General features: G+C 45.7%; 1 protein-coding gene across 1 annotated transcript; it reads left to right on the top strand.

Annotated features, from left to right (window-relative positions):
- Positions 1 to 10,492: 10,492 nt before the first annotated feature.
- On the top strand, positions 10,493 to 55,247 carry DENND11 (DENN domain containing 11). Its single transcript, XM_052639093.1, has 9 exons — positions 10,493 to 10,742; positions 31,240 to 31,339; positions 32,503 to 32,661; positions 44,892 to 45,045; positions 50,551 to 50,689; positions 51,521 to 51,652; positions 51,763 to 51,913; positions 52,428 to 52,496; positions 54,899 to 55,247. Exons 1-9 carry the CDS (start codon positions 10,493 to 10,495, stop codon positions 55,092 to 55,094), a joined length of 1,350 nt encoding a protein of 449 aa, XP_052495053.1. The 3' UTR covers positions 55,095 to 55,247.
- Positions 55,248 to 55,692: the final 445 nt, after the last annotated feature.

The raw sequence follows: 55,692 nt of genomic DNA, 5'->3' as shown, positions 1-55,692 counted from the left end.
AGGGGAGAAAAGCTGACCTTTATCCCCAGCATGTGCCCTCTAGAGGCAATAGGGAGATAGTGAAGGACAGGGAAGCCTGGCGTGCTGCAGCCCATGGGGTCACAAAGAGTCAGACACGACGGAAGGACTGAAGGACAACCGCAGAGGCAAGAGAGCAGCAGTCAAGGTTTTCAGGAAAGGGCCCGAGGGCCTCGATAACAGGTGGAGGCATCACTGCCAGCTCACTGGGGAAACAGGAAGTCTAGGCAGTGATATCTCGAAGGTCCCTCAGGCTTCAACCCCATTGTCTTGCTTGTCCTTTTCTCGCTCAGTCTTTCATCACAACCAGAAATCCGGAAATGTTGCTTCAACCCTGGTGGGGGCGGGGGAGGGGTGATGGGGGCAGAAATTTGCAATAACTTAGAGAAAAGCAGAACACTTTCATTACTGACACGTGACATGTATTACTTAGCAACCTGGACAGTTCCTCAGCGGCTGTGGCCTAGAGCAGGTCCAAAGATGGGCACAGCTGTCCCAGTCCTGGAGCCATCCCAGCAGGGGTCCCAGGTGTTCCTGCTTCTAAGAGCCCTCTTCCCAAGACAAGTGAAAAAGTGCCAGGGTCCTGCCCTGGTGGATCCAGGGAATTCGAAGCGGGGACGGCGTTGGCGTGAGAAAAACTTATTTGTTTATTAATATAAGATTAGATTAAGAAACAATAGCATAGTAGGAAAATTAAGTAGAGAAAGAGGGCTGAATAACTTGGATTATGTGGAAGACCAATAAAGTTCCAGACAAGGAGCTTGCACCATCTACGTTAGGCCACCGGCGTCCATTTGAATATCGGAGAGTGCCCCGCCTTGGGCTCTCTCTCTTACGGATCTTAGAAGCCAGGACAAATAAGTAGACATGATGAGCCTCCCTGCTCCAGATGGGAATTCAGCCGGAAAAAGAAAAGAACGACATGGGGAAGCCCAGCATCAGTGCAAGACTCCAAAAACTATTTTTCAAAATCAGCCTATATACCCCAAGTTGTACATAAAGAAATAAAGTTAGGCAGGGGCAGCAGTCCTGACCCTCATTGAGACAAGGCTTTCTTTTTGCATACCCTCCTGTATACAAAAGATCTCAGGTGGTTTACATTATCTTCTGGCCAAGAGGTTTGTTAACATTTTTATGGCTCTCTTCCTGGATAATTGTCCAGAAAACTCCTTTTCCCTAGAAGTGTTTTTTCTTTACTCTGCATCACCCTCAAAGTACAATAAAGTTACATACCTGTAGAACAGTGGGTTATAACAAAGAAAGTACTTAACTCAAAGATTTAATGTTGCTAATACCAGGTCTACTACCTGTTTTTCTATATACCAAATATACCTAAAAATAAAAGATATGAAAATTTGGCAGCAAGTATTGGCTCAACGAATGAAACCTTTAATCAGTCCTATTCTAATGATTTTGACTCCTCGGAAGCCCCGACATTCCTAGGATGTTTTAAACTTCCTGTGCCTCCCGCAGTCCGGAGGCCTCAAACAATCACATGCGCAGCCTGCTGGCAGGCTAGAAAGCCATCACAGGGGTTTTTGGATTGAAACACTCGTATTATGCCCAGGAGATTTATTATCTAAAAGCTCTAATTTTTTCCAGAAAAAGGTGGTGGGGGGACAGTCCCCTGTTAATGACAGAAGAGTAGGTGGGAAGCATAACACAGTAAAGCAGGCAGATTCTGGTCTTGGGGGTGGATGCTCAGGAAATTCCAGGGGGAACCCCTGAAGCCGAACACGTCCTTCCGTTTTGTCAGGCTTCCTTCCGCATGACCTTGTCACGGGTGGGATACCTCACGCTAGCTCCCGACAAAAAAGAAAGTGAAAGTCAGACATATCCCACTCTTTGCTATCCCATGAACTATATAGTCCATGGAATTCTCCAGACCAGAATACTGGAGTGGGTAGCCTTTCCCTCCTCCAGGGGATCTTGCCAACCCAGGGATCAAGCCCAGGTCTCTTGCACTGTGGGTGGATTCTTTACCAGCTGAGCCACCAGGGAAGCCCAAGAAAACTGAAGTGGGTAGTCTATCCCTTCGCCAGGGGATCTTCCCGACCCAGGAATCAAACCAGGGTCATCCTTCATTGCAGGAGGATTCTTTACCAGCTGAGCTACCAGGGAATCTCTCCCATGACAAGGGTGGTCGGCAAAGCCAAGAGCCACGAAGGGGACTTTATCTTGAGCTCCTCCCTCAACTAAGAGAGAGTGCACAGAGACAGCACCACCAGCCCCAGTCAATCTACTGATAATCACATCAATCATTAACAATACTCACTCACAATGCTTCTGTTAGGTCCACACCATTTCTGTCCTTTATCGAGCCCATCTTTGCATGAAATGTTCCCTTGGTATCTCTAATTTTCTTGAAGAGATCTCTAGTGTTTCCCATTCTGTTGTTTTCATCTATTTCTTTGCATTGATTGCTGAGAAAGGCTTTCTTATCTCTTCTTGCTATTCTTTGGAATTCTGCATTCAGATGCTTGTATCTTTGCTTTTCTCCTTTGCTTTTGGCTTCTCTTCTTTTCACAGCTATTTGTAAGGCTTCCTCAGACAGCCATTTGGTTTTTGTGAATTTCCAGACCACCTGACCTGCCTCTTGAGAAACCTATATGCAGGTCAGGAAGCAACAGTTAGAACTGGACATGGAACAACAGACCGGTTCCAAATAGGAAAAGGAGTACGTCAAGGCTGTATATTGTCACCTTGCTTATTTCACTTATATGCAGAGTGTATCATGAGAAACGCTGGGCTGGAAGAAGCACAAGCTGGAATCAAGATTGCCAGGAGAAATATCGATAACCTCAGATATGCAGATGATACCACCCTTATGGCAGAAAGTGAAGAGGAACTAAAAAGCCTCTTGATGAAAGTGAAAGAGGGGAGTGAAAAAGTTGGCTTAGAGCTCAACATTCAGAAAACGAAGATCATGGCATCTGGTCCCATCACTTCATGGCAAATAGATGGGGAAACAATGGAAACAGTGTCAGACTTTATTTTTCTGGGCTCCAAAATCACTGCAGATGGTGATTGCAGCTACGAAATTAAAAGATGCTTACTCCTTGGAAGGAAAGTTATGACCAACCTAGATAGCATATTCAAAAGCAGAGACATTACTTTGCCAACGAAAGTCCGTCTAGTCAAGGCTATGGTTTTTCCCGTGGTCATGTATGGATGTGAGAGTTAGACTGTGAAGAAAGCTGAGTGGCAAAGAATTGATGCTTTTGAACTGTGGTGTTGGAGAAGACTCTTGAGAGTCCCTTGGACTGCAAGGATATCCATGCAGTCCATTCTGAAGGAGATCAGCCCTGGGTGTTCTTTGGAAGAAATGATGCTGAAGCTGAAACTCCAGTACTTTGGCCACCTCATGCGAAGAGTTGACTCATTGGAAAAGACTCTGATGCTGGGAGGGATTGGGGGCAGGAGGAGAAGGGGACGACAGAGGATGAGATGGCTGGATGGCATCACCAACTCAATGGACGTGAGTTTGAGTGAACTCCAGGAGATCGCGATAGACAGGGAGGCCTGGCGTGCTGTGATTCATGGGGTTGCAAAGAGTCGCACACGACTGAGTGACTGAACTGAATTGAACAATGCTTATATTTGGCCTCCATGTTTCTCCTTTGTAAGTGCTTATACATCTATGTCTAATAAATAGCATTTGCAGCAGAACAGAATTCCAAGGAAAGATTGTGGGCCAGTTAAGATAAAGCCTGGAAGTCATTTTAAGGCTGATCTATCACGAATACTTTTCTTGTTCTGTTTTTTCTTGTGGAAATGTTCAAATGCACCAAAAGTAGAGGAAATATGGTATAATGGGTCCTGATGGACCAATGATCTAGGTTCCAAAAATTAAGAGCAATTTTACAATCTTGTTTCACTTACATTTGCACCTTCCTTGGGGGTGTGTGCTAGAATATTTTACAGCCCGTTGTCGATAACATATCCTTTAACCCATGAATACTTTGGTGTCATTAGTAAAAATCCTTAGATTAATCTATTTATTTGAAACCTACTATAAAACTATATAATAAATCAGATTCTAATGAATTGCCTGTTTGCTAGAACTAGAGGATATTCATCAAAATGGCTGTTAAAAACAGAGATAAACTACTTGGCTGCTCACAAGACAGTGTTCTTCTTAGAACAGGAACAAAGTTTTAACCTGAAATCCCAATAATTTAGAGATGTCTGGTATACTGCCCATACTTTAAGGAGCAGAGAGTTTAAAATGATATAGAGTCATTAGACTGATCTTTTCTCTGTGGGCACAATTGGAAGAATTTACGTGGCATTTGACCATCCCCAGGATCTCTATAATTACAGCAGTATTGCCTATGTGACCAAGTCCAAGGCCAGTCCTGCAGCCACAAAGATGAGGTTCTTTGTGTCTGTGTCTCTTTTTCTCTGTGTCTCTTTCTCACATACACAAACACATACACACTCACTACTTTAAAGAAAAGAAATTATTATGGATGAAAAAGCCTCATTCTAAGGGCTGGGTCTGTTGTGCCTCATTCTTGACTGTCTCTCTCTACTCCGAGGGGTGGGCTCAGGAGGTCCCAAGAAATTTGCCCAAACATTCTCAGTCATTTCTTCCTACTTCTGATTCAATGACAAGATCCCCACACTGAAGTTTTGCCTTCATCAGTTCAGTTCAGTTCAGTTGCTCAGTCGTGTCCGACTCTTTGCGACCCCATGAACCGCAGCATGCCAGGCCTCCCCGTCCATCACCAACTCCTGGAGTCCACCCAAACCCATGTCCATTGATTGAGTCAGTGATGTCATCCAACCATCTCATCCTCTGTCGTCCCCATCTCCTCCTGCCCTCAATCTTTCCCAACATCAAGGTCTTTTCCAACGAGTCAACTCTTCGCATGAGGTGGCCAAACTATTGGAGTTTCAGCTTCAGCATCATTTCTTCCAAAGAACATCCAGGACTGATCTCCTTTAGGATGGACTGGTTGGATCACCTTGCAGTCCAAGGGACTCTCAAGAGTCTTCTGCAACACCACAGTTCAAAAGCATCAATTCTTCTGCACTTTGCTTTCTTTATAGTGCAACTCTCACATCCATACATGACCACTGGAAAACCCATAGCCTTGACTAGACAGACCTTTGTTGGTAAAGTAATGTCTCTGCTTTTTAATATGCTGTCTTGGTTGGTCATAACTTTCCTTCCAAGGAGTAAGCATCTTTTAATTTCATGGCTGCAGTCACCATCTGCAGTGATTTTTAAACCCAGAAAAATAAAGTCTGACACTGTTTCCACTGTTTGCCCATCTATTTGCCATGAAGTGATGGGACCAGATGCCATGATCTTAGTCTTCTGAATGCTGAGCTTTAAGCCAACTTTTACACTTCCCTCCTTCACTTTCATCAAGAGGTTTTTAGTTCTTCTTTACTTTCTGCCATAAAGGTGGTGTCATCTGCATATCTGAGATTATTGATATTTCTCCTGGAAATCTTGATTCCAGCTTGTGCTTCCTCCAGCCCAGCATGTCTCATGATGTACTCTGCATAGAAGTTAAATAAGCAGGGTGACAATATATAGCCTTGACTTCCTCCTTTTCCTATTTGGAACCAGTCTGTTGTTCCATGTCCAGTTCTAACTGTTGCTTCCTGACCTGCATACAGGTTTGTCACGAGGCAGGTCAGGTGGTCTGGTATTCCCATCTCTTTCAGAATTTTCCACAGTTTATTGTGATCCACACAGTCAAAGGCTTTGGTATGGTCCATAAAGCAGAAATAGATGTTTTTCTGGAACTCTCTTAGTTTTTTTGGTGATCCAGCGGATGTCATGTGGTTCAAACCTGCATTATTTAGGGGTCAGATCTCATTCAGTTAGACCTGAAAATAATTCATAGTTTTTTGGAAACTGGATAAAATGATTTTAAATTTCACATGGAAAAATGATTGTCTAAGAAATAGCCGATGACTTAAAAAAAAAAAATGAGTAAAGAAAGAAGACTACCTCTCCTAGAAATAGAAATTTATATGTGAATTTATATATGTGGTTTCCCAGGTGGTTCAGTGGTAGAGGACCTGAGTGCCAATTCACGGGACAGAAGAAATGCAGGTTTGATCCCTGGGTTGGGAAAATCCCCTGGAATAGGAAATGGCATGCCACTCCAGTTCCTTGCCTGGAGAATCCCATGGACAGAGGGGCCTGGCAGGCTACAGTCCACAGAGTAACAAAGACTTGGACACGACTGAGGAACTGAGCACACAGCACACGCACACACACATACATATATTAATATTCTACATTAATAACAGACATACAAGATGAATATTCTTGCTGCATAAAGAACTCATGCCAGTTGATAACAATTCTTCAGACAGTGTCTTCTGACACTACCCTGAAGAGGAACCACAAATCACCAACATTTATTTCAAAACCATGATTAGATTCAGTCACAAAAGATTAACTTAAAATACCACGGCCATCTGACAACTGGCAAAAAAAAAAAAAAAGATTTTAAATGGCATTATCTATTTGGGATGAGAGGGAAGTGAGATTGAGGCCTTTGTACACTTGTGACTCAACAATTTGGCAGTACAATCAAAACATGGATGCACCTTAAGCCGGTATTGCCACCTCTGGCAATCTGTCGTAAGTCAGCAGCCTGAGTGACCGATTGTACTTGCCCTGTTTGTCGTCCCTCATTCTAGATTTCATTTTTTCCCTGATAGCTGCATTGTCTGCTAGGCTGAAAGCCTGATAGGAAGGGATGTCTGTTTTCTTCACAGCAGGACTTGGCATAGTGTAAGTACCTATTGTGAGTTCAGAGTGAAATTCAGCCACAGCAAAAAAGGGAAAAGCTTGATTTTCCAACAATGAGAATGGGTAAATAAATTTTCAGAATGCATACATGAGGAACCATTAAAATGATGTGTATAAAGTTTCTAATAGAATGGCAAATTGTTCACAGTTTGATAAGTGAAAAAAAGAATACAAAATTGATATACAGTATGATTTCAACATGTAAACACCCAGGAGGAAAAACATCTAAATCTATCATTTATTTTAAGATACACCATTATTTTACTGTTATTTTCACATACCACTGAGAATAAAAAATGTCCGTGATGCTGAGTGTAATATGATGTTGTCTACATAGCTTCGACAAATAAACCTCCCATGTAGAGAAGGCTGGGCAAGGGAGCTTGCTTGTCTCAACTTTGTCATTGGGTGCAGAGAAGAAAAAAAAAATCTCACCTAAGAATTATAAGGTAGGGCTCGCACTAGCTTGCATTTTGAATTCATACTACCAGCATGGTCCAAAGAACCTCCAGCAGAGAATTTAACTCAGGGCAATTTAACTCAGAGCATCAACTCAGGTTGGTGTTGCCTCAGATGGCTGCAAAAACAGACACACATCTCCCCTGTGAGACCTAGACCTCAACAGGGCTGGCAGCATATATGAGCCACCATAGCAATCCTAACAAGTGGAAAATTTTGCACCCTACAATTGATGAGATAGACTAAACAAAATGTTAACAGGGGCCAACTCAGTGGTAAGATGATAAAGCAAAAATATATATATATCTTATATATATCATATATATATATCTTTAATATATCTTATATACAATGTATTTTTATATATTATAGATACATAATATAGATGTTTTATGCAATGTGTTTTACATAATGCAGACATATTGCTATTTGGAAAAGTAAAATATTTTCATTTAAAATTTGAGATATATGGGATTCTAAGGGAATTCATTAAAAAATTTAACATTGGGACTTCCCTGGTGGTCTAGTGACTAAGACGCCATGCTTCCACTCCAGAGGGCGTGGATTCAATCCCTGGTTGGGGAATAAAGATTTTGTATGCTGTGTGGCTGAGTGCCAAAGAATTGATGCTTTCAAACTGTGGTGCTAGAGAAGACTCTTGAGAATCCCTTGGACATCAGGAGATCAAACCAGTCAGTCCTAAAGGAAATCAACCCTGAATATTCACTGGAAGGACTGATGCTGATGCTGAAGCTCCAATACTTGGCTACCTGATATGGAGAGTCAACTTATTAGAGAAGACCCTGATGTTAGGAAAGATTAAGGGCAAGAGAAGGGAGCGACAGGGGATGAGATGGTTGAATGGCATCACCAATTCAATGGACATGAGCTTGAGCAAATTCCAGGAGACAGTGAAGGACAAGGAAGCCTAGCATGCTGCAATCCATGGAGTCATATAAAAGTAGGAGATGACTTACAGGCTGAACAATGACAACAATGCTAAGTGGCGTCACCAGAAAATAAAATAAATTCAACACTATCCTCAGGTCTCTGAACATGACAGATCTTTATTTCTTCTTGTCTTCAACACAGGTTTCTCACCAGTTCTATTCCAACAGCTAAGTTCAATTAGTTCCCTTCCTATCATCCTGTGAAATTCAATAGACAAAGAAAAGATCAATCTGATGGTCAGGTACAGAGCCTCTTTCATACTGTGAATGTGTTAAGCAGGGTGTCATCAGCATCATTAACGTTTTTGAGCTCTATGTGCAAGATATGAGATTATGCCTGGTGGGAGGGGCCAGTTGTATAGAGGCTTAAGCCTCTACTTTCATTCATTTACTTAGCTGACAAATATTTGTTGAGCATGCATTATGTAGGGCTTCCCTGGGGGCTCAGTGGTAAAGAACCAATACAAGAGATGCAGGTTTGATCCCTGGGTAGGGAGGATCCCCTGGAGAAGGAAATGGCAACCCACTCCGGTATTCTTGCCTGGGAAATCCCATGGACAGAGGAGACTGGCAGAGTACAGCCCACACGGTCACAAAGAGTTAGACGTGACTGAGCACTCACAGATCTTAAGAATGACATGATGGCTGGTGAGCTAGACCTCCTGCTTAAATGAAGATTGGAAAAGCAGCTAGATTTAGGGTGTGAACATTTTGGTCTTCTGTTTATACAGCAAATCAATTGGGATGGAGATTATGAGTTTATTTCCTGGTATATATATACAACTTGAGGGTATTCAAACTAGGGGATTCTGGGTGGGGTGAGTCCACACAAAAAATCAGAAAAAGGAAGTCCCTTGATGTGGAGTGGGGGTGGGTGGGTGGGGTAGGAAAGTCAGACTAAAGCTGATGGCTTTGGGAATGGATTAAGGATATTCTATGAATCCCCATAGGAGAAGGCAATGGCACCCCACTCCAGTGTTCTTGCCTGGAGAATCCCAGGGACGGGGGAGCCTCATGGGCTGCCGTCTATGGGGTTGCACAGAGTTGGACACGACTGAAGCGAGTTAGCAGCAGCAGCAGCATGAACCCCCATTTTCTATTTAGAAGTAACATTTTGAATGCCTCAACCCTTGGGGTAAATCTGGTGGTTATGTCATCAGAGGAGGTGGGGAAAATGGGAACAGTCATTAAAATAATGAGAAAGAATAAGATGAGGAGAGAGACTAGTTCAGACACCCAGTTTCTCCACGGTTCAGGACAGCCTGGGGTTTTTGCCTGCCCTCAGAAGGACCCAGTGGATTTGTTTACTGGTTGTTACCCAGGGGGTGTTATAAAGAGTCATATTTACGAGCTAGAAGGGCAGTGATAACACGATCTAACCCCTCTACTCAAGGAGATCATCAGTGATGACCCAAGGTTGCTGCTTCCAGACCAAAATTCAGAACAATACAGAATCCAGGCAGCATTCTACCCTAAAGAATAGGGACTGCTTTCCTCTAGGCGATTACTTTAGTGCAACCTGTCCGCCCCCACCCCCCACCCCGCGCCAAGGGCAAGTCACGGTCCACCACTGTCTGTAGAGACTCAGTCGCTGCAATGGATGGCGCCCCGAGCAGGGTCCAGGAAGCCCAGGGTCAGGCACTCTCCAGCCCATTCAAGGGCACACCGACAGAGCGATACACACAACTGCTCCACGCCGGACACCAAAGCCCACAGCTTCAGGGGATCAGGCCACATCCCAAGCGCAAACAACGCGGGCAGCCACCGCTCCCCTCTTCTGCTTCACTCGCAGCGCCGCGGGAGCTCTGGCCGCACATCGAGGGTTATGTAACACCTATCTGTCACGGTCTGCATGTCCAGGGGACTTTCAAAATAATGGTGGCGAATAACAATTCACGGCGGTACGGTCATCCCACGGAATCCTAGGTGAGAAAGCACAGGTAGACAGATGCAAGTGGCTGCGCGTCCCGGAGAGCGCAGATGCATCCGTGAAATCTCAAACCCGGCACGCAGTTCCGCGAAGCGGGTAGGGAGGACGCCTCCTCGGGCGGGATCTGCACGCAGCCGAGCGGGGTGGGAGGACGCTGGGCGCGGGGCGGGGCGGCCGGGGCAGGTGCGGGCCTGGGGCGGCGGCGGCGGCGCGGCGGGTGCGCGGAGGCCCGGGCGGCGGCGGCGGCGGCGGGCAGCCCGCCCGGCGAGGGGAGTTCCCGCAGCCCGCCCCTGCGCCCGCCCCTCGCCGCCCGCGGCTCCTCCTCGCCGCCGCGCCGCGCCTCGCCTCGCCATGGTGGAGCGCGGAGACGCGGCGCCGCTGCTGCGCTGGGCCGAGGGCCCCGCCGTCTCCCCGCCGCGGGCCCCGGTCCCGCAGGCTGGAGGCCGGGGCTGGGGCGGCGGTGGGGGCGGCTGGGCGGCCGCGGAGCCGCCGAGGAGGCGGGAGCCCGAGGAGCTGCGGCAACCCGGGCGCCTCGAGCTGGGCGACGTGGAGGAGGACCAGGTGGTGGCCGTGTTCGTGGTCACCTTCGATCCCCGCTCGGGTGAGAGCCGCCCCGGGAGCGGGGCGAGCGTCGCCCCCCAACCGGGCTTCGGGGACGGCGGGGGAGGGGCTCGCTGCGCGCGCACCCGCACACCTGCACCCCTCTCCCCGCCGGCTGCCCCCCCCACCCCGGGCGGGCAGGGGGTGCCTCGGCGGGCTGGGGGCGTGGGGCTTTGTTCCCTGCGCCCCCGGGCCCCCCTCTCCCGTTCCGTCCCGCTACCTCCCGGCGGGTCCCCAGCCGGCGCCCCAGTCCACAGTCCTGTTTGCACTTCTCGGGTGATAGAGGATCCTGTTCGTGGCCACGGGCACCCTAGCTTTTGTTTTCTTTTCGGGCTCGGCTAATCGGGTTCTCCTGTGAAGAGGAGGAACGCCCCTCCACCCCTCTAGGTGAATTCCTTCGGAAACAGATCGTCCTAAGCCTCCAGCTTCTCTGCTTCCCGCCCTCGCTCCCCATCCCTCTCCGCCTGGTAACTTTGTGAGCGCCCAAGTTCAGTCTCTCTGACGGCATTATTTTGAGCAATTAACGCCTGGAGCATTAAGGGATGGCACAGAGGGATTAAGCTGGAGACGGATTAAAAGAGAAACCTCCCCGGTAGGCTCTTGGCGGGTGTTTTTGGAGAGTTAAAGGGTGACCTCGCATAATCTTTTACCTAACCATCCGGTAAGGAAGTGTGCATTTTACTGGTGAGCGAATTCCTGGGGTTCAAAAGTGAAGGCGTTAAGTTGTTGTGCAGTCGCTAATACCTCCCTCGGAGAGCCTCAAGTGGTCGGGGAAGGGCTCTGCTCTCAGGAGTGGAGGGAGGAGAGCTCATGGTTCTGAAAAGTGTTAGTCGCTCAGTCGTGTAGGACTCTTCGCAACCCCACGGACCTGAGCCTGCCAGGCTCCTCTGTCCATGGAATTGGGGTTAAGAAAACCCAGATGGGTCTTTCTGTTCTCAGTCCACTGAAGTTGCTGGAATGTGGAGTGTCTGATTATGTGGAGTGTCAGCTTTTTTCTCTAGTTCCCTACCTGGTCCTCCAAGGATGAGCTGTAGAAACCTTTCTGAAAAACATGAAAGGTTGTGATGGGGTGAAAGGGAAAGGAAAAGGGGTGAGGATCTTGAGATGTCAGAAGATGGGCAGGATTGGAACCCAGCAAGGCCCAGGAAGAAAGAGGAACAGCTGTGGGGAGACTAGACCTTTCTGACTCCTGGCGATTCCTTGGCCCCTTCCCTATGGCTTTCAAACTTTTTCGACCGTGACCCAACATATGAAATTCATTGTACATACCAATCAGTTTGCTCCATACATACATTAAAGTTTCATGAAATAGAACTAATCGCTTTCACATGTACATACTGTCATTTTCTATTTTTTGTTTTTTAATGCTCATCACATAGGCTGCTTAACTGACATATGGTTGGCACTCCCAGACAGGAAAACTGTTCATTTTTGACTGAAGTAACCTTGATCACTAGAGAAAAACATACTATTTTGTAACTCATAATATTCCTTATTCCTTCTGTAAATGGATATGCACATGAAATTCTTTCTGAAAAGTGTTTAAGAGTAGCTAGAAATGGAGAGGGAGCATTCACAGGGGCTGATTTAGCAGTGGTTGCACTGATGGTAAAGACAGAGGGGAAGAGGAGGAGGAAAAAAAGATAATTCTGGGCTAACCACAGGTGGAGTTAATAATACTGAAAAGTACCTCAGAGCTGGGCCCCTCCCCCTGCCTTGTTAGTCACAGCTGGTGAGCATGGTTTTGTGGGTATGTGTGCAAGTATTTGTGTGTGGAGACACACCCGTACACAAGTGTGTATTTGTAATGGCTTTCAGATTAAGATAGTGTGGAAAGAAGGGATTTAACAGGCTTTTGGACACCTGCTTTGCGTAGGTGTTCTACTATAATGCTGTTTCACTTAATTCTCACCACCATTCTAATTGGATGATCATTTATACCCCATTTATACATGAGCAAACAGAAGATGATTAAGTAATTTGGAAATATTAACTAGCTGATAAATGTGTGGCTGTGAGTCTGGTTGTCTTTCAAGTGTATACAACATGACCTGAACATCTGCCCTCCTAACTTTTCGTGTTAACTGTGTGCAGAGAGGGGAAAGAATGGGTGGGGAAAAGTGGGGTGGGCAGGAGGCAGTGTGTTTTTAATTATGATTGATGGTTTTTGTTTTTGTTTTTGTTTGGAAAGCTGCTGTTTCCTGCCCGTAATTCTCTTTCATCATTTTCCTAGTTCCGAATGGCACTTTTTTTCCGAATGTAAAAAAAAAAAAAAAATTCTGATAGTATCTGTATTGAGTAAAAATTGTGTGATGAGGCACCTAAAAGTAAAAGATGGGATGAATGAGTGAATGAATGCTCCTGGGGTTCCCAGGGCCACAAAGGCCAACACTGGGACGAGGGCCTCAGAGAGCCTGTCCCTTGTGTGAGGGTTAGGGGAGTCTCGGTCTGCAGAGGTGACACATAGGCCCTCGGATACCCAGGTAGTGGCAGACGTCACTGGGGCCAGGCTTCTGTGTCCCAGTTTCAGTTGAGTGTCTCAACCTTTATCCTGCTATGGAGGCAGGTCTGCTCTGTGTTGCTGTTTCATCTTGGTCCACCAAGACTTTTGCCTTCCTAAGCCTATGATACCCAAAGTAGTAAAGTGAATACTGGCTTCTTTACCCAAATCAGATCGTATCACAGAAGTTCTTACATAGGAGACACTGTGGTCTCTGTGTCTGCCCATCTGCGCCCCACGCCTCCCACTGTGTCCTCCACATCCTCCCCTCCCCCTTCTCCCCAAACCTCCCCAGGCACTTACTGCCTAGGGCGTGGGTATTTCATTCATCTTCCCTCCTGGTGCAGGTAACAACATGTTGGTGTGTGTGCCTGCGAGAGTGCAAGAGGGGATGGGGAGGAGAGAATCCACCCCTGTGGGTCATCCGTCAGGGCGTGAGTGGTCTGTGTGCTGAAAGGGAACGAGACGGAGGAGTGGACCCTGGTTACACGCACGCACACACACACACTTGGACGGATGAGAGGGAGAAGTGGACCTGATTACACACACACACACACACACACACACACTCTTGGACAGGGAATGTTCAGTGATTCTCAGACTGCTATATGGGAATAAGAGAGTATATACTTTCAGATACAGGTTTGGGCTTGAGCATCTGTAGGAAGAATCAGAGAAGACGGTAGGGGCATAAAGAATGTTATTTTCATTGGAGCTACAGTTTGAAGTATGGTTGGGTCCGTAGATGATGTGAGGACCAGGGCTTCAGGGTCAAGAGAGGTACAGGCTCTCGCTCTCTCTGACACGCACTCTCGCTCCGTCCTCTCTGTCTCTATCTCACACACTCACTCGCGGACACACTCAGTCTTTATCTGGAGCAGGGAGTCCCTGGGATGGTGGTGGTGCCGGCCATCTGGGCTACAAAGCTGCTATTGAAAGCAGGCCCAGATGCTGACTCTGCGAGCCGGGTGGGAGAGATTGGCAGCCAGAATATTGCTTTTTTATTGTGTCCAACCCATCATTTAGAGCTTTGACTCTGTTCTTCGGGTCTCTAGGAACTAAATTTTCTTCCTCTGCCTAATTAAGGGAAAAGGTAATGTCATGCTTGGAAATCAGCCTCCCCCCTCCCCAACCCCCTCTCTGAAGGTGACATTAACAGTCTCACCGTGCAACTGAGGGCCTGTGTATGGGCCTGAGCCTGGTAGAGGTTTGAACTTACGATGGATGATACCTGTGATTCAGCCTTGCCAGACTGGTTATTTATGAGATCTACTTTCAACAGCTCCATTTTCTACAGGGTTATTTTGTGGGTGTCCGGGGAAAATTCCTTCGCGTGTGTGTGTTTATGTGGGGATGCCTGAGGGGTGGGACACCTGCCGCGGTTTATAGGATGTCTCTTTTTCCTTTGTTCTTCCTGATTAGGGATGAATTACCTGTTCCTCCCTCAACCTCTAGCCAGTGCCTCAGTTACATCTAAACCCCTTATTTAATTTAGTGCATGCTTCAAATGACCATAATATTTAAAATCACTCACATGCACAAGTTTTAACCTCCATACATTCTCCCTACAGTCAACAAAACACAAGCTATTTTCTTTTCAACGACGGTGACATGGAGGCCCAGGGAGACAGGGCCAGGTGTGGCGTCTGAGGCATAACTTGGAGGACTGCCAGGTCATCTGACTCCTGCAAATAATAAATGGCTCCAGCCACTGGGTGGGAAAGTGACAGAGGAGAATGAGAGTGGAAAATTTGGAGTGTAGTTTTGAAACAGGAAGAGCAGTCCTAGGGATGGCCGGCTCACAGAGGCCAAGAGGAGGCTGGTTCCGATAGCCAAGGCAAGCAAGCCTCTCCGAGTGATGTAATTTGGCCATGGCCTTTGTCTGTACTTTCGATCAGAAGTTGGTGGATTACAACCGGTGGATTTCTTTAGTTCCCATATTGGCAGACTCTTTCCCAGGCTGTTGGTGATTCACCTACTTGGGGTTTTCAGAGACAAGTCAGTTGGTGACCATCTGCTGTGACTTCTGTTTCTTCTCTTGAAAGCTGATGGAGACTCGAGTAGGAGGGGAAGTCTTAACACCCACCGCTTACCGAATGCCCACCGTGGACCAGGAATTATCTAATCCCTTCAACAGCATTCTCAGTCATGAGGCAGACAGAGGCACGGGGCGGTGAAGTCGTCTTAAGTCGCAGAGCAGAGGTGGGGGCAGGACCCAGAGGCAAGCCTGCTCTGCCTGCATCCAATGTCTGTGGTCCTTCCCACATCACACCACACCACTGCCTGGTGCAAAATGATACGGCGTCCGTGAAATGGAAAGTTTCTTCCATGTAAAATTAATGCATTGGAATTCAGCCATGGATTGGCATATGGCTGACTTGAAATCACCAGGATGAATTTCTTCCTGCCTCAGGTTTCTTTATCCTGACCCTTTCTTCCTTGGCTTTGGATAGACTCTCATCCTAGGTGATGTTACGACAAAGCTATGTAAGACCCAGTCGAATGATATGGGCTGTTGACATTCCTGGTGTTAGAATCTGAACCCTGTAAGCTTCTGAGGTTTCTTCCATTTAGGGTTGGAGGCCTACTGCAGAAGTGGGGACCACGAGTACTCCTGGACTCTTGCCTTTTTTCGTGAGACAGGATTCCTTTGTACCTCTGACTGGAATGAGGGCCTGTGTGTATGCTGATGGGCAGAAGCTGAAGGAAAGGCTGAAAATCAAGGCACATTTCTTCTGAGAGGGGGAGAACTGGTACAGAGCTCCCCACTGGAGGTCAAAGGAGCGGTAACAGGACCTTTGCATCAGTCGCTGATTATGAAATCAAGACCTCAGGAGGAAATTGTTGGTTGGGAACCACCCAGCAAGGAGGGAGAAAAGGAGGAAGGAAAGTCACGTATTTCCCATTAGAAAGAGATTGTTTTGGTTCAAGACCATTGCTTTCTCCACTTTCGGTTTTCTGAGATCAGCTTTCTCACAGGCAGCAACAGTGGCAGCTGATGTTTTCTTTTCTCTGGAGAAATGCTGGTTAATGAAGTCCAAATATGCTGGGGCGAGGGGTGGTCATTCCACATTTTGAGCGAAAGAGAAAATGGAGGCAGCCCTGTACGTAGGAGATAAGACAGATTCCAACTCAGTAATCTGTTGGTGCAAGTTCTGTGCCCCAGCCCAGCGTCTGGCTCCAGGCTGCCAAGTTATGTTCCACCAATATCTACTGAATGACTGGCTGAAGGTACACAAAGCAGATTGCCACGTCTGTTCTTCGTGCTGTCATATCCATCCCTCCACATAAGTTGTCTTAGCAGCTGGAGGCTAGGCAGGGACCGTGGGTACCTGTGATAGGCCCAAGGCAAGGGGGGACTTGGAGATGGAAGGAGAGCAAGCTGGGAAATAAGGCACCTGTCCATGTTGATTGCCCCCTCTCTTTAATTGCTTACCCCTGGGATCAGCCCTCCTGTTCAATCCTGCCAGGCCTCAGCTCCCTGGCTGGGTTCCTGAAGTGTGGTGAGGAGATTTGGAAAACCGAATGGCTTTGCATGTGAGGGCTGAGCCTGGGGTAGGTAGCATTCTGTGTGAGGTTTGTCTGGCCCTACATGGCTGACCACAAGGATTGTTATTTTTGCAAAATCACTTTCCTTTAAGCCTGTACAATTTTCTTATATAAATGGGCTTCTAATTTTTGAGCATCATGTTTTCTTTCTGTTAAAGAATGACCTTTAGCCATCATGCTGCTTCATCCTCCTAAATATAACACATTGTCTCAATTAGTTTTTGCTTTTGCGAAGTCCTTTATGCTTACCTTATGGTTTTTCCCATCTCTGTTATTTCAGTTATGTTCCTTAATTCATAGGATATATATTTTTTATTTTTCTTTTATCCTGGGGTATAGTTGATTTGCAGTATTGTTAGTTTCAGATGTACAGCAAAGTGCTTCTGTTATGCATATACATATATCCATTCTTTTTCAGATTCTTTCCTCATATAGGTTATTATAGAATATTGAGTTCCCTGTGCTATACAGTAGGTCCTTGGTGATTGTTTTATACGTAGTAGTGTGTATATGTTAATACCTAACTCCTAATTTATCTCTCCTCCCCACCTTTCCCCTTTGGTACCATAAATTTGTTTTCAAAGCCTGTGAGTCTGTCTCTGCTTTGTAAATAAGTTCGTTTCTTTCATGTTAGATTCCACATATAAGTATATGGTATTTGTCTTTCTCTGACTTAATTCACTTGGTGTGATAATCTCCAGGTCCTTTCATGTTGCAGCAAGTGGCATTATTTCATTCTTTTTTATCTGCAGCCTTGTCCAACTCAATGAAACTAAGCCATGCCCTGTGGGGCTACCCAGGTCGGGCCGGCATGGTGGAGAGGTCTGACACAATGTGGTCCACTGGAGAAGGGAATGGCAAACCACTTCAGTATTCTTGCCTTGAGAACCCCATGAACACCACGAAAAGGCAAAATGATAGGATATTGAAAGAGGAACTCCCCAGGTCAGTAGGTGCCCAATCTGGATGGCATCACTGACTCGATGGACATGAGTCTGAGTGAACTCCGGGAGTTAGTGATGGACAGGGAGGCCTGGCGTGCTGCAATTCATGGGGTCGCAAAGAGTCGGACACGACTGAGCGACTGAACTGATGACTGATATTTCGTTGTATATATTGATATGTACCACACCTTCTTTAGCCATTCATCTGTCAATGGACATTTAGGTTGTCTTGGCTATTGCAAATAGGGCTACGGTGAACACTGGGGTGCATGTATCTTTTTAAATTATAGTTTTCTCCAGATACATGCCCAGAACTGGGATTGCGGGATCATATGGTAGGTATTTTTTTAAGGAACCTCCATACTGTTGTCCATAATGGGTGTGCCAGTTTACCTTCCTGCCAGCAATATAGGAGGGTTCCCTTTTCTCCACACCCTCTCCAGCATTTATTTGTAGACTTTTTGATGTTGGCTGTTTTGACTGATGTGAGGTGGTGCCTCACTGTAGTTTTGATATGCGTTCCTCTAGTGATGTGAGCATCTTTTTGTGTGCCTTTTGGCCATCTGTAGGTCTTCTTTGGAGACATGCATAGTTAGATTTTCCACCCACTTCTTTGGAGAAGGAAATGGAAACCCACTCTACAGTTCTTGCCTGGAAAATCCCATGGACAGAGGAGTCTGCAGGCTACAGTTCATGGTATCAAAGAGTCGGACCCGACTGAGCAACTGAGCACTCACTTCTTGACTGGGCTGTTTGTTCTTTAATATTGAGTTGCATGAGCTGTTTGTACATTTTGGAGATTAATTCCTTGTCAGTCACTTTGCAAATATTTTCTCCCATTGTATGGGTTCTCTTTTCATTTTGCTTATGATTCCTTTGCTGTGTAAAAGCTTTTTAGGTTTACGTAGGTTCCATTTGTTTATTTTTTTTTTTATTTTCGTTACTCTCAGAGGTGGATCCGAAAAGATATTACTTGATTTATGTCAAAGAGCGTTCTGCCTATGTTTTCCTCTAAGAGTTTTATAGTATCTGGCCTTACCTCTAGGTCTTCAATCAATTTTGAGCTTATTTTTGTGTTTGGTGTTAGAGAATGTTCTGATTTACGTGTAGCTGTCTTTTACATGTAGCTGTCCAGTTTTCCCAGCACCACTTATTGAAGAGACTTTTTTCTGCATTGTACATTCTTGCCTTCTTTGTCCTAGATTAATTGACCATAGGTGTGTGGGTTTATTTCTGGGCTTCCCGTTCCATTGATCTATATTTCTACTTTTGTGCCAGTACCATACTGTTTTGATTAGTGTAGCTTTGTAGTTTAAAGTCAAGGAGCCAGCCCCATTTTTCTTTCTCAGGATTGCTTTCGCTATTCAGGGCCTTCTGTATTTTCATACAAATTAAAAAAAAAAAAAGTTTGTTGAAGAATGCCATTGATAATTTCATAGGGATTATATTGAATCTGTAGATTGCCTTGGATAGTGTAAGCATCCTGATAGTGCTGATTCTTCCAATCCAAGAACTGGTATATCTTTGCAGCTGTTTGTGTTATCTTCAGTTTCTTTTATTAGTGTCTTATAGTTTTCTAGAGTACAGATCTTTTGCCTCCTTAGGTAGGTTTATTCATAGGTAATTTATTTTTTGATGCAATTGTAAGTGGAATTGTTTCCTTAATTTCTCTTTCTGATCTTTTGTTGTTAGTATATAGAAATGCAAGAGATTTCTGTCTTAATTTTGTATCTTGTAGCCTTACTGAATTCATTGATGAACTCTAGTAGTTTTCTGGTATTACTAGCATCTTCTATGTATGGTATCATGTCATTTGAAAACGGAGACAGTTCAACTTCTTTTCCAGTTCGGATTCCTTTCTTTTTTTCTCCTGTTTGCCATGGCTAGGACTTGCAAAGCTGTTGCATTAAAGTGGCAGGAGTAGACATCCATTCTTGTTCCTGATCTTAGAGGAAATGCTTTCATGTTTTCACCATTGAGTATGATGTTAGCTGCGGGTTTGTCATATATGGCCTTTATTATGTTGAGGTGGAGAAGGCAATGGTACCCCAGTCCAGCACTCTCGCCTGGCAAATCCCATGGACGGAGGAGCCTGGTAGGCTGCAGTCCATGGGGTCGCTAGGAGTTGGACCTGACTGACTTCACTTTCACTTTCCACTTTCATGCATTGGAGAAGGCAATGGCAACCCACTCCAGTGTTCTTGCCTGGAGAATCCCAGGGACGGGGGAGCCTGGTGGGCTGCCGTCTCTGGGGTCACACAGAGTCGGACATGACTGAAGCGACTTAGCAGCAGCAGCAGCATGTTGAGGTAGGTTCCCTCTGTGTCTACTTTCTGGAGAGTGTTTGTTGGTTGGTTTGTTTTTATTTTTATCATAAACTGGTGTTGAATTTTGTCAAGAGCTTTTTCTGCATCTATTGAGATAATCATATGGTTTTTATTCTTAAGTTTGTTAATATGGTGTATCACACCAATTGTTTTGTGGATATTGAAAAATCCTTGCATCCTTGGGATAAATCCCACTTGATCCTGGTGTATGATCTTTTTAATGTATTGTTGGATTTGGCTTGCTAGTATTTTGTTGAGGGTTTTTGCATTTGTATTCATCAGTGATGTTGGCCTGTAACTTTCTTTTGTGTGTGTTGATTTTGTCTGGTTTGGGTATCAGGGTGATGGTGGCCTAATAGAATGAGTTTGGGAGTGTTCCTTCCTCAATTTTTTTGGAAGAGTTTCATAAGGATAGGTGTTAACTCATCTCTAAATGTTTGATAGAATTCACCTGTGAAGTCAGCAAGCCTTGGACTTCTGTTGTTGGGTTTTTAAATGACAGTTTCAATTTCAGTACTTGTGATTACTCTGTTCATATTGGCTATTTCTTCCTGGTTTGTCCTTGGAAAAACATCTCATTGTGACTTTTTTTTTTTTGGTCTTTGGATGTAGAGTATTTTTTTTGATAGGTTCCAGTCTTTTTTTGTGATAGTTGTTCAGCAGGGAGTTGTGATTTTGGTGTTTTTGTGAGAGGAGGTAAGCTCAAGTCCTTCTACTCTGTCATCTTATGTTGAATTGTTTTACACCTTAGGAAATTTAAAAAAGCTGTAAATCCCTCACTTAGGTAGATCCTTCACTCCCCGTTTGTTGACGTTTTGCCGTATTTGCTTTATCCTTGTAAAGTCAGTTCTACCATGATGTGAAATATGCATTTCTAAAAACCACTGTGCTAAGCAAATCCTGCAGTAAAAACCATAGCATTTCTGGGGAAGATGGGGTGAGGGGCACAACATTTAAAAACCTCTTGAGTAACACTTGAAAGTTAGGAACATAATAAAAAGTGGTAGGACGACTGTACGTATATTAAATAGTTAAGAAATACATCACTACTTTAAATATGGCACTCAAAAAGAAAAAGACCTGTGGTTTGCTTACGAAGGTGGTTGTGGGAAGGGTGGGGCTTGTGAGTTACTATGAAGCAGTGGAAAAGGGCTTTGTGAAACTGGGTGGAAAGTCGTAGCACTAGAGGAGATAAATGCAGCTCAGGACACACTTGGTGAACCGAGGTAGCAGGCAGGGGTTTGAGTATTGTGTTGGGATTCATCTTGTATATTTCTGCAGCTGGGTGCAGTTTTCTGTACGCACATTGTAATCCTTGAGATCAAAATCATGTATCAGCACACATGAAATTCTCTGTGATCAAACTGTTAATATGTCGGTTGCTTTGGAACAAATTCCGCCAGCATTATAGCAGAACTGAGGATGTATAGACATACTTTTTTTCTGAACTGTTTGAAAGTAACTTGCAGGCATCATGGCATTTCATTTCTAAATACTTAAGTATAAATCTCCTAAGAAAAAGGCCATTACCCTGCCTAAACCACAATATCGTTTCTACCCCCAGGATAATTAACCTGTTTTAGGTTTATAGGACAATTAAGCAGCAAATACAGAGTTTCCATATCATATACCTTCTTCCCTTACCCACCCACCTACATTGCCTGTTATTGACATCTTGCATTAGTGTGGCATATTTGCTACAATTGTTGAACCAATATTCATGCATTATTATTAACTGAAGTTCATGGTTTCATTAGGGTTCATTCTTTGTGTTGTACTTTCTCTGGGTTTTGAAAAATGCACAGTGTTAGGTTATCTACCATAACAGTATCATGCCGAATAATTTTACTGCCCTAAAACTCCTCTGTGCTCTGGTTATTTATCCTTGATTATCCCCAGATCTTTTTTTACTGTCTGTAGATTTTCCTTTCCAAAATGTCATATAGTCAGGATTATACAGAATATATCTTTTTTGGACTGGCTTCTTTCACTTAGCAATATGCTTTTAAGAAGTTCCCTCCATGCCTTTGTGTGGCTTGGTGGCTCATTTCCTTTTGTTGTTGAATGGTGTTTTGTTGACTCAGATGGTTAAGAATCCGCCTGCAATGCAGGAGATCTGGGTTTGATTCCTGGGTTGGGAAGAACCCCTGGAAGAGGGCACGGCAACCTACTCCAGTATTCTTGCCTGGAGAATCCCCAAGGACAGAGGAGCCTGGCGGGCTAAGGTTCATGGGGTCACAAAGAGTTGGACACGACTGAGTGACTAAGCCCAGCACAGTGTGTTTTATATGGATATCCTTCAGTTTTTTTAACCCATTCACCTTTTTGAAGGAGATTTTGGTTGCTTCCAGTTGTAGGCAATTGTAAGTAAAGCTGTTGTAAACGTCAATGTACAGGCTTTTGTGTGGACATAAGTTTTCAACTCATTGGATAAATACAAAGGATGCTGGATTGTGTGGTACGCATATATTTGATTTTGTAAACTAAACTGTCAAACTGTCATTCTAAGTGGCTGTACCATTTTGCACTCCCACCAGCAGTGGACAAGGTTTCCTGTTGATGCACACCCTTGTCAGTATTTGGTGTTTTAGCGTTCTGGATTTTGACCATTCTGTGTGTGCTTAGTCACTCAGTCCTGTCCAACTCTTTGCGACCCCACGGACCCCTGTCAGGCTCCTCTGTCCATGGGGATTCTCCAGGTGAGAATACCTGAGTAGTGTGTAATACAGTCTCATTATTTTAATTGGCAGTTCCTTGATGACGCGATACTGAGCAGGTTTTCATGTATGTGTTGGCCATCTACATATCTTCTTCGGTGAGATGTCTATTTAGATATTTTGTCCATTTTTTAAATTGAGTTGTTTTCTTATTGTTGAGTTTTAAGAGTTCTTTGTATATTTGGATTTAAGCCTTTATCAGATATGTTTTTGCAGATATTTTGCCCCATCATGAGTTTGTCTTTTTATTCTCTCAATAGCATCTTTCACAGATGAGAAGTTTTTAATTTTAATGAAGTACAACTAGCAAATTTTTTTTTCGTGGATGATGCTTTTGATGTTGTATCTAAAAATATTGCTAAACCCAAAGTAACCTAGATTTTCTCCTATATTCTACAAGTTTTATAATTTTGCATTTTACATTTAAGCATACTATTCATATTGAGTTACTTGTTGTGTAAAGTGTAAGGTCTGTGTCTGGATTCGTTTTTTGCATATGGATGTTCAGTTGTTCTAACACCGCTTGTTGAAAAGACTATCTTTTTTCCCATTTTATGACCTGAGCTCCTTTGGCAAAGATCAGTTGATTGTATTCATGTGGGTATATTTTGGGGCTGTCTATTCTCTTTCATTGATCTATCTGTGGCAATGCCACACTGTCTGGATTCCTGTGGCTTTATAGTCAGTCTTAGTTAGAATCGGGTAGTGTTGGTTCTCTTCAGTATCGTGCTGGCTAATTTTAGCCTTGTGCCTTTCCATGTAAACTTTAGAATTAACTTGTCAATATCCACAAATAGCTTACTGGGGTTTTCATTGAGATCACATTGAATCTATTAGCATTAGCAAATGTGAAATTCCTGTGTGCACATTATTCTCAATATATATCAACTGACACAAATTCAGGAAGCATTGTATCAGAACTTATTAAATGCAGATATAAACTCTCTTCCTCAACCATTTGAAACTAAATGCCGACATGACTTCACTCCTTTCAGTATAAACGTCCTGAGAAAAAGGACGTTTTTCTACCTAGCTACAATATCTAGGACTTCCCTCGTGATTCATTGGATGAGACTTCACCTTCCAGTACAGGGGGCACAGATTCCATCTCTGGTCGGGGAGCTAAGACCACGCATGCTTTGCAGCCAAAAGACCAAAACATAAAACAGAAGCAATATTGTAACATATTCAATAAAGACTTTAAAAACAGTCCCACATTAAAAAAAAAAAAACCTAAAAAAACCCACTATCATTACTACTAGCTTTTTAAAATCACGCTTGTCCTCAGTAAAGCTGGGTTTTTGTTTTTGTTTTAATGTTCATCCTGTCCTATGCTAAGCACTGTGCTCTGTTGGGATATAAAGCTAAACAAGCAGAGTCCCTGCCTTTAAGAAGTCCAGTCTCCCGGGGAGACAGACATCTAAGACAGTGATTGTATTAGGCTGGGATGAGGGCCATAGCAGATTTATCTCCTTTCCTTTCATTCAAGGAGTATGTCAGCAGAAATGTTCTTTCTGTGGGATAAAGAACCGTTCCCAGAGTGGTGTCCTGGAGTCCACACTCCATTCTGTGGTTCAGCCTGACCGTGATGGACCTTCCTTCCCAACTGAGAGGGGCTTGCATCCATCTAGCAGAGAAGGATGCAAATAACAGTGTCATTCCCTTCATCTGATTCTTTCAATTTCTGTGCAACGAGGGTTGTCCAGGCACAGCAGAATAAGAACGAAGCTTTGAGAACTGAGCTGAGGAACTGGAGGCTTTATTCCTCAGATCAGCTGTATTAAGCTGTATAAGCTGTATTAATATATGTATTAATGTATATTAAGATATATGTTTGGCCATGAATACCAGAAGTGTACGTGCTCAGTCGCTCATTCATGTCTGACTTTTTGCGACCCCAGGGACTGTAGCCCGCCAGGTTTCTCTGTTCATGGGATTTCCCAGGCAAGAATACTGGAGTGGGTTGCCATTTCCTTCTCCAGGGGATCTCCCAACCCAGGGATCGAACCCAGGTCTCCTGCATTGGCAGGCAGATTCTTTACCACCGAGCCACCAGGAAAGATGGATACCAGAGACCCAAATTAACAGAGACTTAATCAAGAAAAAAGTTCAGCTTTCGCTTAACAGGAGATCGGCGGTCCAGGGCTGGAGTGCCGGCTCAGCTCCATGGGGTCATCCAGGGACCTAGACTCACGCTCGCTGTCGTTCTGACCTCCCTCACCTGAGTGATGCGAAATGGCTTATTTCTACATCCACATGCCAGGCAGTAGGATGGAAGAAGGGGGCAGCGTACGCCTTTCTTTTAAGGCATGCTTTAGAAAGACTCACCTAATTTCTGTCCAGATCCCATTAGCCAGAATTTACTTGTGTAGCCATACCTATTTATAAGAAGGTACAGAGAAACATAGTCATCATTTGGAAGACCATATGCCATGCTAAAGGGCTTCCCTGGTGGCTCAGAGGTTAAAGCGTCTGCCTCCAATGTGGGAGACCCGGGTTCGATCCCTGGGTCGGGAAGATCCCCTGGAGAAGGAAATGGCAATCCACTCCAGTATTCTTGCCTGGAGAATCCCATGGACGGAGAAGCCTAGTAGGGTTACAGTCCATGGGGTCGCAAAGAGTCGGACACGACTGAGCGACTTCACCTCACCTCACCTCACCTCATGCCGTGCTAAGAATAAGTTCTATCCCCTATAAGAAAGGTAGTGATATGTACTAAGGGTCAACTTGCAGCCCCTTATATACTAGTATTTCTTTAAAAAAAAAAAAGCCTTCTATAAGATTGAACCCTTAAGATGCTACTTAAAAATAGGTTTATCAGAATAATTTTGGAACTTTAAGCATGGTATTAATCTCATAGATATTCATAATGCAGAATAACATTAAAGGCTCTGAGAATTTCTGCAGTAAAAGAATGTGTCTGTGTTTGTTTAACCTGAAAAATCCCTTTATATATATATATATATATAGCTGAAGCCCTAAGCTTTGGGAAACACTGCTTTGGGAATTATTGAAGTTGTTTCTTAGTTTGTAGCAATGCAAACATTTTTACAAGACTTCCACTCCCAGGGATTTTGTCAACAGAAAGGTGTGCACATTGTGTCAGTCAAAATCAAGGTTTAGGTAAAGAACCACTGGAGATGAATACAGGGATTTACTGTAGAGACTTGATCTTGTGCATTTGTGGGAGCTGGGTAGATAGTCTGCATAAGGCTGCTGTCTTTATATCTGATTGAGGTCTCTTGAGTAATGCAGTTAGAAGAAATTTTAAAAGGAGAATAAGCTGGAACTCATGAGAGTGGGTGGGAATGACAAGTCAGTCTGTCATTGCCTCCAGTTCTAATGACGTGGTGTCCTGACCTGGTGATGCCGATGCCCTTCACTGTGGAACTAAGTGCACACCTGGGGTGTGAATCAGAAGCTGAAAGAGGATCTAGGGAAAGTGGATCCATCAGCAGCAGACCTCGTTCCCCCCCGCCCCCACCAAAGTGTGATGAGCCTACAAGATATGCACAACAGGTATCAGCTTACCTGAAGCTCCCTCACTGACCTTCCCACACAAACATAGTACGGCTACCGCTTCACTTCCCCTTCCCAGTCTCAACTGGAAACGTACAAAGAAGGGAATTCTGAGAAATGTGTATTAGCCCAGCTGGGTCATGCGTTACAAAGCTACTGCATATGGAGTCACCAGATGACAAGTATGGAATTGTTTACACCAGTGCTGTTTCTAATGGCTTCAAATAAGAAATAAGCTAAGTGTGCATCCACAGTTAAGTAGATACATAAGTTGTGTCACTAGCATACGACGGAAATAATAAATGAACAAATAATTGCTATATGCATCGCCATGGATGAATCTTGCAAAAAATATGGAGCCAAAAAAAAAGACACGAATACAAATGATGATTCAGTTCAGTTCAGTCGCTCAGTCGTGTCCGGCTCTTTGCAACACCATGACTCGCAGCATGCCAGACCTCCCTGTCCATCACCAACTCCCGGAGTTCACCCAAACTCATGTGCATCAAGTTGGTGATGTCATCCAGCCATCTTATCCTCTGTCGTCCCCTTCTCCTCCTGCCCCCAATACCTCCCAGCATCAGGGTCTTTTCCAATGAGTCAACTCTTTGCATGAGGTGGCCAAACTATTGGAGTTTCAGCCTCAGAATCAGTCCTTCCAATGAACATCCAGAACTGGTCTCCTTTAGGATGGACTGGTTGGATCTCCTTGCAGTCCAAGGGACTCTTTAAGAGTCTTCTCCAACACCACAGTTCAATTCTTCAGCGCTCAGCTCTCTTCACAGTCCAACTTTCACATCCATACATGACCATTAGAAAATCCATAGCCTTGACTAGATGGACCTTTGTTGGCAAAGTAATGTCTCTGCTTTTGAATATGCTATCTAGGTTGGTCATAACTTTCCTTCCAAGGAGTAAGCATCTTTTAATTTCATGGCTTCAATCACCATCTGCAGTGATTCTGGAGCCCCCAAAACTAAAGTCTGACACCGTTTCCACTGTTTCCCCATCTATTTCCCATGAAGTGATGGGACCAGATGCCATGATCTTAGTTTTCTGAATGCTGAGCTTTAGGCCAACTGTTTCGCTCTCCTCTTTCACTTTCATCAAGAGGCTTTTTAGTTCCTCTTCACTTTCTGCCATAAGGGTGGTGTCATCTGCATATCTAAGGTTATTGATATTTCTCCCGGCAATCTTGATTCCAGCTTGTGCTTCCTCCAGCCCAGCGTTTCTCATGATGTACTCTGCATATAAGTTAAATAAGCAGGGTGACTTCCTCCTTTTCCTATTTGGAACCAGTCTGTTGTTCCATGTCCAGTTCTAACTCTTGCTTCCTGACCTGCATACAGGTTTCTCAAGAGGCAGGTCAGGTGGTCTGGGATTCCCATCTCTTTCAGAATTTTCCACAGTTTATTGTGATCCACACAGTCAAAGGCTTTGGCATAGTCAATAAAGCAGAAATAGATGTTTTTCTGGAACTCTCTTGCTTTTTCGATGATTCAGCAGTTGTTGGCAATTTGATCTCTGGTTCCTCTGCCTTTCCTAAAACCAGCTGGAACATCTGGAAGTTCACGGTTCACGTATTGCTGAAGCCTGGCTTGGAGAATTTTGAGCATTACTTTACTAGCGTGTGAGATGAGTGCAATTGTGTGGTAGTTTGAGCATTCTTTTGCATTGCCTTTCTTTGGGATTGGAATGAAAACTGACCTTTTCCAGGCCTGTGGCCACTGCTGAGTTTTCCAAATTTGCTGGCATATTGGGTGCAACACTTTCACAGCATCATTTTTTAGGATTTGAAATAACTGGAATTCCGTCACCTCCACTAGCTTTGTTCGTAGTGATGCTTTCTAAGGCCCACTTGACTTCACTTTCCAAGATGTCTGGCTCTAGGTGAGTGATCACACCATTGTGATTATCTGGGTCATGAAGATCTTTTTTTGTATAGTTCTTCTGTGTATTCTTGGCATCTCTTCTTAATATCTTCTGCTTCTGTTAGGTCCATACCATTTCTGTCCTTTATTGAGCCCATCTTTGCATGAAGTGTTCCCTTGGTATTTCTAATTTTCTTGAAGAGATCTCTAGTCTTTCCCATTCTGTTGTTTTCCTCTATTTCTTTGCATTGATCACTGAGGAAGGCTTTCTTATCTCTCCTTGCTATTCTTTGGAGCTGTGCATTCAAATGGGAATATCTTTCCTTTTCTCCTTTGCTTTTTGCTTCTCTTCTTTTCACAGCTATTTGTAAGGCCTCCCCAGACAGCCATTTTACTTTTTTGCATTTCTTTTCCATGGGGATGGTCTTGATCCCTGTCTCCTGTACAATGTCACGAACCTCCATCCATAGTTCATCAGGTATGCTGTCTATCAGATCTATTTCTCACTTCCACTGTATAATCATAAGGGATTTGATTTAGGTCATACCTGAGTGGTCTAGTGGTTTTCCCTACTTTCTTCAGTTTAAGTCTGAAAATTGCAATAAGGAGTTCATAATCTGAGCCAGTCAGCTCTCTAAATGCAAATGCTGATTGCATTTATGTAAATTTCAAGAACAGCAAAGCTCATTTGTGGTGTTAGAAGTCAGGATAATAGTTAGCCTTGAGAGAGGGTTAGCGACTTGGATGGGTTTCTGCTGTGCTGATAATGTCCTGCTTCTTGGTCTGGATTCTGCTCACCCAGGTACGTTCATGCTGGGAAAACTCACTGTGCCGCAGAGGTCCGATCTGTGCACCTTTCTGAACTTATCCTTCAGCACAATGTTTAGGTGCATTAATGTTTTAACAAGTCATTGAGTGCTCATGGACATGCTGGATTAAAGGAAGGGAATTAAGTTAGGGAGAGTTGAACCCTCATATGGAGTGGCATAGGGGCACGGAACAAGGCAGCAGATACTAGAAGAAGCAGATGAGTGAGAGGACAGGGTCTGCCAGAGGGTCATTGCAGGCTGTCCCTCTCCTCAGCTGGACATCTGTTGCCATCATGAAGGGCAGGACCCTGGGGACTTCCCTGGTGGGCCAGTGGCCAAGACTGTGCTCCCAATGCAGGGGGTTCAGGTTCGATCCCGACTAGATCCCTCAGGCTGCAACTAGAGGGCCTGCATGCCAGATCAAAGATCGAAGATCCTGTATGCTGCAACTAAGACCTGGCGCAGCCAAATAAATACATAAATATTATTTTAAAAAAGAGTTGGGACCCTGTACACAGGAGGCTTATCGGAGGCAGCCACGTGGCACAGATCATAGATCTGGAGTAGATCCTGTAGATTTGGAGTGGGTCTCAGCTCGTTTGTAAGTTTCCTGGGTTTCCTGAGGCATGACACAGGGTGGAAGCCACTGGACTAAAGAGACAGTCGACATGGATGCTAAGGCATGTCGGGGGACCTTGACACTGGGAACCTTACCTTTCTCCCCATGTTTACCCCAGCATGCTTTTTCCTGTCTTTAACCCTGACAAATACATTGGTCTAGACTTTCTGTTGTGTGAAATCGTAACTCCTTTTCCCACGCTTTTTGTTTTAGCTCATCATTGGGGTTTATGATTCCTCTCTTGAAAATAAACTACTTGAAAGGGCCGCAGGCTGTGAATATAGGATAGGCTGAGTCCCTGTGATGCCCACCCTGTTCAGGGTGGGTTGTATACAGGTGGACCTCTGATGCCCTAAACAGTTATCTGAAAAGTATTGTTGTCAGGGATTATTAATGGTATTTCTGTTGCCTGGGAAATTAGGGTTTGCCATGTTGATGAGCAGTTCGTTCTAAAGTGAAATCTTTACAAGTTATCTTAGTATTTTTATTTGGAAAAAATTTGAATATGCAAGAAAACAGCAGGGAATATTCTGTAGTGTCCTCTCAAGCCTCTAGGAAACACTGGTCTTGTGAAATTCTCTGATTCTCTCAATCTGATGGAGGCTTGTCATTGCTACATTCTAAAATCCCATATTATACCCTGTCATGGAATTTAACATAACACTTCCAGAGCTGTGTTCCAATCTCCTTGTTTATCTCTTTATCTGGCCCTGGAATCTAATCTGTTTGAGTTCAGGGACTATGTCTTATTGGACATATAGCTCCAATGTCTGGCTCAGTAGAAACTCAGTAATTAGGGGTGAGTGAAGGAGCCCTTGAATTCTGGAAGCAAAGAACTGGTGTCTGGACCTTGGAGAAGAGCCTCATTTGAGGAGGGAGGAGAGTTAGGGAAGGCAGCAGAGCTATACTGGCCAGAGAAGAAGGAAAAGAACCAAGATAGTGTTCCATCGTGAGAGTCAGGGGGAAATGGGAGAGGTCACTGAGGAATTCTCAAATGCCACAATGAAACCAATGAAGATTTGAATTGGAAAGAGTTTGGGGGACTTCCCGGTGGTTCAGCAGATAAGACTCTGCACTCCCAGTGCAGGGAGGCTCAGGTTTTACCCCCGGCTGGGCAACTAGATCCCTTATGCTGCAACTAAAGATCCTGCATGCTGCAACTAAAACCTGGTGTGGCCAAATAAATACATTTTAAAAATAAATTTAAAAAATAGTTTGGAAGTTTGTCAAAATCATTAGTGGCTATAGAAAAGCAAGATGGAAGCAGGATCCTGAGGGGTTAAGGAGAGAGTATGAGGCCAGGAAATGGAGGTAGAGGGTCAAAATATGCACCTAGAAGTGAGGCTCCAAAAGAAAGGAGATTGGGAGGTGGCCAGGCAGAATGGCAGAAGCAAAGCCAGCAGCCTCGCTAGGAAGAACTGTGTTCATTCAAAGGCAGAGACCAGAGGTGCCTTCAGTGCCCATCTTCTGGCCTGCAGGATGACTCAGGCACTCTGCCAGCCTGTGGCCGGTGGAGGGATGAGCCTGCAGTTTGGTGGCTGAGTCAGCAGTTCATTTACTTGGAAGCCATATGGGTTCGGCCCTGCACTAAGCCCTTCAAATGATTTTGTCTGTTTTAAACGTGTATCTTCCCTTCCCCGTAGGAAACATGGTGGAATGGTGCTTACCCCAAGATATTGACCTTGAAGGTGTGGAGTTCAAGTCTATGGCCAGCGGATCCCATAAAATTCAGTCTGATTTCATGTAAGTAGCGATGATTGCCAGTCTGCCCTGCACTGTTTCCGCTCCTCCTCTGCTTTCCCCAGAGAATAAGAGTTGTCATCAGGGCATCTTCAGGAAGTGTGTGTAAATGTCCTGAAAATATATGTACCGGTTTGTGTTTTTATATCAGGTTTGTAACAAGAAGCTCCCAAGCTTTTGTTAGGTTCTCATGACCCAAAAACGTTAAGAACTCCTGCCATAGAGGTTCTTGCCTTTTCTAAGAAATGATTGATCCTCATTTGAGGTTTGGCTTTAATAATGGAGTAAACTTTTGGTTCCATTTGGGTTAACTCAAGACATGTATGTGCTAAAACTTGAAATTTCAGCTCTAAGTAAGGCCAGTTTGTAGTCCTGTGTGGTTAAGATTCTTGTGAGGAGCAACTAGAACCTAAGGGTGACGGAGTAGCTTTCATCTTCTCATTGGGCTGAAACCATGACAGGCACAAGTGTGAGAAAGGGGAAGGAAATCAAATGACAGCTCCGGTCAAATGTTCTATTAAAAACATCAGAGACTCAGGAAGTGAGGAGAGGATCAACCCGGTTTATGCTAATAAAACAGAGGGCACACATCAAGTCAGCTGTTATGCAGGAAAGAAGGGTCAGGGTCACAGGCAGTTGATCTGGGGTCAAGGGCAGCTGAACAGCAGTCTTTGTGGAGAGCAAGTCCTGACTCCAGTGGGATGACCCTTAGTGAGTTCCAGTTTTTTTTTTTTTTTTTTTGAGCCTTGATTGTCCCATCTGTAAGGTTGAATGGCTTGAGCTCATTGTCCCCCTGAGATTTTAAAAAAGATTTTTCTCAGGCTGAACTTTCTCATGTAGAGCCCTGGACACAGTTACATCTTCTATTTGGGATGCCTCTCAAGGGATTCCCAGGTGGTCCTAGTGGCAAGGAACCTGCCTGCCAATGCAAGAGACATAAGAGATGCGGGTTCCATCCCTGGGTCCGGACCATCCCCTGGAGGAGGGCATGGCAACCCACTCCAGTATCCTTGCCTGGAGAATCCCCATGGACAGAGGAGCCTGGCAGGCTACAGTCCATGAGGTCGCAAAGAGTTGGACATGACTGAAGCGTCTTAGCATGCCTCTCAAGGGAAAAAAACAAAATTTCCGATTTTGAGCTATGCTACATATTGGATCTCTTTTAGCTATTTCCGGAAGGGGCCCTTCTTCGGCCTGGCCTGCTTCGCCAACATGCCGGTGGAAAGCGAGCTGGAGCGTGGCGCCCGAATGAAGTCTGTGGGCATCCTGTCTCCATCCTACACCCTGCTGTACCGGCACATGCACTTCCTGGAGAACCAAGTTCGGTGCGTGGCCCACAGACAGGGGTGGGAGGCGGCGGGTGATGGTGATGAGCCCTCAGGGTTAAAGGTCGTGCGTCAATCAGAGCAGTAGGTGCCTCTCCGGGAACTTCCGTGGCCACGTTTCACGCCTCCGGCGGTGGTCCTTGTGTTTCAACCTTCGTCCTGTGTACAGATCCTTCATACTCGATTGAGAGCTGGGGTCGATTTTGCTTTCAGTTTAACACTATCATCAGTTTTGTTTAATTTGTTGACAGGTACAGTGATCTTTGCTTCCCTTCAACCACAGTTATGACCTCTTTGCCCCAGGCAAAGAGACTTTCAACTTTTTTAAAAATTTATTTTTAATAGAAAGATAATTGTTTGCAATATTGTATTAGTTTTTGCCATATATCAGCATGAATCAGCCATAGGTATACATATGTCTCCTCTCTCTTAAACCTCCCTTCCGACGCCCACCCTCAACTCTTAAGACCTCATCATTTATTATTTAGAGTAATCGTTATCATGGGAGAGGATTAATAGGAAGGGAATTTTTAACAGAAGCTGCAAAACTGTTAATATTTCGTATTTTTTCGCATCATGTGAGTAACCTAATTTTATTTCAGATTTTTGGGGGAGAAATCACTAGTCCCTGAAGCATTGTTAAAATGTTAGCACATTTGCCTCTTTTCTGGTATGCGTGTGTGTGTGACTTTAAAAAATTATTTATATACTTGGCACCGTACACTATACATACTTTTACATCCTATCCTTTTAAAATATATCATTATTTTAATTTTTGATATAACTGTCTTTCTTGATCATCATCTTTGAAAGAATATGAAATGTAGTTTGTGGGGAAAATATTTATTATATAAAAATTAGTTAAAAGTACAAATGAATTTTAAAAATTCTCCCAAATCTTAGCACTCAGTAAGACGAGATATCCATTGTCAATATTCAGTGAATGTCATTCTAAAACACATAATTTTCCGAAAGCAGGATTGGTTTAATGTATTTGTATATATCAGAGGAAAAGAGTAAGTGAAACTGAAGAAACTGTCAAACTTTAAGTGAATATTTTTTTCACAGTAGGATGTATTATTTCTTGGAATAGTCCTCCCAAGTTAAGACAAAAGACTCTGAAAAACATGAAGCTACAGTATTATTCTTATCGAGAAATGGCATGTATACAATAAAGTGTACCAAGCTCTGTATAGGGGTCACTGGTGCTTTTAGGTTGTTGGAGGTGTAGACAGTCAGTTATCTTATACCTTTCCCCAGAGCTCCTCCCCTACTGTCTTTCTTGACTTTATATAGTGTGAGGTTTATCACATTTGGTTCTGTAATCATAATTCCCATGACACTTAAGTCTCATTTATATGTTTACAACCACATCCAAGGCTTAACTGTGACTTGCTGAGCTCCTGATACCTTTCCTGGTTGGTTGGGTTTTGCCATCAAGCACTTTTTTTTTTTTTGTCATAAAAGGATCATGGGTGGTGCCTTCTCTGAAATCTTGCATGCTTGATGGTGTTGGTCTTTCCCCTTTACTCCGCTGGGTTTAGGATTCTTATATCTTTTCTTTTTTCTTCTCAGGATGCTGTAACTATTGCTTTGCTGTCTCCTGATATTGGTTGTTTCAGAAAAGTCTCTTTTGTCTAGGTCCCTATAGATTCTTTATCTGAACTGTTTCTGAACTGGGTTTTTTTTTTTTTTTTCCTGGAATAGTTCTTGCTTTTTGATCTAGAGACATGACTTTCAATTTCAGGAACTTTTTCTTTTACCATGAAATACTCAACTTTTCCTCTGCATTTTTCCTTCTTCTTCAGCAACACCAGTTATGCTCAGGTTTTCTTGCCCTTGTCTTACATATTTTTCATTTTGATGGTTTAAAAAAATTATTTATTCACCTTTGGCTGCACTGGGTCTCCTTTGCTGCGCGTGGGCTTTCTCCGGTTGCAGCGAGCAGGGGCTGCTCTGGTGGTGGTACACCGGCTTCTCATTGCGGCGGCCTCTCTTGTTGAGGAGCACAGGCTCTCGGGTGTGAGGGCTTTAGTAGTTGTGGCTTGCGGGCTCAGAAGCTGTGGCGCGCAGGCTCTGTAGTTGTGATACACGGGCTTAGTTGCTCCATGGCATGTGGGATCTTCCCGGAGCAGGGATCGAACCCGTGTCGCCTGAATTGGCAGGCGGATTCATAACGACTGGGCCACCAGGGAAGTCCCTGATGATTATTTTAATCGCTGTCGAATGTTAGAGCTGTCCCATTAATCTACGCCATTATTCCCTGTGGTTGAGCAGTTGGCATGTTTCTCATTTTTTTTAACTGCTCCTCTGCATTTTGGAGCTGTGATATATATGTTTCTGTATTTGACATATTTCCTCAGTGTTGTGTCTCAGAAGTAATCCTGACGAAAAGAACATTTTTATTGGGATCTTGACACTTTTAAAAATTTATTACTCCTTTTGAAAAATTAATTTCCCAAGGAGGCAATGCATTCTCATGGTTCAAAAGCCCAAAATTATAAGGAGGTATTATGTTAGAGTCCTGGCTAAATGGTGGTAACAGAGGCCCTGAAATACACTGGTTCCAATAAGACAGAAGATTCTTCTGCATGGAATGGTATAGAAGTAGGCAGGTGGTCAGGGTGGGCAGCCTGCTGTTCCCACAATCACTTGGGGCCCACACTGCTTCTCTGATTGTTCTGCCAGATCCTAGGAGAGGTTTTGTGTTCTTAGGTGTCCTTCTCACCTGTTCAGAGCTGCTCACCACCTCGAGGTCTGCATTGCAGCCCACAGGTAGGAGGGAAAAGCCAGAAGTTCCACATATAACTTCTCATAACCCAGGTCAAGTCTCCAATCACAGAGACACAGCTGACAGCGAGGGACACCGGGGAGGGTCATCTCTAATTGGGTGGCCTTGTGACCGGTTAAAACTGGGGGCTCCTTTTCTGTATAGGAAGAAGGGTTTTAGGGGAAATTTTAGCAGCCTCTGCTTCAGTTTGCCCCCCTGGCAACCCCAGTATCTGTGTGTACTCTCCTTCCCACACACACAGCACATTCCTTCCATCCCGAGACATCAGAGTCTCATCCGGTTAATGCTGGCATCTAAAATCTAGGGTTTCTGTGTGATATGAGGCACTCAGGACATGGTTCCTCTTATTCCTAAAAGCTATGAAAGAACAGTCAAGTCCTCCACTCCCCACCTCCCAAATGCAACACAGAAGACAGAGTAGGAGCCATGATACAAACTCCTGCTTGAAAATAAGAATGAGAAATACGAGCGGTCGTTAGTTCATAACGATAATGGAATTCTGCCCAGCAGGGATGGCAAAGACGCCCTGTAGTCACAGAGCAGGAGCTCCTGGCTACACCTTGGTTCTGCTCACTAGAATCCCCTTGTCCATTTTCCTCCTTGGCTCCCCTCTTTGCCTTCTAGGGGATTCTTTATCTGTTTCCCACTGTAACTGCTTTTAAATCAAGCTTTGGAGAACTTTGGAGAAAGCTGCATAGCTTAAGAACATGTTTCCTGTGGTTGTAGGTCTGGAAGTCTAGTGATTTCTTTAAGGGACCAGAAAAATCCTGGGCTTATACAAGGCCAAGCATGCGGCAGTCCAGACCCCTCAGAACTCAGCAGGCTTCTGGTCTGTTTGCTCCCAGTCAGTTCCAGGTAAAAATATCCACTGCCAAACATCTCTTCTGGGTCTGAGCTTTTAAGTCAGTGGACTGTGGAGTAGTTACTGGTCTTTGCTTGTGGCCAACCCATCTTTGCCTCATTTTAATGGCAATGGTCTTGAGACTGTAGCCTAAATCTGATCTTTATAAATGAACTGATGCTCATGTCTGGTGGAGAATACTTAACTGGAGAATTTCTTGGAGGCTTTGAGAGAAATTCTTACCTCCTGCTTTTTGGGTCCAGAGAAATTGGTTTTTCTAGTCCCATTGGGTCCCAAATGTTTTGAGTCTCAACTAATTCATATTGTGGAACTCAGAATGTATACCCTTATGCTATATTTACTTCTGCTTGCACACTGACCAGTTCTTGCTTATTTTCATCTTAACTCTTGTAGTAGCTCATTAAAGACATCAAGGAGCTGGCAGTGCTCTGTTTCCCACTGTTTGCCCTAAAGGCACAAGCTCAGATGACGCCTGGCTTGTCTTATAAGTTACTGACGTTCTAGCAAAGATTTTTGCTGCAGTAATAACAAGGATTACCAGCTTGTCAGTCTGCAATGTTTATTTTCTTACCATTTTCCCTTGCTAGCTGCTAAGCCAATGCACGATTGTTGATCATGGAAACTCATATCTAAATATCACTTTCTACTTTAGCTCGAGTCCAGGCTAAGTTTCTGTAAAAAAGAGACCAAAAATACAGTGACAGGTCTGGAGACAGAAGTACAACTTTTCTGGCATATAATCCCAGAGAGAGGGAAGTAGTCCGGTGTGGTAGGCTTTGTTCCACTGGGTCATTTCGAGACCCGAGTCTTTCTGTTTTGTATCCTGCCATCTCCTAGAATATTGTCCTCACCCACATGGTAAAAACTGATTCACCGTTAGCAGGTCATGTGCCAGGCTGCCGGAGGGGGAACAAGGCAGAAATCCTAGAAATTGAACACATAACTTCTGCCCACATTTCACTGGCCAGGCTTTAGTTACTAGCCCCACCTAGCAGCAAGACAGTCTAGGAAATGGGGTATTTAACTGGCTGGTCATGTGACCGGCTACAATTTGAAAGGTTCTATTACTAAGGGAAGAAGAGAGTGGCAGTATCAACTACTGGCATTAAAAAGCAAAGCTTTCACCGAGTTCCCACATCATCCAGTAATCCCGGTCATCACTGCTCATCTCCCATGCGTTTTTCCTAAGCCTGTGTTTGTGCATATACAAATACAAATGTACATTCTTATTTTCCCCCTTTCAAACAAAAGATAGCATATTATACACGTTATCTGCACCTTGCCTTGTTCATTCAACAGTATATCTGGGAGATCTTTTCATATTCATACACAGAGACCTTCTTCACTGTTTCTCACAGTTGTGTCACAAAAGAACCATGCTTGCTTTATCAGGTCTGTTCAGTTCAGTTCAGTAGGTCAGTCAGTCGTGTCAGACTCTTTGCCACCCCATGGACTGCAGCACGCCAGGCGTTCCCTGTCCATCACCAACTCCAGAGCCTGCTCAAACTCGTGTCCATCGAGTCAGTGATGTCATCCAACCATCTCATCCTCTGTTGACCCCTTCTCCACCTGCCTTCAATCTTTGCCAGCATCAGAGTCTTTTCCAACGAGTTAGTTCTTCGCATCAGGTGGCCAAAGTACTGGAGCTTCGGCATCAGTCCTTCCAATGAATATTCAGGACTGATCTCCTTTAGGATTGACTGGTTTGATCTCCTTGCAGTCCAAGGGACTCTCAAGAGTCTTCTCCAACACCACAGTTCAAAAGCATCGATTCTTCGGTGCTCAGGTCTCTTACTGATAGACATTTGGTTGTTTGCAGTCTTTTGCTGTGCTGCTGCTGCACCGGATACCTATGAGCCAGTATCACTCCACACACGAGCAGTGTATGTGTACATTAAGTTTCTAGAAATGAAACTGGTGATTCAAAAGGCATATGCATTTCTAATTTTAATAGATACTTTCAAATTGCTTTACACAGAGACTGTACCATTTTGCATTCCCAGCAGTATTACAGGAGAATACTGTTTGCTCACAGCATTGCCCACACTAAAATACAGTTTTTGGATTTTGGGCATTCCGATGCATAAAGCACAGTTGTTGCTGTTCTCTAAGTCATGTTTGACTCTTTTGTGACCCCATGGACTGTAGCCCACCAGGCTCCTTTCTGTCCATGGGATTTCCTAGGCAAGAGTACTTTGAGTGGGTTGCCATTCCCTTCTCCAGGGGATCTTCCCAGACCAGGGATCAAACCCACATCTCTTGCATTGCAGGCAGATTCCTTGCTGTCTGAGCCACCAGGGAAGTCCATTAACACATTATAAATTTACATTTTTCTTAGGAGTGAGGACAAGCCCCTTTTATGTGCTTGAGCTATTTACATTTCCTTTTCCGTGAACTGTTCTAGCCTTTGCTACGTTATTTTTTGGTCATGGGTCTTTTCTTATTAATTTCTAGTTCTTTGTACAGGATGGAGACTTTATTCTTTGTGATATAAACTTATTCAGGCTGCGCTAGGTCTTTGCGGCTGCCTGGGCTTTCCTCTAGTTGCTGAGAGTGGGGGTTGCTGTCCGGCTGGGTGTGCAGGCTTCTCACTGCAGTGCCTTCTCTTGTTGCAGAGAAGAGGCTCACAGGGCGGGTGGCTCCCGCAGGCGCAGCTCCTGGGCTCTGGAGCACAGGCTCCGTGTTTGTGGCGGATGGGCTTTGGCGCTCCGTGGTACTTAGGACCTTCCCAGATCAGGGATCAAGCCCATGTCTCCTGCGCTGACAGGCGGATTCTTTATCCCTGAGCCACCAGGGAAGCTGCTGTCATTTGTCTTTTAACATTCCTTTTTGTTTGTTGTGCAGATTTTTCTTCATTTTCTTTTTTTCTTCACTGAATTCAATACTTTTGTATGGCTTATAGATTTTGAATCGTGACTAGAAAGGTTTTCCAGCTTGATGATTAAAGAGAGCTGAGGTAACACGAGAGAGAGGCTTGCATGAGAGCGTGTGAGGAGAAGAGAAAGCATGGTGATAAAAGCCCAGGTGTAGCCAGGGATAATACATGATTGTGGCCATGACTTCTAGAAAAATTAACTAGACTTGATTTTCTAAAATACTCAATCTATGTTTTATACTTATTTTTATATCTTAACCTTTTTTTGTTAGCGTTTCATCTATAACTCTTGACTTCTCTATCTCCCTAGTCTTTTCTATGATTCTTTTTTATTAATCACAAGATATTGGAGAACTATTTTATAATTGTAAAGGATTAGTTGGAAAAATGAAGAGGGCATGTTATAAAAGGGACTTAAACACATAACCACATTTTTGATCTTGCTTAGATCATGACAGGATCTACCAACTATAAAATAACAGTTAGGGGACGGTTGATATCATTTGAAAGTGGACTGCGTATTAGTTTGTGTTAGAGGCATTATTATTTTGTTGGGTGAGATAATGGCATGGTAGTTACATTATTTTTTACAAAGATTTTATTAGTTAGAGATGCATCCTGATGTATTTATGGGTAAAATGTTAAAAGGGATCTGCTTTAAAACATTTCAGGAAAAAGAGTGATGGGCATTGGGGAGGATAAAGTATAGCTGTAACAACCATATTGATCAAATATTGACTGTTGTTGAAACTAAGTGGTGGATAATGGGGTCTATTATTCTCTTCTTTCTACTTTTTGTGTATGTTTGAAAATTTCCATATTGAAAAATTTTAAAAGACTAAATATAAAATTAACATAGAGTTATTACAGAAAACTGAAAAACGGGCAAAGGCTAACGGGTTAAAAACGAACATGATCCCACCTGCCAGACCTATCTGCTGTTAACATTCATATCCTCTTGGTCTTTTTCCCATGTGTAAATATGTACATACACATTAATTTTTAAAAAAAGAACATTGAGGTCACTCAGTGTCTAAATTTTCTAACTGAAAGATATTTAACCTTTTAATGTATCATGAATAATAGTCCTTATCATCCTTCTGGTGGTTTCCAAGCATTTGGGGAAGATCCCCTGGAGAAGGAAATGGCAACCCACTCCAGTACTCTTGCCTGGAGAATCCCATGGACGGAGGAGCCTGGTGGGCTGCAGCCCACGGGGTCGCGAAGAGCTGGACACGACTGAGCAACTTCACTTTCACGCACTGGAGAAGGAAATGGCAACCCACTCCAGTACTCTTGCCTGGAGAATCCCGTGGATGGAGGAGCCTGGTGGGCTGCAGCCCACGGGGTCACGAAGAGCTGGACACGACTGAGCAACTTCACTTTCACTTTTCACTTTCATGCACTGGAGAAGGAAATGGCAACCCACTCCAGTACTCTTGCCTGGAGAATCCCGTGGATGGAGGAGCCTGGTGGGCTGCAGTCCATGGGGTCGCGAAGAGTTGGACACGACTGAGCAACTTCACTTTCACTTTTCACTTTCATGCACTGGAGAAGGAAATGGCAACCCACTCCAGTACTCTTGCCTGGAGAATCCCGTGGACGGGGGAGCCTGGCGGGCTGCAGCCCACGGGGTCACGAAGAGCCGGACAGGACTGAAGCAGCCGAGCACACAGCCCATCAGCATTTCAGTGTACAGATGTATGCCACTCTTCCATTTTTCAGATCTTTTTTCGATGTGGACCATTTTTATAGTCTTTATTGAATTTGTTACCTTATTGAATATTCTCTTTTATGTTTTGGTTTTCGGGGAGTCCGGTGGGATCTGAGTTCCCTGACCAGGGATCGAGCCCCCACCCTCTGCACTGGAAGGTAAAGTCTTAACCCTTGGACCACCAGGGAAGTCCCTGTTTCACTGTTTTGGGGCTTTTAGGTTGTTCTTATTTTTCACCCCCATGAACATTGAATATCCTTATGAATAAATGGTTGTTCGTATCCACATACAGATCTTTAGGCCTTGATCCTGGAAATGGAACCATTGGGTTGGAGGGCACATCCAGGGTATGCAGTTTTACACAAATGTCAAGTGGCTTTCAGAAAGATAGTACTGCACCAGCGATAAACGGGAATGCCTGTTTTTCTGTACTTGCAAGGCCAGAAGACAGAGTGGTTCAGACCGGTCAGGAGTGAAGAAGTGTCACTGCTGTGCAGAGGCATCCCTGATGCTTACACGGGGCGCATGATGGCCCGGTGTGCTGGGGGAAGGCAGGGTTAGTCGCAGTGAGTGTCGGTGTGGCCGGACAGCTTATGCCATATTAGTGAAGGGGCTGTGGGCCTACGCAGCAACCCAGTGTCTGGTTCTTGAGGAGAATCCTTGATGTGGCCCAGAACCACGGCTCAGATCAGTAGCTCAGACCCTGCCCGTTGCTCTCTTTTGCATGCTGTCGTGTCTCGTGGGCAGTTCCCATGGCGCTTGGCCTGTGCTTCATCTCTGTATCGTTTAGGTCACCCTCCTGGATCATCTTTGAAACCCAGCTCATCTTCTAAACTCTCAGGCTTCTTTCAGTACTTTTTGGTTTATCTTGGTGTTACGGTTTGATAATCATTCTTGCTCATGGCAAAATCTGTATTGTGTTTACATTGTGAGGCCTTCATAAAATGGCTGTTTAACACCTGTCTGGGAACTGCCAGTTTATATTTATGTCTGTGTCCGTTTCCATACTCCATGTCGTTGCTTCATTCTGTTCCATCAGCCAGCGGTATCTTAGGCTGTCAGAGGACAGGATTCTGAAACTACCTTTTAGTGTAAGAGATTCTAACTTCGTAGTGAGCTTTTCTTTAGACTCTTGGTTTCAGTATAGAGTTTAATGGAGTCAAACAGGTAAGACTGTTAATTGAGAAGCAAATCAGCAAACAGTGAACCTAGAAAATATAGCCAAGATAATAGGATTAAAAATACAAGAAAATGCTTCCCACTGTCCCTTTTAAGGAAATTAGGTCCTAATAAAAATACCCTTGAACTTAATTGGCTACATGCTATTTTGTAGTAATCAAGCTTTTGTCTCTCTGATGTATCTTTGAAGGGTGAATAAAGTCTGCCATCTTCTCAGAATAGCTGGACACAGCTTGGCCCTCATGGATTTCCCCTCTAGACTGTGAACATTTGTAAGAGTGAAAGAAAAGATTATAGGGACTTCCCTGGTGTTGCAGAGGTTAAAGCGTCTGCCTGCAATGTGGGAGACTTGGGTTTGATCCCTGGGTCGGGAAGATCCCCTGGAGAAGAAAATGGCAACCCACTCCAGTATTCTTGCTTGGAGAATCCCATGGACGGAGGAACTTGGTGGGCTACAGTCCACAGGTCGCAAAGAGTCGGACACAACTGAGCAACTTCACTGGTGGTCCAGTGGTTAAGGTTCCACACTTCCAATGCAGGAGGTGTGGGTTTGATCCCTGGCCGGGGAGCTAGATCTGATCTGACATGCTGTGCAGCACAATAAAAGAAAACCAGAAATGATTATAAGCACACACACCCTCAGAGTCATTTATTATTATATCACACAACTGCTTCCTTGTGCAGAGGTTAAAGTGTAGGAACCTCCCAAGTAGAAAGCTGTCACTCAGAGAGGAGTTTATTTTAGTAATGAATTTTTGGGGTGTACCTGATGATTTTTGTTTTGTTTTGTTTTTAAAATGTAAATTTGCCTAAAGTTCTCTTCCAGGGCTTGCCCTGAATCTTCCCGTTGCCCCACTGTTTCCAAGCCTTCCCAGTGCACCTGGCTAGACTCTGCCCATATCCTGAGGAGGAAGGAACTTAGTTTTTTCTGTGCTGTGCTCAGTCCCTCAGTCACGTCTGACTCTTTGCAACCCTGTGGACTGTAGCTCGCCAGGCTCCTCTGTCCGTGGGATTTCCGAGGCAAGAATAGGGGAGTCGGTTGCCATTTCCTCCTCTAGGGCATCTTCCCACCCAAGAATCAAACCCATGTCTCCTGCATTGGCAGGCGGATTCTTTACCACTGAGCCACCTGGGAAGCCTGTCAGGTGTTTTATAAGAAGCTGAAATATATCACCAACTGTCCTAGGCACTTTTTCTACTCAGCTCCATTTACACCTCACAATAATATTGCGGTGGTGCTGCTATCTACGGGAAGAAAAGCAGATTTTGGAACGTTCAGTAATGTCACTGGGCTCTCACAGTGACAGAGTGGCAGCTGTAGCCTTGACATCAGGAGCCGTTGGTCCCTCGGGAGCAGGGATGGGTGGGGCGCAGCAGGGTACCTGGTGGGCAGTGCAGATCTTGAACCTGAGCATTGCGTGCCGGCGTTTGGGCGAAGCCAGCAGCGGCAGGCTGGGGGCATTGCCCTCCAGTCATCATTGTGCCAGGGCCAGCTGTAATTAGGGAAGCCTCCCCTGGCTCAGTAACGCTCTATTTTGATTCTCTTTCAGTGTGGTATGATGGAAATTGTACAGTTTTAAGGTAATTTAAATGGACTGAAAAAGTTTTAGTTGTTTTCTTTTAAAATTTTCCTTCTGTTCGTGTCTGAAGGCTGCTGTAACAAAGTACCACAAACTAGGTGATGACTGAGAACAACAGAAATGTATTGTCTCACAGTTCTGGAAGCTGGAAGTCTAAACTCAAGGTGTCGGCAGGCTTGGTTTCCTCCCAGGGCTCTGAGAGAAGCTGGTGGTTGCTCCTCTCTGGCTTCCAACAGTCTTGGCTGTTCCTGGCTTGCAGATTTATCGCTCCGGCCCTTCACTTGCACATGGTGTTCTTGTGTGTGTCTGTGCGTCCAGATTTCCCCTTTTACAAGATGCCAGTTGGGACTTTCCTGGTGGTCCAGTCGTTGAGATGCTGCACTTCCACTGATGGGGGCACAGGTTTGATCCGTGGCCAGGGCACTAAGATCCCGTATGCAGCACAGTGTGGCCAAAAAAATAAAAAAAGATACCAGTCATACTCGATTATGACCACATTTTAAATTCAGCCTCTATTACACTTTCAGTAAACATAGTGCCAGAATGGTACCCGTGGTCCTCCTGTGCTTGACCCGAAGGCAGGATTGGATTCTCCATTAACCAAATGGTCCAGGGCCTTAATGTAGCTTTCTTGGCTTTGGGATCAGTTGACAGAATTAGCCACAGCCAAGTCGGCCACCTGTGCAGGATGGGGTTGGGGGAGAAAAGGTCCTGTGCTCCTTATTACTTGGGTCAAACATAAGCCCTTCATGACCTCCAATAGTTGTTTTCCATTATGTGAGCTGTTGAAGAGTACGCTGCTGCTTCTTTCTTTCACGACAGCAAAGCAAGAAAACAAAGTTGCTCTCTAAACAAAGACAAACTTGCTTTGAAGCAGGGAATCTGTGGTCTTTCAAGTTTCCCCTTCTCATCACCAACAGCCATTCTCCGGGAAGCATCCTTCGCTCCAGAACAATGGACATTAGTTAACAGTCTGTTAATTCCTCCTGTTTCCCATGAGAAGGAGCTTGTGTCCACAGCACGTGGGGGAGTTTCAGAGCCTGTCTTAGAGCTTTTGCTAAGGAACTTGTAACATGGAAGGAAGTGTCCTAGGCAACCTCTGGAAGGGAGGCTTTTCGTTTATCCAGGCTTTTGCCCTCTCCCACCCCGAGTATTGCTGCCCCTGGGCCGGGGGGTGAGTGGCAGGGCCGCGGTCTGAGCCGTTCTCACTGTGCACGTGTCTCGTGCAGACACCAGCTGGAGACCCCGGGTCATTACTCTCACCTGGCTGCCTTCTATGAGGACAAGAAGGGGGTGCTCCACGCCGGTCCGGGGAGAGGTGGCGGCCTGCCCCCCGTCTACTGGCTGCCTTCCATCCACCGATACATGTACCCCGAGATGAAGGTAGGTCAGCCAAAGTCTCACGCAGTCCCGGGCTTGGGTCTGGGGACAGTAGTTGCTGATCGTTGTTTTCATGAATAAGGAAATTTGTGTCTTGGGCTAACACCCAAAGTCTGCTTTTGATAGAATAGGATTGTAACCTCAGCATTTGGTTCTTATTTAAAACATAAGGCAAGTTGTCTTAACATGCTTTCTAATACTTCCGTAATAGCGGTGCAGAGCCATGTGAGGGCTCAGTGGTGGTGGACTCCTGGGGGCGGCGCGTGGATCTGATTCTTGTGATTGCTTCGGCTTTAAAGGCAGACATTTGAACTAAAAATGAAGCGTTCAACAGTTGAGATATTTCTTAGTTACCATATTTTTGATATTACTTTACTGTGTATTTTTTCTGAATTACTGTGTACTAGAATATGTTTATTTACTATTAACAGAAGACCCAAGCAAGCGGTAGGTGTTGAGAGGGTACAAAGAGCCCCCCCTTTCCCTCCTCCCCCAGCTCTGCCCTCCCCCTCCTCATCTGCTTCCTCCTCCTCCATCCCCCTCCACCTCCTCCATCTCCCTCCCCCTCCTTTCAGTAAACATAGTGCCAAAATGGTAGCCTTGGTCCTCCTGTGCTTGACTCAAAGGCAGGATTGGATTCTCCATTAACCGAATGGTCCAGGGCCTTAATGTAGTTTTCTTGGCTTTGGGATCAGTTGACAGAATTACCCACAGCCAAGTCTCTGCCATCTGTGCAGGATGGGGTTGGGGTCCATCCCCCACCCCTCCTCCCTCCTCCATCCCCCTCCTCCATCCCCCATCCCCATCCCCCTCCTCCATCCCCCTCCTCCATCGCTCTCCTCTTCCTCCATCCCTCTCCTCCTTCTCCATGCCCCTCTTCCATTGCCCTCTTCCATCCCCTGCTTGTCTCTCTCCTCCATTCTCCATCCCCCTCCTCCATCCCCCTCCCCCTCCATCTTCCGCCCCTCTCCCTCCTCCCCCTCCTCCATCCCCCTCCTCCATCCCCCATCCCCATCCCCCTTCTCCATCCCCCTCCTCCTCCATCCCTCTCCTCTTCCTCCATCCCTCTCCTCCTTCTCCATGCCCCTCTTCCATTGCCCTCTTCCATCCCCTGCTTGTCCCTCTCCTCCATTCTCCATCCCCCTCCTCCATCCCCCTTCCCCCTCCCCCCTCCATCTTCCACCCCTCTCCTCCTCTAATCCCCTTTCCCCTCCTCTTCCCCCTCCTCCATCCCCCTCCCCCCCATCTTCCACCCCCTCTCCTCCTCTAATCCTGTCTCTCCTCCTCCACCCCGTCTTCCTCCTCTACCCCCTCTCCCCTCCCCTACAGGTGGCCACAAGATACTTCAGTGGAAATTTCAGGCTCCCTGGTAGAGAAATTGTACTGAGTCCTCTGAGAGGACTCTGAGAAGGCGTCTTGGAAGAGCATTTGAGGGATCTCACTGGAGGAAAGGGAGGGATGCTAACTCAGGCTGAGAGAAGGCCTGCGCCGCAGGGGGCCGTGGTCCAGCACTCTGTCAGCACCTTCTGTGAGTCAGACCCCCTGCTGACTCTTTATCTGTATCTGTTGCAGCACTCTTTAAAGTGGATTTTTTTAAAATCCATGTTTTACAGATAAACCAACTGAGGTTTTTAAAGGTTCAGTGACTTGCTTAAGGCCTTACAGCTCGTAGGAGATAGAGCCAGGATATTAACACAGGCCTGGTGCCAAGGCCAATGCTTAGTCCTCCCACTCCATTGCCTTGTGGGGATGTGCATAAGAAATCACAGGGCGAGCTCATGGGCGTGAGAAGACTGGATTGACTGTGACGAATATCAGTGTCATCTGGCCAGGAGTAAAAAGTGGAGAAATAGGTTGCAGTCAGATTGGAAAGAACCTTAACTGTTAGACCATGGTATTTGAACCTGAATAAGTACCAGTTAGGGTCTTGCTAGGAAAACACAAACTATGGCAGGTATTTCAGACTGAGTCAATACAGAGAATCGGTAATACAGGAATTGGAAAACCAAAGTCACAGAGAGGTAACAAAATAGCCTAAACACTAGAAATACAGACAGTGGCTACCTCCCTATATTAGTTATCTGTTGCTGCATCACAAGTTGCCCTCAAATTAATGGTTTAAAACAGTGAAAGTTGCTCAGTCATGCCCGATTCTTTGTGACCCCATGGACTATATATACAGTCAATGGAATTCTCCAAGCCAGAATACTGGAGTGGGCAGCCTTTGCCTTCTTCGGGGGATCTTCCCAACCCAGGGATTGAACCCAGGTCTCCCGCATCGCAGGCGGATTCTTTACCAGCTGAGCCACATCTCTCAGTTTCTGCAAGTCAGGGATCCAGGCTTTGCTGGGTCCTCTGCAAGACTGCAGTCAAGGTGTCCCTCATGACTGGGGCTTATCTGACAGCTCGACTGGGGGAATATCCATTTGTGAGTTCACATGGTGGTTGGGAGGATTGAGTTCCTTGAGGGCTGTTGGACTGAGAGCCTTGCTGACTGTTTAGAGCCTATGGCAATAAACAAACACGTTGCGTCTCTCCAACATGATGGCTTCCTTCATCAAAGCCAACCCGTGAAAAAGTCTCCTGGCAAGGTGGAAGTCACAGCGCTGTAGTGTTGCCATATTCTAGTGGTTAAAAGCAAGTTACTCAAGAGGAAAAGAGGATTGCACAGATAGACAGCAGGTAACCAGTGAGTGGGGGAGGGGTTGGTGGTGTGCCTGGGCTCCTTGAGGCTTCCTGCCATGCATTCCCGGGGCTGGAGTAAGAAAGAGGGGAAAGTGACAGGAAGTGACATCTGAACTGCAGGAGCTCGGAGGAGGGGCTCTGCCGAGGTGGTTCTCAGACCGCTTAGGGAGGCACCGTGCACCTGGGCATGGTGTGGGCAGGGCTTGCCTAGGGCCAGGGATGCCGGGAATAGCTGGAGTCTAGAATGGAGGTATCCTCTGGAGACCTGGACCCTGAAACTAGAAGCTTCCTCCTGCCCTCCAGTCTCCTGTCACTGGCCCCATCGGTAGAACCTAACAGGTAGCCACCGGGCGTAAGAGTCTGGGAAATGTAGTTTGAAGATTTCCCAGGCGTGTGCTGTGAGGCAATAACTAAGAAGCTGTCAGAGGACCATTAGGGCAGTTCTGGGCCTGTATTGATGAAAACCGACTTTCTTTCTCTTTACTCCTAACTCTGACCCCCTTTTTCCTTCTGAACTCAAGGCTGTCTCCAAACCCACAGAGAGGTGACCAGCATCTGACCTGGGTGCCCTATATTCCTCTCCCCAAGATGCCAAGAAGGGGACCAGAGGGAGAAAAAGTGAAATTGCCTGTTTTTTGCCTTATTGTGGGCAGCTCATTAGCAGACATGTTAAACTCTGGGAGATGCTGGGAAAAGGGTACTAACAGGTTGCAGGTAGAAATGTGAACAGTCTTCTTTTAAAAAAACAATTTGTTCGTGCTTTATTAAAATTCAAAATATTGCATCCTTTGATCTGATAGTCTCACTCCTTAGGATCTGTCTTCTCTGTATACCACCGGCGTGTCATGACGTCTGTATGAGCATGTTTAATTCAGTATTGTTCGGAGTGGCAGACAAATGGAGCGCTCCGTATATTACACAGCCATTCGGAATAATGAATTAGAGCATAGCTAGTTGATGAGGGATGCTCTACTAGGAAGTATTGTGAGAGAATAGCAAAGAGCTGAAAACTGTATATGATGTTATCACTTCTGTAAAATAATCACTGCCTTGGGTATGTACAAACATGTAGATATATTCATATATGAACATATATAGAGATATGTATCCACATACATATATGTATCCATGTCCACATACATACATGAACATGGGGAAAAACATGGATGGGTGTGATGTAGGTTATTAACATGGGGTGAGGGATGAAGTGTGAATCCGAGGGACCTACCAGCAACAGTTAGGGAGTAAGAAGAGGATGGGGTGCCTGACATGAAAAGTTGGAGGGAAACCTCAAAGTAGGAGCTGTGCAAGTCCAGAAAAGAAGGTTCTCTGTAAAAGCTCCAAGGCCAGAGAAGGGAGATGTGTTGAGGTGAAAGCACAGGAGAAATCTCTTGTATCGTGCAGTAGGGGTGCAGCCTAGGGCCGTGTCTCAGCAGAGAGAAGGTCCCCTCGCTGGGCTGCTGCCCGTTTGGCCCTGGCACAGGCCCTGCCCAGTCCCCCAGCTACTTGTGGTTCCCAGAAAGCAGCTTGTTCTCATACCTCAGGGCCTTTGTACGCCCTCCTGCAGCCCCCGGCCCCTCTTTCATCACAGCTCTCATCAGGCTGGTGTTTAAGTGCTTGTGTGCCTGCTTCTTCCACTGGCTTGTAAACTACACACTTTGTCCTGGAAGTGACCTTCCAAAACATTCACAAAGCACTTGGCTTGAAACCTGGTGTCTTGTCAGTGACAGTTGTGTCATGTGGCTTTCCCATGTGCCAAGTGTTGCACACGATTTTCCTCAAGTGGTCCTTCTAGCCATATGAGGGATGTGATGGTATATCCCCATTTTACAGGTAAAGAAAGTGAACCAGAAACGTGGGCTGGCTTTCCTGAGGTCTCCCTGTCAGTAAAGGGCAGAGCAGAACCCTGGCCTCCAACTTCCCCTGGGTCAGATAGAGCTTATGCAGTTGCTTCTGGAATATATCTTGGCTCCTCTGCCCGCCTGGGAGGTGACCCTCAGAGTTGAGGGGCCCTGGCATCCAGCACTGAGAGGAGACAGGGGGTGGAGTTGGGACAAGGGGGTGGAGTTAGGTATAGGGGTGGGGTTATGTGCAGGGGGAGGGGTTATGTGCAAGGGTGGAGTTAGGTGCAGGGGGTGGAGTTAGGTGCAGAGGGTGGGGTTAGGTGTGAGGGTGAGGTTATGTGCAGGAGGGTGGGGTTATGTGCAGAGGGAGGGGTTATGTGCAAGGGGTGGAGTTAGGTGCAGAGGGTGGGGTTAGGCACAGGGGGTGGGGTTATGTGCGAGGGTGAGGTTATGTGCAGGAGGGTGGGGTTAGGTGCAGGGGGTGGAGTTAGATGCAGGAGGGTGGGGTTAGGTGCTGGGAGTCCTTGTGCCAGCGGGGTAACCTGTAATCCCACATGTCACCTCCCACGGGAGCTGGTTCCCTGTGTATTTGAGGTGTCCCCTAGGACAGTTGGTTCATCCTTTCCTTCCTCCCTGTGCTTAGTCAATTTGGGAGCTGAATGGTCTCACTAAGGTGTGCATCATCCCGGATTCAAATATTACAATCCAGCTTCTCTTCCTCTGCACCCTTTCCCCAGACGAAGTAGTTAATGATCCTAAACTCTCACTTCGGTGCATCCGGGGAGCTGCTGAATGATAGAATTCTGGTTTAAAGATAAGACTTTCAAAGTGAAAAATACCAGTGTATCTGTTTAGTTATACGTTGAGTTATTTTTGGTGGGGAGGGGTAGTTAGCACACACTTATATTGCATATTTTTTACAATATTTCTAACAAGTTATTCCTCCCTCCCCCTCACCCACCTCTGTTAATTTTTTCAGATTACACACCCAGCTGGCTGCATGTCCCAGTTTATTAAGTTCTTTGGCGAACAGATCCTCATCCTTTGGAAATTTGCCTTACTTCGAAAGCGCATTTTGATATTTTCTCCCCCTCCAGTGGGCGTTGTATGCTATAGAGGTAACTAGAAGCCAAGGTCAGGGACTCTGCCCAAGCTCCCTGAGACAGAAACTGCCCCATCCTTTCCATTGTTGACCAAGGTCAGAGGGGTTGATCCGTGTCAGGGGCTTACTACTTTGAATCCCTGGAGGGCCGCAGCTGGATTGGTATCGTAGAATGTGGACTCCGGCAATAGGGACGATGGATCGGGTGGCAGAGGAGTAGTCTGGAGAGAGAGAAGGGCCTGGATTAAAGCAGAGAGGATGGAGTCCAGATATAAAAAGAGAAAGCTGGCAGAGGCTGGTGTCAGATTGGGTTGTAAGGTTCTGATGTGAGAGGTCAGGGCGGGAGAGTCCAGGATGACAAGGACGGTAGGGCCACCAGCCGGGGACGTGAGGAGGAGCAAGTAGGGGTGGTGTGATAGAGTCCACTGGGACACTACCTGTGTGTGCTGCTCTGAGACCTTCTCGAGGTGGACGCTAGGCAGTGGTCTAGTTGGGGTCAGGATCTTGGGGGACAGGCTGGGCTCTCTGCCGCCACGTGGAGAGAGTGAATCAGGAGGGATGTGTCAGCGTGGAAGATGCTGGCCCGGGAGGTGAGCCAGAGGAGGAGGAAGACAGAGGAAGCTGAGGAGCGCAGACAGAAGAGGGGAGGGGACCAGGAGAGGCAGGGGTTGCTGTGGGCAAGGGTTCTGAGAAGGGGGAAGGTCACCAGTACATCCTAAGCAAGATCTCCTGAGAGAAAGGCTCACCCGTGTCTGAACGGAGACTCTAGTGATGCTGGCCGCCCTGGAGGCAGGGGGGCAGGCTGGGAGGGGGACCCCGGGCGCCCTCACCTCTGCTGTCCCGCCAGTGTACTGCTGCTGCTGCCTGGCCAACGTCTCCCTGCCTGGCATCGGGGGCACCGTGCCCGAGTCCAAGCCTTTCTTCTACGTGAACGTGGCCGACATCGAGAGCCTGGAGGTAGAGGTGTCTTACGTAGCCTGTGAGTACGGGGCCCGCGCATCCCCGGCACCCCCCGCCCCTCCAGGGGCCCTGGTTCCCTGTAGGGCCGCCCTGTGGGGGTCCCCGCCTCCTGAACCCCGGCTCCCGCAGGCACCACGGAGAAGATCTTCGAGGAGAAGCGGGAACTCTACGACGTCTACGTGGACAACCAGAACGTGAAGACGCACCACGACCACTTGCAGCCGCTGCTGAAGATCAACAGCGCCGACCGGGAGAAGTACCGGCGGCTCAATGAGCAGAGGTGAGGCTGGGGGAAGGGGAGCCTCCCCCTGTCCAGACACCCGAGGGGCTCTGGTCCAGCCCCGCTGCCTGCCGCCCCTTCCCTCTGCACATTTTTTGCCCTTCTGCCCAGGGAGCAGGGGTTGAGGAAGCTCCCCCCCATACTGATGGGCAGCAGGCATGCCTGGGCTGACTCCTTTCTGGTGGCCTCTAGAATCTGTGAAGCCCGAGGCAGCACGCTGGTATCAGTGGTGAGATAAATGACTTCATGGCCTCACCCTAATTGTATGACAATTAGGAAAGGCTGTCCCTCGTCCTGGATTACCCAGGGCTAGACCCAGCCCTGGACTCCAAGCCCTGTGCTGCCCCTTCTCTCCCTGCCTTTGGCCGGGCAGTGGTGGGGGTGTTGCTCTGGGTTTTCAGCCTCCTCCTTGAGAGGCAGTGACCCATGCAGATACCTTCCTAGTGACCTAGCCTGGGGCCTGGGGGGTCCTTGTAGCTGCACCAGAAGCTGATGGTCGTTTCCTTCCCGACAGGCAGATGCTGTTATATTCCCAGGAGGTGGAAGAAGACTATAACCCTTGTGAAGAGGACCTCTTTGTGCTGTAAGTCAGCCTGGGTGGTGGTCATGGGCCTCCCTGAGGGTCCCTTAGCACTTGACAGCTTTAGCCTGGATCCCTCCTGTGCTGGGCTTCCTTGGTGGCTCAGCGGTAAAGAATCTGCTTGCCAGTGCAGGAGATGCGGGTTCGATCCCTGGGTTGGGAAGATCCCCTGGAGGAGGAAATGGCAACCCACTCCAGTATCCTTGCCTGGGAAATCCCATGGACAGAGGAGCCTGGCAGGCTACAGGCCATGGCGTCACAGAGTCAGACACGACTGAGCAACTAAACAACAGCAGCTACCTCCTGTGTTACGTGCTGCACTGCAAGGATGCCCTTTATTGCCCTTAGAGCTGGGTTCCACAGAGTCAGCCTGAGCCCTGAAATGCGGTTAGGGGCACCTGGAAGAGTTCAAGAGCAGGGAAAGGTTATTAAGAGAAATGGGAGCCCCAGGAGTCATCTCCCTATTGGTCATTTACACCCAGATGTCCGCTGCATACAAGCTGTCTCTCAGGATGCGGGGGCTTGTCATCCATTGCTGCCTTTGAATAGAGCACTTCCTTGTACGGAATATTATGGGATCATCAAAAACTTAACTCTTGAATTGAATGACATTTCTTTTCCCCCAGAGCAGTTGGTGGTTGGGATTAGAACCATGGCCTCTGTACCTTTAAGGCATTGATTTCATTTATAAGCAGCTGTATTTAATAGTGCCAGGTGATAAGAACAGAAATGTAATTGAACCAGAAACAGTTCTGCCAACTTCCTGTCTTGGGGTGGGGAGTAGCGGCGGTTAAAACTGTTTCTGCCTTTGAGCATCTACAATGTGGGAGACCTGGGTTCAATTCCTGGGTCGGGCAGTTCCCCTGGAGAAAAAATCGCAACCCACTCCAGTATTCTTGCCTGGAGAATCCCATGGACAGAGGAGCCTGGCAGGCTACAGTTCATGGGATCGCGAGAGTCGGACACGACTTAGCGCTGGCTTTTGATGTTGCAACAAAGGTGCAGTACTTTGATTCTGATCAAGTGTACTTTCTAATGCGCACCTGCTGTTGAGATGTAAAAGTATCTGGGAGCTGAGTAGAGAGTCTCCTCAAGGCTTTTGAATCTCTGTCTATTGAATCTGAAATTCCTGACCGCCCAAAGCTGCTTGGGGCACTGAGCACCTTGCTCTGTGGAATACAGATGAAAAGTCTAGACTGTTACGTTATCAGACCATATCTGAATATGGCTCATATATTCATATAGTACTATAAGTCAGTGACACTCAGATATGCCCTGTGCAAATTAAAACAAAGCCATCAAAGTATTGATTTCTAATATAATTCCACAGTGGTAGGAGAAAAGACTGTACGACTTCAATACCTTTAGACCATGACATTTTTGCACCTTGCCTCCTGGTTTATAGTCTGTGGGAACTTGAATAGAATTTGTATCCTACTGTTATGTGAAAATTGTGTAAATCTTAATTACATTGAGTTGCTTCATAGTGTTTTTCCAGTCTACTATCTCCTTCTACTTTTCTGTCTTTTCATCCTAGTAATTTTTGAGAGTTTGATATTGAAACTCCAACTAAAAATCTTAATTTATCTACTTAAAATAGTTATTGTGATATATAGTAGAAATATATGTTAAGTTCCACTTACATATAGGAACTATATTTAAGTTCCACCATAGTGGAACTTTGTTCTGTTTTCTAGGTGTCCTATAAAGCCATCTAAGGAACACAGTTATACACAGATGATGGTGAGCTGTGGAAATATTGGTCCCTCTGCCTTGCTCCCCCTCCTACATCCCTGCCCGCCCCCCGGGGCTGGCTTCTGACTCCCCAGTGCCTGCCTCAGTACCTCTGAGCTCCACCTTTTTTGTGTGGTTGGCTCGGGCTGGAGAGTCATTTTAAGAGTCCTTCTCTGCATTGGGAAGGCTCACCTCCTGTCACTGGCTTTAATTACCCATCCAGGGCTTGGAAGGTGTTTTTCAGTTTCTCACATTAAGTCTTGACCTCAGAACTGCATTATCAGGTGTTTTTTTGTTTGCTTTTTAATCTTTCTCTTCCCTTTAGGACTAAGCAGAAAGAGCGGAACACAGTTCATGGGGCCTCTCTCTACAGCTGTGTTTAAACCTCTAGTAACCTTCCTGTAGACTTCTGGCAGTCAGGCCATCACTCACTCAGAGATTTTGCTAATCATGGAATGGCTTAACACCAGTTCTTTGCTGACCTCAGTGGCACTTGAATAACTTTTCACTTTTATCCTGTTTTCTTCTTTTAAAAGGCTTATCTGACTTTTGAAACCATTTAAATGTATAGCAAGCAAAACAGTGTAGTTTTGGTTCCCCACATGTGGCTTACTTGGTAAACTTTTGTGTCTTTTCTGCCCTCTTTCGCATGTCTTGTCTTGTGAATGCAGGTTTTTCCTTGAGCAAAACAACCGGATATTTCAGACTTTGTTGGAGGTGTCCGCCAGTCAAGACAAGACTCTGACAGCTGAGCATGCTCGGGGCATGGGTTTAGACCCCCAAGGAGACCGGAGTTTTCTTATGGACCTGCTGGAGGCCTACGGCATCGATGTTATGTTGGTCATTGACAACCCCTGTTGCCCATAGGAAGGATGCGCCGCTATCACGCGGGGATGGCCTGATTTCTAATTGACACACAGGAGTATTTATACTTCCAACAAATGTAATTTTTGCATCTCCTTTCTTCCCTTCTTCCCAAGAGGTAAGATGAGAGTGCTTTGATTTTGGAGGTCGTTGGAAGCTACCACTTTCCGAGCTGCTGCTGGGTTCAGACTTAGGAGTCATCAAAGCAGCCTCTCTCGTCTCCTCATGATTGACTTGAGGTGATGGGGTGGAGGCCACCTATCACCAGGAGCTCTGGACACCCTGGCTGGACTGTTGGGAAAGTCTGTCTGGTCTCTGTCATTTGGTGTATCAAGAATGAGACCAGTCTGTCCAGTGTGGCCTTGCATATCCATCTGCCCAAAGCAGAAGCTAGACCAGATGGCCTTCCAAGGTTTTTATCAGTTCTGAGAGTCTTGTCTTGTGGTCAAATTCCCTTTCTGGTTTATTAGAGTAAATCTGTGTTTTCTCTGTTCACGTAGAGACTTCAGAGTGGGACGAAGGATGTTTCTGTCACCAGGTATGAAGCTTCTCTAGACAGAGGGCAGGGAGAGGTGGCTTCTCAGTCAGCTGGAAACTAAAG

The sequence above is a fragment of the Budorcas taxicolor genome, chromosome 4 (genome assembly GCF_023091745.1).
Source record: "Budorcas taxicolor isolate Tak-1 chromosome 4, Takin1.1, whole genome shotgun sequence".
NCBI classification, from domain to species: Eukaryota; Metazoa; Chordata; class Mammalia; order Artiodactyla; family Bovidae; genus Budorcas; species Budorcas taxicolor.
Note: the sequence above shows the minus strand (reverse complement) of the source record. Positions and strands in the feature narration are given on the sequence as shown.

Excerpts from the sequence above, each read along its gene's own strand:
- DENND11 (XM_052639093.1), top strand. The coding sequence starts at position 10,493 with ATGGTGGAGCGCGGAGACGCGGCGCCGCTGCTGCGCTGGGCCGAGGGC. Across the intron at positions 31,340-32,502 it reads AAAATTCAGTCTGATTTCAT|CTATTTCCGGAAGGGGCCCT; the intron begins GTAAGTAGCGAT and ends GATCTCTTTTAG. Across the intron at positions 45,046-50,550 it reads ACATGTACCCCGAGATGAAG|ATTACACACCCAGCTGGCTG; the intron begins GTAGGTCAGCCA and ends TAATTTTTTCAG.